The following is a 56,115-nucleotide window of genomic DNA, read 5'->3' as shown; positions in this document are numbered from 1 at the left end:
AGATCTCGGATCTCGGGACCTTTTAACTGACATGTTGTGTTCCACTCTCTAAGTAAGTGCGGGTTTCAGGGATCGGCGCTAACCTGTCAAAGATACTTCCAAGAATAACAGATTAAGTAAGAGGTGGAAGGGACTTTGGGGCCATCTCAGTGCAATCCTTTGTTTGTTTTGCTTTGGTTTGGTTTGATTTTTTGCCAGGCAGTGGGGTTCAGTGACTTGCCCAAGGCCGCACAGCTAGGTCATTAGGAAGTGTCTGAGGCCGGATTTGAACTCAGGTCCTCCTGACTCCAGGGCCCGTGCTCTATCCACTGCGCACCTGGCCGCCCCAAGTGCAACCCTTCCTTAACATACTTGCCCAGAGGTGGTCCAGCCTCTGTCTAGAGACCTCCAAGGGAGACCCACCCCCTCCGACTTTAGTGTGGCTCATGGTTTTTCTACATTGAGTCCTTTGCCGTCCTCTCCCCATCCCCATCGCCTCTACTCTGGGGGCCAACAGAACCGATCCAATGTCCTCCCCAGGGCTCCGCAGCTCAGCCAGCACGCCCTCCCCTCCCTCCCGCAGGCCACACAGGCCCAGGACGCCCTTCCCTCCTCCGGGCACACTCCAGCGACCCGGGCTCGAGGCCGAGGAAGTGCCAAGAGCCCCGGGCCCTGGCATCTCTCCGACAGGAGCCCGCTTACAGAAGACCCCGGCGGGACCCCGGCTCTGGGCGCTGTCCGAGGTACCGGGCTGCCCACAAGAGGCTTCCCTGATGCTCCAGCAGTACCGGCTGTCCCTGCCGCCCTCGGGGGCCGGGGACCCCCAAGCCGCTGGAGCTGAGGTGCCGGGGCTGGTCCCGACGTGCGGCTGGGGGTCACCCAGGCCCCCCGGCTTGCCTGTGGGCTTCCGCCCTCGGCCCTTTAAGAGGAGCTGAGCTGTGCCAGGGCGGAGGAGGGGGCAGCCGGCCCCGGGGAGGAGCCCGGCACGGACTCCACCCCAAGAGAAGGAAAAGGCAGCTTCCGAGCCCGACAAGGGAGAGCGGACCTCGGCGGGCACCAGGCGGGCACACCATGGCGCTCGCGGCCCACCTGCTGTGCGGGGACAACCTGGCCGTCCTGGGCCTGGCCCTGGCTGTCTTCGTGCTCCTTCTGGGGCTCTCCAAGCGGCGGCAGAGGCCCCCCCGCTACCCTCCGGGCCCCGTCCCGATCCCGCTGCTGGGAAACTTGTTACAAATGGATTTTCAGAATCCCCAGGACTCCTTCCGAAAGGTAAGGGCCGGGGGGCTGGGGCAGGGGTGTCGGCTGGACCCGAGGGGCTGGCGGGGGGCCCCAACCGCCCCGGGGGCCTGCGGAGATGGGCAGAGACTGGCCCGCGGGCGCCCGGCGCCCGACGGGTACTTGTAGAGAAGCCAAACCACTTGCAACACATCTTTCCAAAGTTGGGTCCGGGCCGAGGCGCAGCCCTGCCCTCTCCGCAGTCACCGTTCAAGGCTCCCCCCCCCCTTAGTGCCAGCCCTCCCCCTGGCCCCTAGCTACCCCCCAAGTATGCCAAAGGGCACCCTGCCCTTCCTGGGCTCTGGGATTGGGCCCTCCGCCTCCCCGCCCCACCCTCTTTTCCTCTCCACTCCCAGGCCCAGGTCCTCCTGACTCGCTGCCAGCCGGCCTGCTGTCCCTCCTCTAACACTAACATAACACCCAGAACCACCTCCCCAACGTGCCCCCCACACTGGAAGCTGAGCCCCCACCCCGCCCGCTGCTCCAGTCACACCGCATGATGGCACCGTTCCTCGAGGGGGTCTGGGGCCCAGCATCCATAGTAACGACATTGCCTGGGACTGTTTTGCCTCCCCTGCGCCAGCTGCGCTGTCTGGGTGTGAAACCAGAGAGCCTGGGCCCCGTCTCAGGCCCGCCATGTCTAGCTGTGTGACCTGGGCAGGTCACAACTCCTGCCTGCCTTAGTTTCCTCTTCTGTAAAATGAGAAGCTTGGGCTCCAAACCTCTGAACCTGTGAGTGACTCAGCTTGCCTATTCTGCACATAGGACACCGCAGGCATGTTCCCGGGCCTAGTGGCTGTGTGCCTGTCGGTCCCCTCTTCTAATCCACATGGACACAGTGGCCAGCTCCTGCTCCCTTCTCCTTCCTGGAGTGCCCCGGGGCAGGATTTAGAACCTGGAGAATATACCCCCAGGCCCTGCCACCTCGCCATGCCCACGCCCAACCTTGTCTCCACAGTTCCGGGAGAAGTTTGGGAACGTCTTTAGCCTGCAGATGATCAGGACCCCCATCGTGGTGCTGAATGGGCCGGATGCCATCCGGGAGGCCTTGGTCAAGAGATCTGAGGATACTTCGGACAGGCCGCCTTCACCCGTCTACAACCACCTGGGCTACGCGGCCAACGCTCAAGGCAAGTGCTCTTTGACTCCACGAGTGTCCCAGGGCAGACCTGGCGGAACAGCCTCAGTCACTGCAAGAAGTCACTGAGGTCAGAGAAGGAAACTGAGGCCCAGAAAAGTTCATTCTCAGGGAGGTTGCACTTAGCCTCCATCCCGGAGTGGAGGTAGGAGGACAGAGCAGACTCAGCAGTGGACCCGAGTGAGCCCGGAGGGCTGCCTGGAGGAGGGATGGGCAGGCCTGGCAGTGAGCCATGAGCTTGCCTAGGAAGCCATCTGAGCCATGATAAAGTGGAAACTGGGTGGTAACGAGACCGGCCAGTCCTGAGAGAAGAGAGTCTGTTTGCTACCCGGGATTCGTCCATCCAGCTGTGGGCAGGAAGGCAAACAGACTACAACCAACTCCTGCTCAGGGCTGGTCTCCAAGGCCCTCTCCGGGCTCGATGGACCAGACCTGCCGGCCTCAGGATATGTCAGAGGTCTCGCTGCCTCAGACTGATTTGTTGGGAGCCCCTTGGGGTCTTGCCTGCCCCAGTGGGGCTGTGGCCTCTTTTCTGCGCCTCTCACAGCTGACTCCTTCCCTGCCACCTCCCATGTCTCCTCCCCATCCCTGAAAGACCTTCAGGTGATCCGGCCACGCCTGTGGTCACCCCATGTCCCTGCTTTCTGTCACAGCCTTCATACGTTCCCCTTTCCTTTTCTCTCACTCTCCAACCTTATCAAAATGACCCACGAGCTGGAGCAGCTAGGTAGCACAGTGGATAGAGCACCGGCCCTGGAGTCAGGAGGACCTGAGTTCAAATGTGACCTCAGACACTTAATGACCTAGCTGTGTGACCTTGGGCAAGCTACTTAACCCCATTGCCTTGCAAAAAAAAAAAATGACCCACGATCTCTTAATTGCCAAACCCAAACTCAGTCCTCACCCTCCTTGACCCCTGCAGCCTCTGGTAGTCAGTCACCCTCTTCCTCCATTCTCTCTCCCAGTTCTCTTCCTCCCTAGCAGCACCCACTAAATTTCAATGCCCTGTGGCAAAGCTCTGCTGACCTATCCTTGTTTTGTCTCCTGCTTCTCACAGTACTGAGGGGGCTGCCTAGACTGGGTGGGAAGGGGGCACCAGGGCTTTCCCTCCACTTTGCCTCTTCCCATAGGACATCTCGATCTCCTTTGCTGCATTATCTTCATCCAGAGCATGCCCTCTCACCCGGTGGGGCCTCCTCCTTCCTTTCACTCCCTCACTGGGGGATCCCATGGGATCCCATGGGTTCCATCATCTTCTCCGTTTCAGGTGACTCCCAGATGGATCTATCCATCCCTCATCTCTCTCCTGAGCCCTATATCCCCATCCCTATCCCTCACCAACTTGGATAACATTGTCCCATGACTCATTCTCCCTTCCCTCACCCTCCCCTCTTGAACTTCCCTAATGCTGTTGAGGGGATACTCCAAACAGGCTCCTATTGATCTCCCTGCCTCACCTACCTCCAGTGGTCCCCCCTCGCCTCTGGTATCACAGTCCTTCATGACGTGGGCCTCTCCCCACCTTTTTAGGCTTCACACATTTTCCTCCCCTTCCATAGAGGTCACTCTATGACCAGTGATGGCGGCTTGCTTGTGATTTCTCGTACATCATTGCCCAACTCTCAGCTTTGAAGGGGCTATTTTCCGTTTCTGGAAGGTTCTCCCTCCTCACCTCCACCTCACCTTCCCTGGCTTCAAATCCCACCTTTCCAGACCCTTCCAGACCCCTCAGCTGCTCGTTCCTCCCCCCTTGCATCCGTTTGGCAGGTGGCTCCTAGTCTGTATTTATTTGTATCTCATTTCCTCCTGTAGCATGTACGCTGTCTGGGGGCTGTCTCTCCAGTGCCTGGTACCGCCCTTACTGGCACAGTCTGTGGGGTTCATTGGAGTGATTCGGCTCTTTCTCCCCACCAGGTGTGGTATTAGCCAGGTATGGGGAAGCCTGGAAGGAGCAGAGAAGGTTCTCTTTGACCACCTTGAGGAACTATGGGCTGGGAAAGCAGACCCTGGAGCAGTGGGTGATCACTGAAGTAAACTTTCTCTGTTCTGCTTTTGCCTCCAAGGAAGGTGGGTCTGGGCCCGACGGAGGGGTCAGAATGAGCAACGTTTTCAGAGGGATGTGGGGACCCGGGCACAACTATGGAGGGGGGGGATACAGATCTTCAGGACTGGGATGGAAGTACCTTGGGCCTCACCTGGAGGGAGCCTCAGGGGGAAAAAAACGAGGGGCTTGGACACTTGGGATTGCTCTCTTGCTTCTAAAATGCTAAAGAACCAGTCCCTAGCAGCACCCACTAAATTTCAATACCCTGTGGCAAAGCTCTGCTGACCTATCCTTGTCTCCTGCATCTCACAGTACTGAGGGGCCTGCCTAGACTGGGTGGGAAGGGGGCATCAGAGCTTCCCCCTGGGGTGTCCACCTACCTTCTTACCTCTCCCTCCGCTTTGCCTCTCCCCATAGGACATCCCTTTGACCCCCACATTCTCCTGAGTTACTCCATCACCAATGTTATATCCTTTCTGACGTATGGGAGTCGATTCAGCTATGACGACCAGAAGTTGCTGAAGCTGCTGAAGCTTATTGAAGATAGCCTGAAGGAAGACTCTGGATTGATGCGGGAGGTACCTGAGCCATGTCCCCTCTCAGGTCCCAGGGATCTCAGCCAGCTGGTAGGGCTGGCTGTGACCCCAGGTCCCCATAATACAGGTGGTAAATGATCTGCCGGTGCTTCTCTCCATCCCGGGGCTGCCCCAGAAGTTCTTTGGAGCCCAGAAAGCCCTCATGGATGGCCTGGATGAATTCTTAGAAGAACACAGAAAGACCTTGGACCCAGCTCAACCCCGGGACCTGACGGACAGCTTCCTGATAGAGACAGAGAAGGTGAGGCCTGTTGCCCCCCAGGAGGGAAGGTCCCACGGCCTCTCAGAGGAGAGCTGGGGAGATGGTCCCAATTCCCCTCGTCCCCACTGCAGACTTCTCACTTCTCTCTTCCCTTCCAGGCTAAGGGCAACCCAGAGAGCAGTTTCAACCCTGCAAATCTCCGCCTGGTCATAGCAGACCTGTTCATCGCGGGCATGGCAACCACGGCAACCACCCTCCGGTGGGCACTACTGCACCTGCTCCGCCATCCCAACGTCCAGAGTGAGCTCCAGCCACCAGGCCAGGAAGGGAGGGAGCCCAAAGGGGAAGAGAAGAGTCTGCAACCTGAGCCAAGACAAATTCTAGTACCCAGCAGAGGGATCCCCCAGGGGACCAAGACTTGGGGATTCAGGGGAAGGGGCCTAGGGAGGAAACCAAAGAGATAGAATCCAAGAGGAGCCCCCGACCTTGGGGAACTCATACTGGATTCGGGAGAATGTTCAGAATGGCCGTGGGTGAGTCAGAGGCTATTGGATGGGAATAGCAAGAAACCTTGAGGTCAATGAGTCCAGTTCCCTCATTTTACAGGTGAAGAAACTGAGTCTCATAGAGGGAAAGGGAGTTAGCCAAGGTCACACTGCTAGTAAGTAGAAGATATTTTAATTTCAGTCATGGAGCAAACCCTGGGGAGACTTACCGTGAGCTCTTGAGAGGTTAAGTGCTAACTCCAGGCTCACACAGCCAGTGTGTGTCAGAGGCAATCCTGACTTTGAAGCCAACTGGATATGTGACCAAAAGCAACAATAATCATTGTAGCCCCCATCCCACTCCCACTCCCACAGATGAGATGGAGCCTGGAGGAGGGAGGCTCAAGGAGAGATTCTTCTCTAGTGCTGTCACCCCACTGGTGTGTGCCCTCTAACACACACACACACACACACACACACACACACACACACACCATGGTATGTCCAAGAGTCATCTCCATTGTTCTTACTGGTCCCACATGGCAGAACCTGGAACGATGGGGGAAGATGCAGAGAAGTCAATTGAGCCCTGACTTCAGGACAAGAGCTCCTCACGCGAGAAGGCTTCAAAGAGGGATGGGCTAGTAGTGGGGTGAAGGGAGCCCGTAGGAGAGATGTTGTGGATGTGAAACCCAGGACAAACCCCTCTCGGTTATGGGAAGTTCACCCCCTCTTCAGGAAGCCCCCTTTCTACTTTCCCAAGGACATCCAAGACAGAGAATATCCCTACCTCACCCTCTTGGCTGGCATTTGGACAGCACTTGGGGGTCTACCTGGGGCTTTTTGCCAGTTCTCTGAAATGATCCTGGTGCCCCCAAGACGTGTGACAATCACAGAGAGGAAGCATTTGACTTGATGGGAACAAACCCTTCCTAACTAGAGCTGTCCCAAATTAGCCTGGCTTGTCAGGAGAGGTAGTGAGTTCCCCGCCACTGGAGATCATTTTGTTTCGGAGGCAATGGAGTTAAGTGACTCACACGGGGTCACACAACTGGTATCAAGAGGCAGGATTTGAACTCTGGTCCTCCTGACTCTAGGACTGGAGTTCTCTCCACTGTTCCCCTAGCTGTCCCTCTGCTGGAGATCTCCAAACGGACATTAGAGTCACTGTGCCAAAAGAGTTCCAGTCTTGAAATCAGGAGGACCTGAGTTCAATTCCTGCCTCTTGATACTTATTAGCTGGATAACCTTGAGCAAGTCACTTAACTCCATTGTCCCACCAAAAAAGGAGAGAGAAAAGAAGAGTGTGCTAGCACAGCTCCGATGAGATGCCTCTTAGGTTTCTTGCCACCATCAACAACCAATCATTAAATGCTTACATTTCATCAGGACCTGGGTGGAGTGCAAGGGTTACCAATGATGCTTCCTTTCTAAGGGGGATGGGGCACAGTCCCAAGAAGGTTCATGCCCCACCTCCCTCAGATGACCAATTGTACAAGTTTGGAGACCCTGGAGCCCAGAGGTCCAGTTCCCTTGGCTCCTCAAGGCTGGACTCCTGAAGTGCCCACCGCCCTTGGGATGGACCCACACTCATTACCCTCTTGACCTCACCATCACTGCTCTCTCCAGGCAAGGTCCAGGAGGAAATAGACAGAGTGATTGGCCGGAATCGGAGGCCAACCTTGAAGGACCAGGCCCAGATGGCATTCACCAATGCCGTGATCCATGAAATCCAACGCTACTCTGATATCATTCCCCTGGGCGTTCCACACATGACCAGCCACGACACTGAGATCCAAGGCTTCTTCATCCCCAAGGTACCTGCCTACCCCCAGGCCTAGCCTCAAGGACAATGCAAACCCAGAAAAGGTAGACCCCCGCCTTTGCCCCTTGCTGCACCTGTGACGGAAGATGAGTCTCTTTCCCTATCTGGACCTCAATTTCTTTGTCTGAAAAATGAGGGGATGGGAGTAAATGACCTCTGAGCTCCTGCCTATCTATGACACATCCCTTGTTCTAAGATCCCTTCCAGATGACATCTGTTCTAAGCCCCCTCCCACCTCTGACATCCCCTGTTCTAAGGCTCCCCCCAGCTCTGACACCCTCTGTTCTAAGGCCAAGCTTTGACATTCCCTGGTCCAAGGATTCCCCCAGTTCTGACTTTCTAATTGGGTGAGCTTCACTGAGGTCAGAAAGACCTCCTCCCTGGGCTTGGTTGTGGCCCTGGGGAGAAGGGGAGAAATGCAGGACACCCAGACTGCAACCTCCTCACAGACTTTTCCTGGGGCTGCACTTTAGGGGACCACCCTGATCACCAACCTGAGCTCAGCGTTGAAGGACGAGTCCACCTGGGAGCATCCTTACCGTTTCTACCCTGAACACTTCCTGGATGCGGAAGGCCACTTTGTGAAGAAGGAAGCCTTCATCCCTTTCTCTACAGGTAGAAGCTGGGCAGGAGGTGGGGAGGGACCAGAGGCCCCAGGATGAGCTCCATGGCTCAGCATGGAGGGGCAGGAGATGGACGTTCAAACTCCAGTGCTTAACCCTTGCTGGCTGCCAGGTCCGAGATGAAGCTTCTTAGCATCTCTGAGCCCATTTTCTCAACTGGGCCTTGAAAAGGATCGAGCATGACTCTTCTGAGTTGGAGGTCCAACTGAGTGGCACATTGGGTAGAACACTGGCTCTGGAATCAGGAGGACCCAATCCAACCTGGCTTCAGACATTTGATACTTCCTAGCAGTGTGACCTTGGGCAAGTCACTTAATCCTGATTGCCTCACATCTGGGGCCATCTGCATTCTCCTGATTCCTATCTGGCCACTGGACCCAGATGGCTGTGCAGGAGAAAGTGAGGCTGGTGATTTAGCACAACCCCCCCCACCTCAAATCCGATTCACATGCTTGTCCATGGCATCACCTCCCTGACATCAGGGTCTTCTTCAAAGACCAAGGTCAAACATCATTCCTGTAGCAATAGGATTTAGGAGCTAACCCAGCAGAGGGAGCTCTACACCAGAAATTGGTACCCAGCTTTCCTCCTCAACTTTCCAATATGCAGTTCTGGCCATTAATTGGGGGAGACAGGACACCCAGAAGTGACAACAGAGCTGTCACTAAGCAGCCAGCACCCAGGACAGGTTCAACTGAGGGGGTCAAGGGTCAGTAAGCCCTGGGAAAAACAATCCAACTGGGAGTGACCAGAAATGGGGTGATCTGTCCCCTCTCTGCTCTTCCCAGGCCTCCTGAAATTCTCTTCCCTTGCCCTTTCCTATGACCCCCATTTTCCTCCACAATCCCTGTAGAAGGATGAATCAGAGGGGGACCACACAGAAGAGCCGTCTTCAGGGTCCTGGGAGGCTCTTGGTGCCTAAGCCTCGGCTGGCCCACACTAGTGAGGGCTCCAAAGGGACGCTGGGGGTTTCATGGTGGGGACCTCAGATGAAACAAGCATCTGAATGGATGGAGAGGAGCCTTGATCTTGAGCTGAGAACAACCTCAATCATTGGATTCCAAGCTCCTCATTTGACAGTTGAGGAAACAGGCACAGTGTGATCAAGTGACTTAAGCAGGGAAAGGAAGAAGCTGGATCTGAATCCAGGGTCTCCGACTCCAGTGCCAATATGCCTTCCTTAGTCCATATTCCCATGCATTTCTCAAAAAAAAAAGCTCCAAGCCCTAGGATAAAGAATCTAGGTTTTTCTAGTCTGAGTCTGGCTCCCAAGTCTCCAGTCTCAGTCTTTCCCAGTCCAGACTATGGTGGCTACATTCATCATCTATAGGGATGCCCTTGCCTCCACAGTTAGGGCAGGGAGGGAGCTGGGGGGAGGAGGATTCCAAGCATGTTGTCTCAGACATTCCTGAATAGGCATGATCCTGAATCAGGACTTCTCCCAACATACTAGACTTCAAATGGAGGGGGAAGTGGGAGGGGGAGGACGAGATTAGGGAGAATGTGTTCTTTAGGCTTATAAGATATAAAGAATAAGACCTTTGCTAGGAAGTTTCACGGACCATTTAAAGGCTGCTGGGAAACCCTGGCCTCCATAACCGCCTTCCTGACCTCTTCATCTATTATATTCCATCTATTTTAAATAGGGTTCAGTTAACAAAAACAATTTCTCAACAATGTTTTGGGTTTTCTTATATAAATTGAGGTCCCCTTGTAAGGTAAAGCAGGTGACCCTGGGACACGAGTGTAGGTTAACAGGTGTGATGAATTCAGCATCAGAGGGCCCTTGATCTGACATCTACTGTCTATGTGACTTGGGGCACCTCAATTGTGTTATAAAATAAGGGGATTAGAAGAGAAGGGCTGAGGTTCTCAGCCAGCTTATATGACTTGAAATCCTATTTCTTCCACTTAGGTCACCTCTGGGACCTTAGAAAAGTGCCTGTAGCTCAATTTTCTCCAGTTTCTTCACCTGTAAAATGAGGGAGGGTTGGAATTGATGGCTTCTAAAACCCTTATGGATCAAAATCTGGGTTCCCAGTGGATAAAGCACCGGCCCTGGAGTCAGGAGTACCTGGGTTCAAATCCGGTTTCAGACACTTAATAATGACCTAGCTGTGTGGCCTTGGGCAAGCCACTTAACCCCATTTGCCCTTGCAAAAAAACCTAAAAAAAAAATCTGCGTTCTATTGTGAGAGCCAAGTAAGGGGGAACCAGAGTGGCTGGGATAGCTTCATCCTCTTGGGAATGCATTCCCCGATCCTCAGGCCTGCCTCTCTCTCTTGTAGGTCGTCGAGTGTGCCTAGGGGAGCCACTGGCCAAGATAGAACTGTTCCTCTTTTTCACCTGCCTGCTACAGGACTTCAACTTTGTCCTGCCCCAAGGGCACTCCCTGCCCAGTGACAAGGCCAACTACTCATTTCTCTCGCTCCCGAAACCCTTCCAACTCTGTGCTGTACCCAGATAAGATAGGCGCCTGCCAAGAATCTTAACAAAACAACCTTATCTGTACCCTTTACCCTTTGACTAACCTGCCTCTTCTTCACCCACATACCCCCCCTCCCCTCTTGGGCAAAGGGATCACATTACTGACATCCCAGCTAATAAACCACCCTTTCTCAGCTCGCACCTCCTGCTTTGAATTTTGTGGGTCCGCAGGGAACACGGCCAGGTCACTGTTACAGGAGAGCGCATGAGATCGAAGCAGCCCTACGGGAGGATCGTTTAGTCACAACTCTATAGTCTAAAAAGTTAAGTGAGGCCGCAGTTAACAAATCGGTCTCCAAAGCCTATGCTCTACCTACCAAGCTAAGCTGTCTTCCCCTCTAGGCCTGTCTCCTTGGCGGAATAAGGGGCTTGGACTAAATGACCTCGTATGCCTCTTCTGAAGTGAGCAGACCTAAAGGCAGCAGGTGCTTCCCCACAGGACCACTACCCACCTGTGGGCCTGTAACAGTGGCCAGCATCAAGCCCGGAATAGTGACATCGTCAGGTCAGGTTCCGAGAGTGACAAATTTATTTGGGAAGGGGGGCTAACAATGGTCAGAGCCACGTCCCAGCAAGATCACTGGCATCTGAGTGAAGAATTGGAGTGGGGAGGGGCTTGTCGCAAGAAAACGAACCAAAAGCTTTTGCCATAGTCCAAGAGAGAGGAGTGATAAGGGCCTTCACCAGGCTGGTGGCCTTAGTATGGGTAGGGGACCCAAACAGAAGATGATGTAAAGGAGGACAGATTTGACAACAGGTTGGATATGTGGTATGAGTGCAACCGAGTCAAGGATGACCCTGAGATTAGGAACCTGGGGAACTGGCATCATGGAGGTATCTTTGTGATAATAATGGGGAAGTTAAAAGGAGGAGGTCTTTGGGGGAAAAAGGTAATGAGACCTGTTTTCACCATGTTGAATTTGAGATATCCAATTCCAGATGTCCAAGAGTCAGCTGGGTCTAATCCAATCCCCTCAATTTACATATGAGGAAACTGAGGTCAAGGATTTGCCCAAGGTCAATTAAGGAGTGACTATCAAAAACTGGGATTTGAAGCCCATGTCCTCTTTTTCCTTTTTTAAAAAAATTAAATGTTAGGAGTACCTGGGTTCAAATCCGGTCTCAGACACTTAATAATGACCTAGCTGTGTGGCCTTGGGCAAGCCACTTAACCCCATTTGCCTTGAAAAAAAAAATTAAATGTTTAAATGCATTAAATTGGCAAGAACATCAATAATTCTAAGTTCCAAGTTTCCAGACTTCTTCCTTCCCCAAGACAATGAATAACCTGGTATAGACGGCCATGCACAATCATATTAAACATATTTCCATATTAGTCATGCTGTGAAAGAATCAGAACAAAATGGGAAAAACCATGAGAAAGAAAAAACAAAAAATGACTTTTTAAAGTGAGAAAAATCTGTTTTGCTCCACACTCTAACTCCATAGTTCTTTCTCTGGCTGTGGAGGAGTGTTTCCTATCCTGAGTCTTTTGGGATCATCTGGGATCGCTGTATTGCTGAGAAGGGCTAAGCCTATCCTAGACCTCTAGGTGGCGCTACAGTCTGTCACAATGTCTGTACACCATCCTCCTGAACCTGTGTCTTCCGCCTGGGGCAGTAGCTAAGTGAAAGGCCTGAAGTATCTGGTCTTACTAACTTTACAGTGTGTGATCCTGGAGAAGTCATTTTACCCTGTTGGCCTCAGTTTCCTCATCTGTAGAATGAGCTGGAGGAGGAAATGGCAAACCCCTCCTATATCTTTGCCAAGAAAAGCCCAAATGGGGTCCTGAAGTTTCGCACACAACTGAACAAGTGATTACAGGGTCAGAATGCAAGGTCTAATCTAACTGAAATTCAAATCTATGTAATGAAAGTATTCTCACATTAAAAGTATCAAGTCCGGGCAGCTAGGTAGCACAGTGGGTAGAGCACCGGCCCTGGAGTCAGGAGGACCTGAGTACAAATCTGACCTCAGACACTTAATAATGACTCAGCTGTGTGGCCTTGGGCAAGCCACTTAACCCCACTTGCCTTGCAAAAACCTAAAACTAATAATTATAATAAAAATATCAAGTCCATGTGTGCAGCATAAGGGAGGGGCAAGCAGGGCATAGCTCCCCATGACAGACCTCAGAGCTGTAGGCCTGGGGGACCCCTTTCACCAAAGTGTAGCCCACAGAGGGAGGAAGAAAGGTCAGGAGATTCCTTTAGTCTAAATCTCATGGGTGATTTGGGCTACCCAGTCACAGAAGGGATGACACAAAGGCCAGAGGAGAATTACTCTGGCAAGAAGGCCCTAAAAACCTGCTACAGGACAAACTGGGGTGTTTGACCTGAAGGAAAAGGGGACCTGGAGGCTGGAACAGCACCTAGCTAAGAGAACACTGATGGTTTTAAGAGAGCTGTCTGGGGTCCTGGGGGTGGGTAGGGAGCGCCTGGCACAGGAAGGGTTCAAAGGCGAGACGACCCCAGCTTCCAGGGTGGTGTCCATCTAGGCCATCATAATGACCCCTCAAATCTAAAGGGACAAGTTGCTGCGACACTTGAGAAGAACGGGCTGCTCTTAAACTCTAAGGAGTTGAGAGCCAGCCAAGGCTTAACATTCCGGACTTGGTCAGAGCAGATGGGACCTGACCGCCCCTGTCGGCCTCGGCTGCTGCCCCTGCCCCAGCAAGCACCATTGGACCCTGACCCTAGAAGGCAGCTCTGCTCCTCTGCTGGCCTTCCGGCCGGTGCCTGAAATGGAGGGAGGCTGGGGGACACTGAGGCATCCTCAGGACTCTGGCCCGTGACTATCTGGTCGTTCCCAGGATCCCGCCCCTCACCACCCAGGCCCCACAGTCCATGACAGACAGTGCTCAGACAGGCATTTATGTGCACCCCAATGGTGGCTATTTCCATTCAGGATTTATTGGGACCTTCTTTCTTTAATGGTTCTGGGTCTTGGGGAGGTTAGGAGCTGAGAACCAGTCCACCCAGAGTCCTTGGAAGAGCCAAGTAACCCAGCTAGGCTTGCTGTCCATGGGGGGCTCTGAAATGGAGAAACAAATGGGGGGAGGGGGTTTGTCAGCGGGGAACCCTATCCTGGGTCCTGCCTTCTGATTTAAGGCACAGTGGAATCCCTCCCCTGGCCAGCTTCTGGGTGCTCCTTGGCAGCCAAGAGGAGAGGATCTCGGTACCTCTCCCCACCCCCACCCTCAGTGGATCCAGTGTCTCAGCTCACAGAAGCCCAGTTCTAGGGTCTACAGGCCTAGCTTTCCTCCCACCCACTCCATAGGGGCAGCTCCAGGGGAAGGCAAATGAGAGGGGAAGGGGCTCCTCCAAGGTGGGGGCAGCAATCACTGGCCTTACCCGCTCCATGGACCACGGCTGCCTTCTTCTCATGTTTATTTTTCTGTGGGGTAGAAAAAGGCAAAGCCTGGACCAGAGCACCAGCTCAGCCACAAGATCCCTGTGCCTCTGACCCTCAGTTTCCCCACATGTAAAACAAGGAAGCTAGACTTGATAAAATCTCAAAGGAATTGATTTCTATTTCTTAAAGGTATCAACACTTTCTTCATAATGCCTCAGGGATTGGAGGGAGTCATTTATGCCCATAATATTGTTCCCATTTTGTGTCAATACACACACACACACACACACTTCTTTCATCTATATTTCTGTTTGTTCTCCATATATGGGACCCCCCACCCACAGAATGTTAATATGACAGAAGACTGTTAACACCAGTCGGCCACTGGACTTCACATCCTCTTAATCATCTTTTCCCTGGGCTTTGGTGTCCTCCCCTAGCACAATTTGAGCTCACCAGTTGTGAGGAATACTTTGTTAGCCTTGTCAGTGAAGATATAGGGCTTCTTGGGCTCATTGGGAAGTCCAGGGACCTGGGCTCTGGGCAAGTAGGCTTCCTCATCAACTTCATTCATTCATTCATTTGCACCTGATGCCAATTTAGAAATGAAGTCTTAAAGTGTCATAGGAAGGTCCATGAATGCCCACAGTCCTGTGATCATTATGATCTGAGATGATTCCTGGGTCCCTCTGGTTCCCCAGTCTCTGGGCACCTTCCCTATTGCTCCTGGACCTGAATAGGGGTGTGGATGGGGGACAGAGGGGCAGGAAGGGTCCAGGTCCCCCCCCCCACCAGCAGAAGAAGTCCTGAGAAGCCCTGGGCCTTCCTAAGGAGAAGGTGAAGGCCTTCATGTTCTTCCATGACCCCAAACCATCAAGTAGTCCAACACCCTCATTCTACGGATGAGGGAAAGGCAGTGATAGGACAGCAGAGAAGGTTTAGGAGTTGTCTGGTGCTCCCCATCTTCTGGATGAGCAAACTAAGGCCCAGCAAGAGTGAGGGAGCTGCCAGGGGCACATGGGTAATAAAACAGCAAAGTGAGGATTTGAACTCAGGTCATCTTGCTGCAGAAGCTAGGAGCACAGGAAGGCCCGAGTTCAAATCCAGTCTGACACCTTGTTGTGTGACCCTGGGCAAGTCACATCTCCCTGTTGACCTCAATTTCCTCCTTTGAAAAAGGCCACCACTCTCCCAATATTTCTGCCAAGAAAATCCCAATTGGGGTCAGCACATTGATCCCTCAGCTAAGAGACCCTCCATAGTACTGAAATGACATTACAGCTTCTTCCTCCTAAACCTCAGCAGGTTGCTTCACTTAAGGACGCCTTCCATTGCTGTTAAGACCCAGGTGTTTGTTGAGTCTCCAAGCACAACCCAAGGGAGCCCTCCTCACCTTGGAGGCAGAACTTGGCTCCTCTTTGGCCATCAAGTCCACTGGGTCCTTAGGGTCCTCCAGAGCAGCAACCACTGGGCTTGTGACCTTGGAGGTCTTCAGAGAAGGCTTCTGGGTAGACAGAAGACTCTTGAGGACCAAGCCAGGGCCCAGAGGAAGAGGAGGGAGAAGGGGGAGGAGGAAGAGATGGAAAAGGCAGAGAAGGGAAAGGACGGGAAGGAGAGGAGGTGGTGGTGGAGGAGAAGAAAGAAGAAGGGGAGGAGGAGAGCGAGGAAGGGAAGGAGGGAAGGAGAAAAAGGAGGAGGACCAACCCTCTTGGATGTCTGAGGGAGACCTCTCTCCCTCCCAGCCCCCCCAAACTGCATCCCAAAGCTCAGGTCTGCCATTTACTAATGTATGTGAACTTGGGCCATCATTTATCTCCTCTCTGAGTGCCAGTTTGCCCATCTGTACAATGGGGAGGGTCTAACCAAACAGCCCCCCGCTCCTCCCCACAAAGGGCCCCCATGTTCAGCCTAACCAACTCACCATCCTTGTTTGCCATTTCCGGTTCTCGGTTCTACGATTCTGTGGAGAAAAGAGGAAGGTTCAGAGGAGGGGGCAGAAGTCCCCAGGGTCCAAGTCAGGTCACCTGGCTGCTCCCTGCACACCCCCTCTCTCCCACCCCTCACAATTAACGTCCTGATACCTGGGACTTAATAGAGTGACCTCACTGCTTGCTCACTAGGAAATATCCTGCCCAATCCCTTCATCCCTTGGCTCCCCTCTCCAAGATTCAGGTCAGGGAAGATGAAGCTCCCAGGGTCTTGAGAAGGCCTTGGGTGGGGGTGGGGGAGTACTATGGGTGGGGTCTCTTACCTGAGTCACTAGATAGCATTTATCTGCTGGCCCCCACACAGGCCTTAAGGTGTCCCCTATGCACTGGAGAGGAAGAGAAGAAAAGCTACAGGTAGATGTGATGGTGAGGGCCCCCACCCATCAGGAGGCCAAGTCCCCCAGCCCAGCTCCACCTCCTCCTCACTCGCCATGTCCCCCTGGAGGCCTCACTACCATTGCCTCTGTTTTCGCCTCTGTATAATGGGCAGCTGATAACTCAGGCAGACCTGGGTCTTTGGACAGAGGGCCAGGGAAGTGCATTATTACAGTAGTAACCCTGCAGTGAGACCCTCCCATCAGTCTGTTGCCAGCCTTGCCCAGCTGCCCAAGCAGAGTGATGCCCCTACCTTTGGGGCCTCCAGAGTCCCAAGGCCATCCTCAGAGGGGTTCTTGGGTCTTCCATGGAGGAAGTAATAGACCATGCCTAGGGCCAGAGCAGAGAAACAAGTCAATCCTTCTGCACCTGGAGGGATGATGCTGGACCCCCGCCCCTCCAAGAGGTCCCAAAGCCTCCCTAGGCTAAGAGCAGCCCAGAGAGCTGCTTCCCAAGGAAGGCCGAATTCTGAAAATTCATCCTATCATTTTTTCACGGAAGAAACTGAGGCTATGGTCCCGAGAAGGGGACCCCTTTCCTATTGCTGCTGAACCCAGAACTGTTAAAACTCCCCACAGGCTGCCCAGCCCCAACAGGGTCTAACCACCCCAATCAATCCCTACTATACCAGAGACACAAGGACAAAAGGAGGCATTCCTGCCTTCCAGAAGCTTCCATTTTAGGCAGCCATTTGCTAAAGAAACTGTGAAGGGCTGTCACCGGCTGTGTGAATGGCCGCTCCTATGGGAATTCACAAGGATAAAAGCGGTTCTTGGCCCCTTGACTACAATGGGAAGTCCTGAATCTGTTTCTTGCCCCTGACCCCAGCTCAAAGCCAAGGGCATTTTCAATGGACCCTTCCCTGATACAAAGCGCTCAGGCTGGGAATGCTGAGGAAGGGAAACAGTCCTGTGCCTGGACCCTCCCCACACTGTTCCTTCTAGCCCAGCTGAGGTCACAATGCCTGAGGAAAAATCTGCCCCCATGGGATGGTGGGTCATTCCCTCAAGTCCGAGTGGGAGGTGGTGGCTGGGCCCATTTTACCCAAATACTGGCACCCCTGGCCTGGATGACTCCAGAACATTTGGCCCCATTGATTAACTTGGTTCTGTCTCCAGGTAGTTTATCGTGGTGCTCCTGGAGCTCAAGGATCTTCTAGGGAGCCAGTTGTTAAATGTTCAGTGTTAACAGATCATTTCTAGAAACCAGGGCCCACTTTATTGTGTCGTTCACTTCTGGACTTAAAGTAATGGAGATAATCAGGTTTTTTGGAGGTTTGTTTGGTTTTTTTGAGAGCTGGTTGTTAAATCATTAACTAGTAGGCCCACTGTAACGGAATGCGCACTATTTGCAAGCAGATCACTTGCGGTCTGATGGGAAATTGTTAATGTCAGAAATCATTAATACCAAACGTGATGGGTCCAGCACTCCCTTAGCGGATCTCTAGGATGGCAGGATTTTAATCAGGTTCTCACCTTCCCACTCATAAGCTACTTTGGGGGGGGGGGGATTTTTTTTCCAAGGCAACAGGATTAAGTGACTTGCCCAAGGACACACAACTAGGTAAGTATTATGTGACTGAGACCAGATTTGAACTCAGGACCTCTGACTCCAGGGCTGGGGCTCTATTCACTGCTGCCCCAGTCACTTCCTCTTGATCAGGTTGAGGCGAACCACACGTCAGTCTCCCTCCCCCAAAAGGTCCAGCTCCACTGGATTGAGACCTTTGATACCCTTGGCCCCTCCCCTTGGGATACTTGGCAAGAATGACAAACAATGTGACTGGCGCTCCTTGCCAAGGGCTGCTGCTCATGGCCCGGCCTTGCTACCTCTCCTCCTGAAACCAGAAACACTTTTTCATGGGTCTCTTGCCCTGCCCTGGTATCTCATTCCTCCACTCCTTTGATTTACTTCAGGTTCTGACAGTTCGAACCCCGGCTCTACTTCAGTTTCCTCCCTGTGATGCCAGGCTCAACTGGGCTCTGTCCTATTTCTCAGGCCCTGATCTGAACGGGTCTGAGTTGGTTATGTTTGGGTTCCAGACCTTCAGACTTGCTCCTGGTGGCCCCCACCCACCTCCCGGGGGCTGTCGGAGCCATAGTGAGAGACCTTGGCCTAGGCACTGGTGGGAGGGGGCTGGGTGGCTTCCTCACCTGCCAGAATAAAAAGCTGCATCACATACAGAGACTTGGAAACTCTGGAATAAAGAAAAAAAAAAGTCAAGAAAAGCCAAGAGACTGAACCTCCCTCCCCTCCCAGCCTCCCCAGTAGAGAAGCTGAGGGTGAGACAAGCATCCCGTCTACCCGCCCATCAATCAGAATCAGCTCCCAACACCTGCCATGGAGAGGCAGCCTCCTCCTTCTCCCATGAGGAGTCACACAGAGGGTGACAAGGGTGGCATATGGCTGCCAGACCCCAGACCCCAAATGCCTTTCCACTCCAGACAGCTTCATTGCCCTGGGGGTGGGGAATGCCAGGTACTGGACTGGTAGAGGGGATGGGAGGAGAGGCCAAGCTTGAGTCTCCTTGAGGGTCACCTTCCCCCCCAGGAAAGTTCATGGAGGTCTATGCAGCTCTGCTCAGGGGCCTTGTGAGCCAGTTGGTCCACCTAGCCTGGCTGACCGGGCTCTTTAAGCAGAGTCAGCCTGGAGGGGCCCAAAGAAGTGAGAGGGCAGGAACTTCTGCCATCTTCCTCCTCATCCCAACTCAAGTTCCCCAAGGGCTTTAGGGTTCCCAAACTTCTGATGTCGGGTGTAAGCTCACTGGAGAGCCTCACAGCAATCAAGATAGACCCAGGCTGGTTAGACGACTTGCCCAGGGTCACACAACTAGTAAGTGTTTGAGGTAGAATTGAAACCCAAGACCCCAGGCCCCCAGGTCCACTTGTGCCCCACTGATTCATCTTCCATTAGGCAGCATACTCCCTGGGGAGAGGAGCCTGGCTCTACCAGATACTGTACCTTTCTCTTGAGCAATACAAAATCAGCACCATCTTCAGGCTGGAAAGGAAAGATGTTGTCAACCCCAGGGCCAGTGGAAGGCACAGGGTGGGGTTCTCGGAGGATCTGGGGTCTGGCCCCTTGAGGGCCTAGCCTAGTCCAAGGATTCTCAACCTTCTCAGTCTCAGGTTCCTCTAACAGATGAAACTATCAAGGACTTGGGTTAGAGCAATCAGCCCTGATGTCAGGAGCAGCCAAGTTCAAATCCAGACTCAGATACTCCTTACTAGCTGGGTGACTCTGGGGAAGTCACAAGCCCAAATGCCTTCCCCCCCCCCAAAATTGAGGACTGTCCCTCCCAAGAGCCTTTACTTAGGTAATATCTATTGATATTCACCATGCTAGAAAGTCTATCATTGAGAAAATAGTCTTGACCTCATGGACCTCCTGATATAGTCTCAGGAACCCCAAGGTCCCCAGACCACTCTGTGAATCTCTGCTCCCAGTCCCACCTACCCTTTGCTTTATAGAAGCATATAATAAATGATGCTGTTTCTATACAAAGCCGCTGTGAGCCCCCACAAAAACTTTGGGAAGTGGGAGCTATTGTTATCCCCATTTTGATAAGAGGTTGAGTTGGAATTTGAACCTAGGTCTTCCTGACCTCAGGCCCAGCAGCTGCCACGTATTATAGAAAAGGGGAGGGCAGCATGACAGAATCAGAAGGGGCTTCAAAAGCACCTAAGTCAATCCTTCAGCCTTCCACACAGGTGACTTGAAGGCAGCTCTCAAGCCTTTCTCTACACCCCCCCCCCAAAAATTCATAGGCAAGAAAGATGGTAAGTAGCAAAGATTTGAACCTAGGACTCTTCACTGTGAATGGCCACTGTGACTCTGGGTGATCATTGAAGAGGATTGGGTCAAGTTTCTGGTCAAGATTTGGATCACTGCTAGGTGGCACAGTGGATAAAGCCCCAGCCCTGGAGTCAGGAGGACCTGAGTTTAAATGCAGCCTCAGACACTTCATAATGACCTAGCTGTGCGGCCTTGGGCAAGTCACTTAACCCCATTACCTTAAATAAATAAAATTTAAAAAAAAGATTTGGATCATCATCAGAGAGCTGGCAAGAGGCTGGGTGAAAACAGAAAGAAGAGTCTGCTCTCAAATGGGAGATGGTACATGGAGGCTTCTGCTCTACTCAGATGGAGGGGTTGCCAGTGGCATTGGCTGGGGCCTGTGCCAGCTCTTGGTGGGGGGGAGACTCAGAAATAATAATCATCATCATCATCATCAAACACACATGTAACTCCATTTTCCAGATGAGCAAACTGAGGCTGGGGGAGGTGACTCCATCTGTGATCCCTCAGGGTCAACATCAGAACCTGGGACTCCCTGGACCTCCTAGCTCCAGGCCCAAAGGTCTCTTTCCTCTGTATCACTCAACAGCTGCTATAATATTTTGGATGGAAACTGCCATTTTGGAGGATAGAACGGGGTCACAGATTTAGAGCTCCCTTGTTCAAGCCCCGTCACTGCACAAATGAAGAAACTGAGGCCCAGGATGAAGAGTCCTTGTCCAGCTAGAGACCCAAAGCTGGAACTCCAGATACCACTGGCTACACTGACCCCATTTTCAAGCAAAGTTTTCCAGTCACTGTCCTCAAGGGTATCTGACTCCCTTTGAATTTCACCATTAGAGCTTCACTCCTTTAGCTAATGACCAAAGACTGGGTACCTTCAAACAGAAATCCTCCCTTTCCTCCTGGTCCCCAAGGGGCAAACACATTCTGGTCTATCACCCTAGAGGGTGACTGAGCTCACCACTCCCTGGAGAGCTGGTTAGGAGAGGGGGGAGGAGGGGGAACTGGCCCTGGCTGGCCTGGGGGGTTTCTGGGGCCTTCTTACCCTGAGCTGGGATCTCAGTGATCTCAGAGACTGAAGTCTATCCCTTCATCATGTCAGCTTCAGCAATGACTGGCCAGTCCCCTTGCCCTCGGGCCAACCTACCTGAATAGGGCAGGACCATAATCCAAACACAAGCTCCCCAGATGAGAGATCCTTGTGGCCAGCCTTCACCTGGCCCAGCCTTTGGAGTCTGTTGTCAGGAGGCTGCCTCTCCCAGAAGGGGACCTTGGGTCTGAGTGTGACATCACTTTGAGGGGGGCTTTGTGACAGATCTCATCATCACCAGCATCAGGCAAGGGAAGGGATCAGGATGCCAGGGCTCAGGTCAGGGAGGTCACCAACATTTCTGGACAGTCCTTTCATAGCCCAGGGAATCGACAAGTCTTTGTTCAATAAGAGCTTTCTATGTGCCAGCCCCTCAGGGAGCTGATAATCTAACAGGGAAATGACGCGTTCCCAACCATGTACAAACATGCCAATGACAGGACAAACTGGGGCTCAGAGGGGGAATGGGTTTTCATTTTTTGGATGAGAAAACTGATGTCCCAAAAATGAAGTCCAAGATCACACAGCTCCTGAGCCAGGCAGGTAGAAAAGGTAGGAATTGAAGCCAGGCCCTGAGGCTTCCGGTCCAGGTTCTCCAGGCGTCTCCAAGGGAGCACCGGCCAGCAGCCAAGACTCCAAGGGACTAAGACAGAGGGTGGAAAACCAGGGTTCTCAGATGGGATTACCAGGCCCAGCAGGACAGCTGGGGGAATCACCAGGGGAAGAGAGCACATTGACTTGAAAGGGGAAGCTGCCCACCCTCAGCAGCATTTTGGTTCATCCTTCCATTTAGAGAACCAATGACATCACGGACAGGTGCCTTGAGATGGATTGAAGTAAGGTAGAGCTACACAAAGTTCTCGCTCTGTCTCCCATCCAGGTCCAGGGGCAGGACAAGAATCGGGATGGCTAGCGATGGCCCAGGATGCAGTGGGTGACCTTGGTATCTTCAAGAGCGCTAAACAGCACCCGCTTCAGTCGCTATCCTAGCGTCAGCCCAAACTGTTCACATTCACCCATTCTGCCTCAAGAAGTCTTCATGTGCTTGGGGCAGAGGCCCCTCGGCTATCTTCAACCTGGACTAGCCGTCTTCCAAGACATTTTGACCAGGGAATGGCCACTGAGTGGCCAACAGCTTCTTGGAGCCATAAGTGAGAGTTGGGGGCCAGGCGGACACCCAAGGTAGATGAGCACCCCTGAGAAGAGCCCAGGAAACCCTTATATCAGGGGGGCTAGTGCTCTCTGAACACCCCAAAGTCTAAGTAGTTAAGTAAGAAGACAGCTAGGGAGATAGGTAAATATACAGTAAGATGGATGGAGGGAGGGAGGGAGGGATGGGTGGAGGGTGGATGGAGGGAGGGTGGGTGGCACCAGAGCCCTAGCAATACAAATAGGGGCAAACAGGAAGGTCCCTTATAGATGAAGATGAAACTCTGCGGGTTGTGGCCTCGGGGAGAGCCAGGGCCCACAGCTGAGTCCTCAGGCAGAGCCCCGGCGGGGGGCGGGGAGCCCCCGCTGAAGGTGGGGAGCCCCCGCTGAAGGCGGCTCTCCCCAAGTCGCCGGCTCCCCGCTGCCCGTGCTCGGGAAGGCACGCGGCGCCCATGAACCCGACGGAATGTCCCGGCCGGGGCGGCTCGGAAGGGGCTCAAATGCCAGGGAGCTCGGCCTTTTCCGGGAGAGCGCCGGGGAGCCCGGGGGTCTTCCCGTGGCGGGGAGGGGGCCCGGCTTCCTCCGGGGGGGGCGGAGGCCGGGGTCACGGGCAGGGGCAGAAGCCGCTTCCGGCACCACACCGGCCCGGGCCTCGGTTTCCCGCCCCTCAAAGGCCCAGCAGCCTCTGCGCTGCCCCTTGACCTCTGAACTGACCCCCGGCCTCCCGAGCAGCCGGAGCCCAGAGCCGCGACGCCCGCGGGCGTCTGTTTTATAGCGTGACGCGCGGCCGCGCGTGCGCACACGGCACCTGCCGCACGGAGTCCCTTAGCACCGCCCACCTCCGACATCAGCCAATCAGATTTCGGCTCTCCCGTCCCTTCTCCCGCCCTCGCGCCCGCGGCGGCCAATAGCCGAGCCCCCGCGAACCTTTCCCCGCCTTCGGGGGCGGGGCGGGAGGGCCGGCGGGGACTGCGCCAAGATGGCGGCGAGCGGCGTGGGCCGGGCGGCCTCCGTGGCTTCCGGGGTCGCGGGCGCCGCGGTGAAGCCCGTGTTCAGCCGGGACTTGCAGGAGGCCAAGCGGCGGGTGCGGGAGCTGTACCGGGCCTGGTACCGCGAGGTGCCCACCACGGGTGAGGGCCGGCGGGGCGCCCAAGGTCGTGACCCCGCCGCTCTTGGGGGGGCGGGCGGCGGCCGCGGGGTCCCGGCGGGAGGAGCCCCCTGACCGCCGCGGCCTCCCCTCCCCCAGTGCACCTCTTCCAGCTGGACATCTCGGTGAAGCAGGGCCGGGACAAGGTCCGGGAGATGTTCCTGAGGAACGCGCACGTCCGGGACCCGCGCGTGGTGGACCTGCTGGTCATCAAGGTGGCGTGGGCGCGGGGGCGGGGGCCCCGGGGGCGGGGGCAGACAGGCCCGCTTAGCCCCCCGTGTGGGGGTCTCAGGGCCTGATCCAGGGCAAGGGCGCCGCCAGGAAGGGGCTTCTCTGCCCACCCCGGTCACTGCGGCTGGCACCGGCGCCGGCCTGGCCCCGGGCGGGCTCAGGGGGGCGAGCTGGCGGAGGCTCCCCGGGACAGCTGGAGATGGTGGGGGGCAGCAGGGGGAGCCAGGAGAACCCTCCCCCCGGGGTCCTGGGGACGCGGTGACCCGACGCTTCTCCCGGTGCAGGGCAAGATGGAACTGGAGGAGACGATTAAAGTGTGGAAGCAGCGGACCCACGTCATGCGATTCTTCCATGAAACGGAAGCCCCCAGACCCAAGGATTTCCTCTCCAAGTTCTACGCCGGCCACGACCCGTGAGGTGACTCGGAAAGGGGCACCTCGATGTTCACTCTAATAGTGCAAATAAACTGTGATGGCAGCATTGTGTGATGGCATTCCCTCCCTGCATGGTGCGGCAAGGCGGCTGGGGGACCCAGGGGTCACTCTGGTCATTAGGGACCCTCACATCGGAGGCCCCGTTTGCCAGCATTCCCCCCGATAGAGGGCCTGCCTCTGCCCAAAGACCTGGGGCAGCCACTTTAGCCAAGGACCCTTTCCCTGCCAGGCCTCTGCCATGTCTCCCTGCTGCTCCTAAGGTTGACTACTGGCTTTAAACAGTTGAGGCCTCTTCCTCAAGGGGGTCAAGATCCTCCAGGCTTTTCTGCAGCCTGGACAGGCTGGCGAGGTCCCTCCTGTCTTCCCCGGTCATCATGGGTTTTAATCTTTCCTGGGAAACAACCCACTTCGGTGCAGGATTCACTGAGGCAGGGGCTCCCTCCCAACTTGGACAGTTTACCCAAGCGGCTGCAGCCGAAACATCCAGCCCCTGCTTGTTTAGCCACAGCTCCCCTGGGAGACCCATGAAACGTTTGGGCTTGAAATGTCCCCCAAGGGGTGGTTTTCCAATGTCCCTCAAATGAAAGAGGAGATGGGCAGGGGATGAAGTGGGAATAAAGGACATTGGCAGGAACTGGTTTGTCTGGTTTTGTGCCAACAGGCAATGGATGAGAAGGATGTTTAGAAAAATAAAAAACAGACAAAGAGCAAGAGATGGAGACTAAATAGCCTTGGGCAAGCAAAAAACAAAGGAGCCCCCAAAGGGGCCTGTAAGAAAGAAGCCCCGGGGCTAGGTCTGGGCAGATTTACAAGGGCAAGAGAGAAGAGGTGCCCCAACTCTCCTAGTCCTCTGACCCCCAAAAACAGCAGAGTAGAAAACATTCCTTATGGTGGGCCATGGTGGGGGTGGCTGCCTTCCTCCCTTACCCACCTCCACCCAGGATTCTGGCCTGGACCCAACAAAGGCCACCCACCTCCTGTGGATGAGGCCAGAGAAGGGAGTGGCAGTGCAGGACCGCCCTCTGCTTCCTTTCAGACAAGCCTCTCATCTCCAGGCCTGGTACCTCAGGATTCCAACCTGGGCCTGTCAGCTGGCGCTCCCACATATCACCCACGAGACCTCGTGCACAGACACACCTAGGTCGCAAAGTGCTCTTTATTCATAGTTCAAGTGCTCTGGGGCTGCAGCCTGGCCTTCACAGAGGGCAAGGGGGTGCAGGCTAACGAGGCTACGGACATACACCACACACCACTGGGCCATGCAGGGAATGCTGGTCACGGAGACAGAGGGCCGGGGCTGTGTCCTCTGCACCCCCGGCGGCACAGGATCACTACAGAGGCTTCAGTGTCAGGAAAGGCCGGCTGTCCCCTCTGGGTGGCCAGTGCACCCTGTGGTATAGAGCAGAGATGTGGTCAGGGGAGGGAGTCCAGGACAGTCCTTCCCCATCCAACCACCTGGTGGCCACGACCAAAATTCCCCTCCAACCAGGGCTCTGGGCCCCAAAGTGCAGTGGGCCCCCCTCCACATCCTTTGCCAACCTTCTCCCCCAAGCCCATCTGCTTCTTCTGGCTCCCCTCCCCAAGGTGCAGCCTGAGAGCCTCAGAGGGGTCCTGCTGGAATGACTTCAGCCTGTCTCCTTCTGGGGAAGGATTCCATTTATTTTCTTGAGGATAATTTAAAAACCATTAAACTGGGGAATGGTCAGGACTCCCATCCTGGCTCCCAATTATTAGTCACGTGACGGTGGGGAAGTGCCTTAATTTCTCTTGAGCCTTAGTTTACGCACCTATGAAATGGGACCAAGACCATATGCACTACAAACCTCCAAGGGCTGTGGTGAGGAAGGCTTTTGGCAACATATGACATACATCATCCCCTGCCCATCCCCTGGCCCGGCTGCCCGGGAGACAGTGGGGAAGACGCTTGGCTGTGGGGCCTTGGCATTCTGTCTGGCAGCTCGCACCTCCGTCTCCCCACATGTAAAATGCAGATGAGTGGCCCCGACCCCTCTACCTCACCTTCAGGCACTATAGAAATGGGTGGTGGGAATGGCCCCTCTAGCTAAGGTCGGCATGGCCTGCTTGGGTCGGGCTGGGACATCTGGGTCCCACTGAAAGCCACGGGTCAGTCTCCAGCTCATCTTTCTCCCCTTCATCCTGTCTGGGCTGGGAGTTAGGCCTCTGCCCCGTGGACATCAAGGTAAACAGAAAAGGTAGAATTCATGTGGCCTCACCAGCCACCAAGCCAACTGGGCCCTCAAAGGGGTCCCTTCTGCCTGCATCAGCCTCCACCTAGGACCCCCCCGGGGCCAGGGCCACCCTTGGAAGCCTCAGGCAGATGGGTGCTGAAATCCTCCTAACCTCCACGTTTTATCACTGGTTTAGCTTTGGGGGGGCGCCCCCGTGGGGAAGCCGTGCCAGGCCGACCCTGGCAGCTCGGTCCTCCGGCCCATCCCTTCCCAGAAGGGGCCCCGTGCCTGCGGGGGGCTTCCAGGAGCCCCGGGCGCAGCCGCCCCGTAGGACTCCGCAGACGCCTGCGCGGCCTCGGCAGCACGGGTCCCCCCGGCAGGGCCGGGCCTTCTCACCGCTAGTCGTCGTCGTCATCGTCCTCCGGCACGAAGATGTCGTGCTCCTCCAGCAGCGCCGCGAAGTTCTTGCTGATGAGGGTCCCCACGTACAGGAAGGGAATCACGATGGAGAAGACGCGCAGGAGGCCGAAGGACATCTGCGGGCGTCAGAGGCGGCGGCGTCGCGGGGCGCCCTGCGCCCGAAAAACGCCTCCTTCTTTCTTTAAATTGTGTTTATTTCGAACGTTACAGGCTTCCCCGCCCCCGGCCCCCGCCAGGCAGCGCCCCAGGCTCCAGGCTCCGGACAGCGGCGTCCGGAGGAGTCGGGGCCGGGGCGGCGGCCGCGGGGGGGCCCCCGGCGCACCCCCATCGATTCGGCCCCAGAGGCCGCCCCCATTGGCCCGTCCGCCCGCCCGTCAGCGCGGCCGGCCGCGAGGAGAGGCCCGCCCGCCCCGCCCCGCGCGCCGATTGGCCGCGACTCCGCCTCGCCCCGCCCTCCCGCTTACTTTGGCCGGCTTGGGCAAGATGGCTCCGCTGCGGGTGGCGATGAGCGAGCGCGAAGGGCCGGGGCCCCGGAGGCCGCTCCCGGCCTTCCGAGCGGCCGGCCCGGGCCCGAGCGCCCCGCTCCGCGCGGCCGACGCCGCCAGCAGCCAGCGAGCCGCTCCCGGCGACATCGTGTCCCTGAGCCGCGGGAAGCCGCCGCCCTAGGCTCTCGCGAGAGCGCGGAGCGAGACTCCCCGGGAGGGGCGGGCGGCGGCGGCGCGCCCTGCTGCGTGCTGACGTCACGGGCGCCGCGCCCCGCCCCCGGCGCCCGAGCCGAGGCTCCAGTTCCGAAGGCGGCCGCGCGGGGGCGCCTGGGCTGGGGCCGGGGAGCCCGGGGTGATGGGGGGCTCTGCCCCTCCCCCCCGCAGGGTGCTCGGCTCCGGCGCCCTGTGCCCCCGGGGGCGGGGCAGTTCCGTGGGGTTCACCCGGGGGGGCAGCCCCCCAGGCCCGGGACCCCACCGTATCCGCGGCCTCCGCCCCCCTGTCCCCAGGACAGGGCCGGAGTGCCGGGGGGCCACCGGCCACAGGCTTCTGGGAAGGGGCCGCTCTCTTCCCAAGGGAATGCCCCTCCTGGAACCCAGAGCCAGAACCCCCCCGCCCCCCAAATCATCCGGAGCACCGGGGCCCCGATCTCTGACTGGAGCCATGTGGTGGAAGACCAGAACAGGGAAAGGGCCTGGAAACCCCCTCCCTGGGCCTCAGTTTCCCCGGTGGTGGGACGGGGGTCACAGAGCCAGCCGGGCCAGCCCCCCATCTGCCCCTGTTCTTGCCATGTCATGTTCCAGGATCACAGGACTCAGCGTTGTGGGGGGCCCCCACTGGTGCAGGGGCCCCCTGCTTCCTGGCCTCCTTCTGAGCCCCGGTCCCGAGCTTCGCTCCATCGGCAGTCAGGGAACGGGGAGCAGGGGTGTCGGGGTGTCACCCCTCGGTGGCCACTGCCACAGCCGGTGCCCCGGGCTGTGTGCACAGAGGGTGGTGTTTGTCCTTCCCGAACATCACGAGGCCGGGGAGGTGGCACCAGGACGAGCAGTGACTTGATCCGGGTGGGGGGGCTAGGCCAGGTCCCCACCATCTCCGGGGTCAGCGGGTCCAGGGGCCGGAGAGGAATCTGGAGGCCTGGGGACGGCTGGCAGGGTCAAGTGACCGCCGAGGTCACCCAGGTGTTCCACCCGCTAGGAAAGGACTGAGGAGAGTGGACAGGCCGCTTCCCCGGGCAGGGTGGAGGGTGACGAGCCGGGCTGCCCCCGGGGGTCAGGAGCCCCTTGGTGACCTGCCCTGCCCGTCACAGCCCGCCCCCCAGACCCCTGGCCCGCAGCCACTCCTTCCGGAGGTTGATGATCTCCTGGCCGTACCAGTCGTGCAGCTTGGGGAAGCAGGAGGTCTCCGGGGACACGGGGCTGTCCCCCCCATTCAGGAGCAGACAGCCGGGGCCCCAGGGACCGTTCTCCGCCGGCCGCCGGCGGCCCACGGGAACGGGTAGCTTTCTGGCCACCTCGTCCCTTTCTGCATCTGCCAAGGGGATGCCCTCCCTGGGGTGGGTATGATTGTCCTCCAGCTGGGGGGGTGGCCGATCCGGAGGCCCGTGGTGAGGGCCGGGGTGCCGGCAGGCCGGCCCCTGCCTCATCTCCCGGAGCTGGCCCTCCAGTTCCTGCACCAGCAGCCGCATGTAGCCGAAGCTGGCCCTGGAGAGCACCTTCACCCAGGCCTCCTGGGCCTCCTGCTCCTCAGCCGCCAGGATGTAGGGCCGCAGGCCGGGGGCATCGAAGCGGATGGCAAAAGCAAACTCCTGGGGGGCCTCGCACAGCTCCACGGTGCAGCCCTCCAGCACGATGAGGCCCAGGGGGGGCCGGCTCTCCTGCCCCTCGAAGTAGAAGAGCAGATTCCCCTTGAGGACGAACCAGCAGCGGGGGCAGGAGCCCCCAGCCCCCGCCGTAGACTGGCGGCCTCCCCGGCTGCTGCAGTGACGGAGGAATCCCTGGTGGTCGGTGGGAGAGCCACTGATGGCATAGTGGGCCACACTCTGCTCGTTCAGCTTCATGGCCCCAACCTCCAGGTCCCTGAGGAAGGAGGAGAAGCCAAGAGGCCTGAACAGAGGGGCCTGGGCTGCTGGGCCTGGCATCTGGTCATCCCCCTGCCAGTCGAGCAAAAAGCAGAAAAAAGGAGGGGAGCGGTACGGCCAGAGGAGGACCAGGGACCATCCCCTGACCTGCAGGACCCCTGTCAAGGACTGAAGCATTGGAAGGGGCACAGGCCTGGAAATCAGAGAACCCCATCCTGTCCCTGGGCCCTTACACAAGTCCCCGAGCCCCTCAATGTTCTGGAATCCCTACAATGAGGCAGTGGGTTGGAGCCCTCGCAGTTGGGATTCTGGGAATGCCACACTTTGGGGGACATCTTTGGGTCCTCAAGAGCCAAGAGCAATGAGGGGAGATCTCCATGTACTCCCCTACACCCCCACATAAATTCTCCTTGAATATTTGTATAAATTTCAGATATGCCCTCTCCCTTCTCCCCCCCATTTATCCATCGGACACAGTCAACACGACCATCTGAGCTTTAATTCAGCAAATAGCAGAGCTGGTGGTGACCCCAGACACTGATCTAAATGCTCTTTGTTATAAGGGGGAGCTCTTCTGGGGGGTCAGGGGAAGGGAGATGCGAGAAATTTGGGTGATGTATCAATAAAATCTTAACTTGAAAAAAACAAGGCCAAACCCCTCTTACAGGAGAAACAGACCCTGAGCTGGAAAATGAATCAGCACTAAAATCCCAAAGGGGAGGAGAGAAGGCTAGGGCCCTGAGGGCAGAGGGAGACAGGAAGGAGATAGGAATAGCACGGCATTCAGAGAATGCGGGGTATGAGGGCTCTTGGGGCTTACCAGGTTAGGTCAGGACCAGTTTGGTCTTGTGGCCCCTGGGGGCTCCCCTGGCTCTCAGGTCCACTCCTGGTCTGCTCTGGCACTGCTGGGGCCTCTTCCACTTCTATCAAATGAGGAGACACCTCAGCCCAGGGGTCCCTCCTGGGCATCCCCCATTCTTTCATCTTTGGGTGCCCCCCAAAACCCCTCTCTCTCAGGTCCAAGGGTCACGGTGCCCTTGGATGTGCTCGGCACACGAGCTTCATTTGAACCAAATCCAAAACTCCAGACCCTAAGGAGACAGTGTCTGATCATGGAAAGACCCTGAATGTGGGGTTAGGTGCCCTTGGTTCAAATCCCTGCTCTGCTAATTACTCTCTGTGCTGCCTTAGACCCAATTTCTCTGGGACTCGGTTGAACCGGCTGCCTTCCTTGGTCCCCCCGGGAATCTATGATCTTTGGCTCTCCCTTCCCCTCACAACAAATGCTAGTGATCCTACTTCTGCCAGCACGGGGGCCAGAGAACCAAGTTCAAATGTAGGCTTTCCTTCATAAATAAGGGGAGTGGATGCAATGCCCCCCAGTCCCTCAGAGCTCCCAGTCTTGGAACCTAAGGCCTCACCTCCGGGGTCTTCCTCCACTCTGCAGGGAGCAGGAGGCCCAGCAGCCTCCATTTCCCCCAATGTAAAAGGGGGTCCCTCCAGCTCTGACAGCCTGGACTCCCTCCTTCTCTACCCTTCAGGGATCAGGAGGGTTGAGACTGTGAGCAGTCTGGCTCAGAGGAGATAAAAGCTAAATTGGTTAGGTGGGGGGCTGAAGATGAACAAGGCAAGGCCTCTGTCCTTGAGAGAAGAACACGGCAATCCCTCCTTAGTACAGACATTCCGGTGAAGACAGTCTTATCAGCTGGCCGGGCCAGGAGTCTGGGGGATGGGGAACATTCCTTATCTCTGCAGCCTCTGGGATCCTCCTGGCTGGCCTAGACAGAGGCTGGCACCATCTGCCAAGGTGTGGAAGATGCTCCGGTCTAATGGGGGAGGGAGCATGGAGGGGGACCTGGCAGGACCACTCACATTGTAGGTCTCTTTCCCTAGAATGTTCCATGAGTTGGAGTGGAGATTCTGATTCAGGGCTCCTCTTTCCTTTTCCTCAGCCGGTGGTCTGAGCTGCCTCTCTGTTCTTGGGGGAGGGGGCAAGGGAGGAACAGACGGACCTCCTCAATAGGGGGCAACCTGAGAAGGGGCAAGGCCCAGATTATCCAAACGCCAAACCTGCTGTCCATGGGCTGGCACCTACCCATTTCTTACTTGATGCTTTCATTTTTTTAAGAGTTTTTTTTTTTTTTTTGCCAGGCAGTGGGGTTCAGCAGCTTGCCCAAGGCCCCACAGCTAGGGCATTATGAAGTATCTGAGGTCAGATTTGAACTTGGGTCCTCCTGACTCCGGGGCCAGTGCTCTAGCCACTGTGCCACCTCCCAAGCATTCACGTTTACAAAAGACAAGGTCACACAGCCATTAAATGTCTCAGGGAAGGGGGGTTTGAATTCAGTTCTTCTAGCCTTGCTCCACCACACCAACGTTCCTCATGCTCAAACCACTAAGCCTGGACTAAGTTCTAAACTTGACCCATTAGAACTTGAGGGAACTCTAGAGACCACCTAACCCAGCCTCCTTCCTTTTACGGGGAGGGAACAGAGGCACAGAAAGGGGAAACATAAGTAGCAGAACCCAGAGAGGCCCCCAGGACTTTGTCCCCATTCCCTGGCCAAGGTCCCTCCTAACTAGAAAAAGGGGCTAGGCTGGATTCCAAGAGAGTGAACCTACAAGTGCCCATTACCTCATGCCCTGGCATCCTCAAGGCAGAAGCCCATCTTCCCTGCCCCTCCTTCCCTCTCTTCCCCCCCACCCCCATCCTCACCCCAGGGACCTGGGACTGCCTCAGGGAGAATGGGGCCGGATCTGGAGTCTCCAAGCTCCTGGTCCCCATGTAGCCCCAGGAGCAAACTGGCAGAACTAGAAAGGGGGGGGTGGCAAGCTAGGCTCTGGATCTTCCTGAGAGCCACGTGGCAGAGCCCCTCCACCCCAAAGACAGGCTCCGGACGATCCAGGGCTTGGCCACCCCAGGACCGCTCAGGGACTGAACAGCCCCTTTCTGCGGTCCCCCGACTTGAACTTGTAGCTGCCAAAGTGGGGACCCGGCGTTACCTTGACTTTGGCCCTTAGATCTCCCCCATCCCCAGGCGGTAGAGGAGCAGCCAGGAAGGAGGGCGGGAAAGAGGCAGCTGCGGAAGGGAAGGGAAGGGAAGGGCTAAGGCTGCCCTGCCGGATTTGGGCAGAACCAAAGCACCGGGGGTTTGTTCTGCAACTGGATAGAGGGAGGGAGGGAGGCAAGCAGAGCCCAAAGGAGGGACCTCCCTCCCAGATGTGGAGAGGCCCCAAAAGGGGAGTCAGGGATGCGGAGAACCTTAAAAGGTAGAATGGAGAGAATGGCAGGCCTGGGAAAGAACCTAGAACAGGGGATGTCAGGGCTGGGAGGGGACTTGGAACAGGGAACCAAGAAAACAGGTAGAACTGGGAGCTCTGACCATGGTACTGCCCCACTTCCTTCAACACCCTCCTCAGCATTCTGCATTGCTTCCTATTACAAAAAATCCTCTGTTGGGAAAAATCTTTCCAGTTTTCTTCCTGAAACCCCTCCCCTCATCTATAAGCTGCCTCCCCACCCTCCACCTCAGCCTTCTTGGGGTTCCAAACATAAAGAACAAAAGTAGAGTTTACCTCCATAAAGATACAGGCTAGAACAGGGTTTCTCTTGTCCTTGGGCACTTGGGCCTTCTGGCAAAAAAGCCCCTCCACCCCTTCCCAAAATGTTATCAAATGTATAAAACCAAATACTTAGGATTACAAAGGAAGCCAACTCTATTGTTCAGCAGTAGTAAATAACTTCAGTAATCTATACGGTTTGATAAACTCCAAGACTGCAGCATCTGGGAGAACTCATTGTTTGACACAAGCTACTGGGAAAACCAGAAAATAGCGACAGAAACTAGACAGAGACTAACTTCTCACATCTTATCCCAAGATAAGATTGAACTGAGAACACCATAAAAGGGGTTATCATAAGCCAATTAGAAGAGCAAGGAATCCTTTACCCTACAGATCTATAGAGAGGAAAAGAATTTATAACCCTTTTATGAAGTGCAAAATCAATCATTTTAATGACATTAAATTAAAAAGGTTTTGCACAAGCAAAACCAATGCAACCAAGATTAGAAAGCTGGGAAACAGTTTTTACAGTCAATGTTTCTGATAAAGATCTCATTCCTAAACTATATAGAGAACTGAGTCAGAGCTTTAAGAAGACAAGTCATTCCTCAATTGATAAATGGTCAAAGGATAGGAGCAGGTAGTGTTCAGATGAAGAAATTAAAGTGATCTATAACCCTATGAAAAAATTCTCTAAATCACCATTAATTAGAGAAATGCACGTCACACCTATCAGAGTGGTTAATAACATGTTGCAGGGGCATATGGGAAAACTGGTACAATAATAAATTGTTGGTGAAGTTGAGAACCATTCTGCAGAACTATGCGGAATGCTGCTCAAAGGGCACACGCTTTGACCCAGCGATTCCACTATTAAGTCTGTATCCTAAAGAGCTAATGAAAAAGGGGGAAAGAGCCACAAGAATATTCAGAGCAGCTCTTTTTTTGTGGTGGTAAAAAAATCGGAAATTACGGGGTTGCGCGACAACTGGGGAATGGCTGAACCTGTTGTGGGATATGAATGTAATGGAATACTATTGTTGTATAAGATTTCAGAAAAACCTGGAAAGACTCACATGCACTGAACAGAACCAGGAGGACGTTATACGACTGAGAGCAACTTTGTGTGATGATCATCTATGACAGACTTCCCTCTTCTCAGCAAGACAGGGATCAAAGGTAATTCTGAAGGACTTGTGATGGAAACTGCCATCCACAGGCAGAGAAAGAACAACAGCATCGGGATGCGGACCAGTGTTTATTATTTTCACCTTTTTAAAATTTGCTTTTTTGCTTCTCATGACTTTTCCCTCGTGTTCTATTCTTTTAAAGCATGAGTAATATGGAAATTATATATATATACATATATAGATATAAAACCTATTATCGTAGCATGGGAGAAGAGAAGGGCAGGAGGGAGAAAATTGTATAAAAATGACTTGAAAGCTATCTTTTAGAACATTATTGTTCTCAGTGTAAACACTGACAGACTGGCCTTCTGGGGAGGGGTGAGGGGAGGGAAGCTAGAATGGGGGAAAAATTGTAAAACTCAAAATAAATAAAATCTTTCTTTTAAAAAAAGAACATTATTGTTCTATTAGAAATCAGGAGGGGGGGCAACTAGGTGGTGCAGTGGTCCTGGAGTCAGGAGGATCTGAGTTCAAATGCAGACTCAGACACTTCATAATTGCCTAGCTGTGTGGCCTTGGGCAAGTCACCTGATTCCATTGCTTTAAATTACTAAAATAAAATAAAAAAAGAAATCAGGAAGGATGCGATTGCATGACCTGATGCTGAGCGAGATGAGCAGAACCGGAAGAACACTGTCCACCCTAACAGCAACCTGGGGGCCATGATCAGCCCTGACGGACTGGCTCATTCCATCAGGCAACAATCAGCGACAATTTGGGGCTGTCTGCGATGGAGAATGCCATCTGTATCCGGAGAAAGAGCTGGGGAGTTGGAACAAAGACCTTTAATTAAAAAAGAAGGGGTGTTCTTAGGGCATCCTGCTCTCTCTTCTGCTTTATTGCTTCCCTAGGGACCTGACTTCTCTCCCAGCACGCTCCCTCGGCTCCAGGCACAGCACAGCCTGGGGCCAATGGAGAGAAGTCTCCTTCGGGTGGGGGCAGGGGCAGCGTCAGATTCCGAATCTTACAAAACCCTTGGTAGAAACTTCTGTATAGAACTGGAAAGCAAGCAATAATCAGAAAATATATAATTAGAAGAAAGTGCTCTAGACAGGAAATCACCAAAGCGAAAGAACAAATGGAAGAACAGACCCCTCACGTTCACAGCAGCCAGGAGCGGGCTGGAGGCGCCCTGGCCCGATGGGGGCGGCGGGGTGGCAGGCTGTCTGGTGGGCAGAGCGGGCCCCGCCCCTGCCCCCACCCCGGAGTCCGGCCCCCCATCTGCTAGCCCGGGGGTGCTCGGGCGCGGGCGGGGCCGGGGGCGGCTCTCCCCACGATGACGACACGCCGCCCCGCCCCGACTCGGGCTCCCGTGATTGGTGGGTGGTGACAGCGGGTCACGGGAGTCTGGGGCAAATACCTGGAGCTTCCCGGCCTCCGACCCGGGAGTTGCGGGTCCAGGCAGCCTTGGCCTCACCTGTTCAGGTAAGAGGAGCCCCCCGGACGGGGGGGGGGCGGCGGACTCCGGGTACCCGGGGCCCCGGCTCCGCCCCGATCGCATTAGCTGATGCACCCTGGGCTCAGTTTCCCTGGCAGGAAAGGCGGGCGCTGGACTGCGTGGACCCCCCGCCCCATCCCCGCTTTGGCCCCGAGTTCCAGTTGCGCGGACAGCGCGCTCATCCTTTCTTTTCCCCGTGCCTCAGTTTCCCCGTGTGCAGAAGGAGAGGGTGGGCTCACTGAAGCTCCCTTAGGGGGCCCTAAGCCTTGGATCCCCCAGGGGGTTTATTTTTATTTTTTTTAAGTTTTTGCGGGGCAAACAGGGTTAAGTGACTTGCCCAAGGCCACACAGCTGGGTCATTATGAAGTGTCTGAGGCCGGATTTGAACCCAGGTCCTCCTGACTCCAAGGCCGGTGCTCTATCCACTGTGCCACCTAGCCGCCCCTCCCAGGGGATTTAAAAGAAGTGCTAGCCTGGTCTGAGTCGGAGCCCCCCAGTGACAGGGGCAGGGGGCTGCGGATTCCCGCTGCCGGGAGGATGCCCACTCCCGGGGTCCCAGTTTCCTCCCCCTGTGAAACGAGGGGGGGGCGAGACCACCCCCAGGCTCCCTTTCCTGTGTCCTGGGGAGAAGCCCCGGGACAGTCCTCCTCTCCTTCCTGGCTGGGTGAGGGTGCAGCCTCAGTGCTCTCCTCTATCAAATGGGTACATGACCCAGCTCCCGGATTGTTGGGAGAAAAATCCTGAGGAGCATTGGACCTTTCCTGGAGGGTTGTGGAGGGGGAGGGGAGGTGTCTGCAGAGCTCTTCCCCATACTACTGTTAGTTTAATGTTGGCCCCTGGGCCCATCCCCTTGGGACCGGGGGTCCTGCAGGTGGGGGCAGGGTTGGTGGGGTGACCGAAAAGACTTCTCGCTGGACGAGATCTCCACTCCTAAGGGCCATGCTTTCTCCTTCAGAGGAAGGGAGTTGGTTTTTGTTCAAAAAGTGGGAAAGCGAGGCCCAGGTAGGGGATCATGGGATATGGGGAAGTGACACAAAGCCAGGTTAGGCACCACAGAGAAGGAACTGATTCTGAGTGATCTTCCCAAGAAGCTGGCATTGCCCTTCCTGCCAACCTCTCCCCAAGAACCCTGCCTAAGGGAGGGGCATGTTCTGGGCTGATTTTGCCTCTGGGATTTCCTCTAAATGTCCATCCCTTATGCGGTTTGTGGCCATTGAATTCTCTCCTGTGGACAGCAATCACCTGATCTACAGTCAGGCGGACTGGGCGGGCCTGGGACCCTGGGGCCCTGGGGCTCTTGCGAGTCCCAGGTCCTTAGAGCATTTCCAAATGGAGACCAGATCACAGAGCCCCTCCTTCCTTCCCTCCACCCTTGCCCTTTGGAGGGTGGGAGGCAGGGAGATGCTGCCAGCCCCAGGGGCTCCTTCTCCAGCTCCAGCTCTTCCTCTCCTCTCCCTCCAGCTCTCAGTATGAAGCTGACGGTGGTCTTGCTGGCCCTGGTGGCCCAGGTGTTCTCTCTGGAAAATGGGCTGATGCGGACGCCCCCCATGGGCTGGCTGGCCTGGGAACGCTACCGCTGTAACATCAACTGTAAGGAGGACCCTTACAACTGTATCAGGTGGGTGCCGCCAGGGTCTGGGGCCGAGTGGAGACTTTGACCAGTCAATAAATGAACTGAAAGCTTGGGATGTGGCACTGGCTCAAAGGCCTTGTTCTTGTCTTTTCAGCTTGGGGAGCTGAGAAGGGGACTGGCAAGACCAGCTCGGACGCACGGGCAGGGGTGCGATTGGGTGGGGGAAGGATACCCAGCCCATCTGGGCCGGGGCAAGGCTTGGACTCCAGGGAGTGGAGGGAGAGGCTCCACCCCTAGCAGAAGGTCTGAGTGTGGGGTCCCTTCTCCCCATCCTCTGTGGCAGCGAGCAGCTGTTCATGGACATGGCTGACTGGCTGGTGGAGGACGGCTGGAGGGACCTGGGCTATGACTACGTCAACATCGATGACTGTTGGATGACTGAGCGAGACAAGAACGGCGTCCTGGTGGCCGATCCCGAGAGGTTCCCTCATGGAATCAAGTACCTGGCAGACTATGTGAGCTCTGGGGCAGGGCCTCCCTGGGACCCAGGATGGGAAGCAAGCCCCCACCCCACACCCCCACCCAACCCTCACTCCCTCCCTGCCAGGTTCATGCCCGGAGCCTGAAGCTGGGTATCTATGCAGACATGGGCAAGAAGACCTGCATGGGCTACCCGGGCACCACCCTGGACAAGGTGGAACTGGACGCTGAGACTTTTGCCAACTGGACAGTGGACATGCTGAAACTGGATGGGTGCTACTCATTTGCCAAGGACCGAGCTAAGGGTCCGTGGGTGTCCATCATCACTGCCATAGGCACAGGGCCCATGAGAAAGCTTCTGGGAGGGAATCCCAGCCTGGCTGCCCTGGGTCACTGGGAGGGGGAGGTCTGAGGAGGGAACCAGAGAGGGTTTCCCTCCCTTTGGGAATCAGCTAAGAAGGTCCCACACTGTGGGGGGGGGGCATCACTGAGCACATTGGATTTTCCCTGTCCCCATTCTCGGACCTTGCTTGACGGGTGGATGTTTGTCCCTGTTTAGGCTACCCTGCTATGTCAGCAGCCCTGAATGCCACGGGCCGCCCCATCGCCTACTCCTGCAGCTGGCCAGCCTACGACGGGGGTCTCCCTCCTGAGGTGAGCCCACCTTCCACCTACCTGAGACCGTAGGACAGAGGCAGGCCCTTGGAACCTGGGGAGGGCATGGGGGGGGGGTGGGAAGAGTGGTAGAGATCTAATCCGTTCTACAGATGAGGATCGAGGTCATAGCCCCAGAGGTCTAATGAGGCCCTCTGGGGTGGAGGGTCTAGCGGGTCCGTTCCTGGGGGCCGAGAGAGCTGACCCAGCCCGCTCAGCTATTCCTTTCCAGGTGAACTACACCCTCCTGATGAACATCTGCAACCTCTGGAGGAACTATGATGACATCCAGGACTCGTGGCAGAGCGTCCTCAGCATCGTGGACTGGTACACAAAGAACCAGGATTTGCTGCAGTCTGTGGCTGGCCCGGGCCACTGGAATGACCCAGACATGGTAGGGGGAGAGGCCGCCTGGACGTGGTACAGGGGAGGGGCTGGCAGGCTGCGTGGACATCCCCCTCCGACTCAGTGGTCCAGTCCGTCCTCTCTCCTTCCCTCCAGTTGCTCATAGGAAACTACGGTCTGAGCTTTGAGCAGGCCAAGGCGCAGATGGCCCTCTGGACCATCTTTGCAGCCCCTCTCTTCATGTCCACGGACCTCCGCGTCATGACGCCCCAGAACAAGGACATTCTTCAGAACAAACTCATGATTAAGATTAACCAGGATCCCTTGGGAATCCAGGGACGCAGAGTCGTCACGGTAGGAGCCAGTGGGAGGCGAGCGTGGGTCTCTCTCATTGGGTATAGTCACAGAGGGCAGGGCAGGGCAGGGTGTGTGGCCCCTTGGGCCCCCACACAAAGGGAGGGGTCTTAGCTTTGTTCAGCTTGACCCTCGAGAGCAAAACAAGAACCGAAGGGTGATTTCAACTCAGTCAAAAAAAGATACATGTCCTCAGTGGCTCTCTGAGCTCCCCCCTGGCCCCGGGACAGAGGCAGGCCCCGGGCAGGCCAGGCGGCAGAAGGGGTGGACTGAGCTGCTTCTGACTTCTCTGCCTCAGACCGAAGACGACATTGAGGTGTTTATCCGCCCGCTGTCCAAGGAGGCCCGCGCCATTGTCTTCTTCAGTCGCAGGACCGACATGCCCTACCGCTATACGACCTCGTTCAGCGCTCTCAACTTCACGGACACCATGGTGTATGAGGTGAGTCAAGGCCGGACTCTGCCCAGGAGCTGAGAGCAGCCCAGGGGACCACCTGGAGGGTGGGGGTGGGGGTGGGGGCTCCATTTCTTTTTTAGGAAGAGGAGGAGGGTTGGAGTTGACCCCCCAGTACCCCTGGGGTAGGTCCCACCAACCCTTCAGTGGGTCCTGACCCCACCTCCCTCTAGGCTGAGGACGTCTACACAGAAAACATCATCAGCGGTCTGAAGGCGGACACCCAGTTCACCGTGGTCATCAATCCGTCCGGGGTCGTCATGTGGTATGTGTACCCCATCGTGAACCTGCAGGTCCCCCAGGCCAAAAAGAAGTTCTCCTGGTCGTGAGACCATCGGATTCCAACTTTCAGCCTCAACTATCAGGACTCAGGAGAGGGCCAAGGGGAGGGTGACCCGGCCCAGCTGGAGCCGCAGAGCCTGACACTCTTGGTGTGTCCCAGGAGTGCCCACACTGGGCCCCCTGCCTCCACTCCCCGGACTTGGGGCCCGGCCCTAGGCCTGGTTCTCATAAGCAACTCTGCTGATTATGAAGATTGATGGACGTCACGGGTGTCTGCCTCCCTTCTGGGTGGAGGGGAGCAAGGGAGACAATCAGAAAGCCCTTCCAGCTCTGCCCTGGCCCTCTCTGATCTGCCCCCAGACCCTAATAAAGTTATCCTGACCCAGGATTCCTGCTGGGTGTTGATTTGGAGCAGAGGTCACCCCTGGGTGAAGTGGGCAGGTGGCATGGCTGGCACTGGAGCTTACCCCCTGGAAAGGTCTGCCCATCCTGTGCCCACAGACCCCACAGCCTGAGCTTGAGGAGCCGAAGGGGTGGGGCAGGGCATCTAGCGGCTGGCACAGCCGCCCTTCTGCTCCAGATCTGGTGCTCCTCCAGCCCAGGGCAATCCCAGCCAAGAACAATAGTCTGCTGACAACCATGACAGCCGTAGGCTTGTAGGCTTGTAGGCAGAGCCCACTTCACAGAGCTCTCTAAGGGCAGAGATAGGAGAAGGATTTTTAATCCACATTTTGCAAATAAGGAAACAGGCCCAGAGAGTCATTGACTTGGCCAGGGTCACCCAGCCTGAGCTTCTAGCTGCCCTCACTCCCTTCTGGCTCACACCTAGTAAAGATTGCCCCAGATCCAACCCTGCCCACGGGACCAGCTTTGGGTGAGTCCTGGCTTAGGGAGGTGCATTCAGGGCTGGCAGGGCTCCGCATGGCCACGTTGGCACAGGGATATTCCCCCACCCACATGTCACTGAGCAAATGGGCCTTGGAAACCCAATCTGCTGCGGGTTCTAATGCAGCTCTTCCTGGAAACACCTGCTCCAGGGCCCCAGAAGTGGATCTTTCCATTTCCCCAATTTGGAAACAATGACGGAGACCAGGCTCTGGAAGTGGGTGGGGTGGTCAGCCCTGGTGCAAAGCGGGGTGGCTGCCTTCCTGGGCTGCTTAGGTAGGGCACTGCCCTCGGGTGTACTCACATATCCCCCGCAGGCCAGCTGGGGTGGGGAGCCGTTTCAGTTCTCCTTCGGGCTGGTTTGTCTATGGATTCCTCCATCCCTTGGATGGCCAGGCTACCCGAGACCCCTCTCCGGCCAGGGTACACCCTCGGCGGTAGGAGGAAGGCCTGGCCTAGAGATGGGCAGTGACCAACCCAAGGTCACTAAGGAGCCGTGGCTTTGGACCCAGGTCTCTGACCGTACAGCCAGGGGTCCTCCACGGGCCTTTGCTGTCGGATGAGGGTCCCTCAAAGCCAATAGTATGGAAGGTGTCCTTAGCCACTTGTGTGCTGACTTTGTGTGTGCTAAGCAGTCTCGAATTATTGTCTTATTTGATCTTCATACCAACTATGGCAGGGTTATTCTCATTTTACCAGTTAGGGAAATTAAGGCAAACAGGTTAAGTGACTTACCCAGCGTCACACAGATACTGTGAGACAGACTGAGGCTGGATTTGAACTCAGGTCTTCCTGACTTCAGGCCACAGCACTCTGTCCACTGCACCACTTAGTGTCCTCAAGGAGGTCCCATCTGTAAAACCCAGGTGAGGAAAGGGCAGGCCGGCCCTCTCACTTCACTTTTATTTAGGCCTACTGAGGGTCCAGGCCAATGCAGACCGCTGGGCCTCCTCTCCTCAAGTGTGATAGCCACACTTGGGCCTGGGGGCCCTCAGCTGACTTGCTCCATGTTCTCCTGGGAGGGCATCCCTGGGCACTCTCTGGGAAGGAGAGGACAGGAGGGTGGGCAGCCATCTCTGGGTCAAAATAGGAATTGTCTTGACTCCCCTTCTCCATCTCAGGAAGTGATGAGGAAGGTGGGCTTCCTTTTGAAGAGAACAGCAGTAAGTCCATGGCCAGGGTTGGTCCTGGCCTTGCCCAACTCTGGTCTAGGACCCCAAGTTTCCCCAGGATCAGGGATCCAGGATCTTGAGCCTTCTCATCATCTCCAGCCCCTCAGGTTCCCTTCCCCTTTGGCCACCACTGCAATTGGCCTACGCCTCCCTCCCGGGCAGATCGTAAGAAGGGAGCCCGAGGCCTCCAGTCTGGCTGGGCCCTTCATCCTGCCTGGCTTCAGGGAAGCTGACCCCTCCCTGCAGCTCCCAGATCTGGCTTTTTCTCCATGGGCCCTGTTGGTCTGAGCCCTATTTCCTTTACTGGGAAGGCAATCCTTTCCTCATTTCTGATCCAGTGAGGACCAACAGAGGAAGGTTGGTCTGGCTGGACCCAGAAAACCTGGCTAAGTCCCCAGTGACAAAAGAGGAAACAGTCAACTCCCAAAGGACCCCAATCCTTTTGTTGCCTATGGGATGGGTAGGAAGGGGACCCTTGGTCAGCAGTTTCTTCCCTTCCTTTTTTTTTTAAGGTTTTTTTGTAAGGCAAATGGGGTTAAGGGGCTTGCCCAAGGCCACACAGCTAGGTAATTATTAAGTGTCTGAGGCAGATTTGAACCCAGGGACTCCTGACTCCAAGGCCAGTGCTTTATCCACTACACCACCTAGCCACCCCTCCCTTCTTTCTTTCAAGCCTTTTCTCAGTCCCCTGTATTTTACCTAATATGCTGTGATGGTATACATCGACCCTGTGGGGAGTCAAGCCCACCCACTATTGGTCAATCATTCTGGAAGACACTTGGATCCAGGGACAGTCTGGCTCAGAGAAGCCATGTCTAGGTGTAGGCACCAAGGAGGGCAAAGAGGAGGAAGGGAAGGGCATCGTAAGGATGGCGGCCTAGAATTGGCTGAGGGCTGGCCAAGCAAATTGTGGTGGGTTTTTTTTTTTTAAAGAAATGGAATAGTATTGTACTCTAAGAAAATGGCATGAATAATTCAGCTATTGCCTTCCTGAGCCAGGGAGGCCTCTGGACAGGACAGAAGTCATCAGGGTGGCCTCCTCCAAGGACCGGGGGGCTGTGAAGACCCATCCCTTGTCCCAAAGCGCCTGTGATTTCTGTCCTACTCCAGAGGCACATCTCCCAGGCGGGCTAGGGCTCCCCGGGTCAGGGGCCCAGAAAGAAGACTCGTCTGGGGAAGATCTGTATGGACAGATGCAGAGAGAAGTGAGCAGAACCAAGAGAAGCATTGTATACAATGATTGGGATACTCTGCTTGGTGGCAATGACCGTGATCTCAGGAGGGTGGGGAAGTCCTGGAGCAGGTGTGGGATGTGGTCCCATGGCCAAATATAGCTTTATTTTAATTCACTTTGTTGGGCCAAAAGACTTTGGGAAGGGAGGGGGAGGGAGGAATTATTTGGAAGTGAGTTTTAATTTAAAAAGGAATCAATAAAAACAAAATTATTTTTTAAAACAATTTCTGCCAGAGCATCTCCAAGCATCTGCCATCACAACACAATTCTAGCCATGTTTTTAAAAGCCCATTTTATTTAACTACAAATACTTCAATGGGAAGTGGCTTGTTGGGTGAGTCTGAGACCCTGCCCTGGGGGTCTTCACCCTTTTAACTCCAGAACTGGGCCCACGGGGAGCCACTCAGCCGACCTACTTAAGGGAAGTCCCAGCCTTGCTTCTCTTCCCTTCCTCCTCCCTAGACACTTGTTCACCCCCCAGCCCACCCTCCACACTCCCCACTGATTCAGACTCCAGTGACATGGAGGTTGGGTATAGGAGCATCCGTGGCCAACAGAGACCCCCGGGCCACAACGGCGGCCCTTCCAAGTCCTTTCCATGGAGTTCTAAGAAAGTTCCATTCTTGACTGCCCCAGTGGGCTCTCCCTGGGGCTTTGCTGCCAGAGGTCTTGGAACTCTTGGAAGCTGCTCCCTCTCTTCCCATTCTGTGTCTGTCCACCTGGACCATGCTTCTCTCAGAACTGGGATCTCCTTCTGCTGATAGATGCAATGAGTGAGGTGGGGAGGAGGCTCAAATCTCCAAGACACAAAACTAGGTTGTTTTCCTTGATGGTAGGAATTCTTTCTGCCTCTGCCTCTACCCTGCCTGCCGCCTGGGGCTGGGCTTAGCCATTTAAATCCCCTAGGAAAAGGACCAATTTTCAGCTCAGCCTAATCAGTGAGAGAAAATAGTGCACTAGATAGGAATAGGCCCAGAATTAGGAGGATCTGAGTTCACATCCAGCCCCAAGATACTTATCCGCTGTGTGACCCTGGGCAAGTCATTTAACCACAGTTAATAATAGCACCTACCTTCCAGTGGATGTGATGGATTTGTGAAGCACTTAGCACAGAAGCTAGTTGCTATCATCACCATCATCACCACCACCACTATATTGTTACCACATCAATCTGACTTTATCTTGTGATGCCAACTGAGCTGTGTGTGTGTGTGTGTGTGTGTGTGTGTGTGTGTGTGTGTGTATGTGTGAGTGAACACTGGGCCTTCAAAAATCAGATCCTCTCTATGCGAACCTGTTTGTTCTTGTCATTTAGCATTTTAAAAGTACCAATTACATCGCAATTCTGGACGCTAGAAACATGTACCTCGGGCGAGCTGGGACTCAAGTCTGCTGATGCCCATCTTAGGCAGAACATCTTCCAGCCTCTCCCAGGAACCTTTAAGGCAAACGAAAGAAAGCATGTAGTGAAGCCTGTCCCCACCTGGGTCCTCTCCTGGGGACCGTCAGGAAGGACAGTGGCAACAATAATTAAGACAGGTTAGTTTTTTTAAAGAAAAATGTTATCTTTTATTTTTATATCACCTTCATTTCCAAATATATGTTTCCCCTTCCCCTGTCCAGAGAGCTATCTCTCTCTCTCTCTCTCTCTCTCTCTCTCTCTCTCTTAAGGTTTTTGCAAGATAGTGGGGCCCATGCATTGCTGGGAAAACTGGGCTTGTCCCCAAGGGACGGTCCATCTTCTGTTCAATAAGGGCAAGCCCCTCAATCCAGACCAAAAAGGTTTTTGGTGGCTTATGAACTGCTCACTACCGCCCCCCTCCAACACACCATAAGAGCCAATGAGGGGACTTGGGTTCAGACATTTTACAAGTGAGGGGCGCCAGCTGGCCACATGGGCCAGAGTCACCCTGCTTGGGAGGTAGGTAGGGTGGGCAGCCCGATGAGGAGACAAGACAGTTTCATGCCTGTTGCATTGGGGGGGCCGTCCCCTCACCCAAAGCGAAGCTCCTGCCTCCCAAACGAAGGACTGCTCGGGAAGTCTTCCAGCCAGCCCGAATGCTGTTATTTTTCTGTCAGGAAGGACAGTGGCAACAATAATTAAGACAGGTTAGTTTATTTTTTTAAGAAAAATTTTATCTTTTATTTTTGCAAGGCAAATGAGGTTGAGTGGCTTGCCCAAGGCCACACAGCTAGGTCATTATTAAGTGTCTGAGGCCAGATTCGAACTCGGGGACTCCTGACTCCAGGGCTGGTGCTCTATCCACTGCACTACCTAGCTGCCCTGAGAGATTTTTAATAATTAATGATAATAGCTAGGATTTTTTATAGTCGTTTAAGGTTTACAAGAAGACAGCTGCAGATAGTGATAGGCCTAGAGTCAGGCAGATCTGAGTTCAAGTCTGGCCTCAGACATTTATTAGCTGGGTGACCTTGGGTGAGTCATTTAACCTCTGGGAAAAAGCATGGGAAGAGGCTAAACTGTCCTTATGCTCCCAGATTCTGAGCCAACGACCCAAGGAGACTAAAGACAAACCAAAGCCTCCACAAACATCGAAGTATCCACAACAGCCTGGAGAAAGTCATCGCCCATTGATCAGGGACAAGTAAATGTGCTGCTATTGCTCTGTAAGAAAAGACTGGTCCTTGTGGGGAGACCCAGAGGAAGCAGGCAGCGCCAGGTCAACAAGACCCAGTCAACATCGATGGAAGAAGAGGAACCAATGGAAGAGAAACCGATCCTAATGCACCAGCACCGAGCTTGACCCAGGCTCCCTCCTCCTCACCTGGAGTCAGGGTGGGGGGTTATGGGTGTGAAATGTGGCATACACTACTTTTTGCTGTTTGCTGTTGGTTTGGTTTTAAAGATTATGCTCGATTTTCTTTTTTTTTAATTTTCTTTTTGCAAATTACAAGCAAAAGTAGTTTCCCACATTTCTCATGTTGCAAGCTCTCGAATCTGACATTTTTCCACCGGCCTCTCTTCCCGCCCCGTGGCAGGGAGCATGATCTTGGCTGTGCCCGCCCAGTGGCGCTTCACTCATATCCATACGAATCATGATGTGAAAGAGGAATCAGAACTGAGGGGGAGAATCATATTGCATACCTGAATTATTATTTTCTTTTTAAATATACTTTTAAAAAGCATTGGCTTCCTGGGGAGGAGCTGGGGGGGCAGTATATTCAGATGCAATGAAGAGAAGGAGAGAATAGATCTCTCCCTCGACTCAGATAGCCTGATGCTTGGGTCGGTGTTGCTGGGGTCCCCTCTCCTCAATCTAAAAATTCCCAGAATCCCTAGGGAAACAAGGAGCCAGACTGCCCTTTGGATCAAGCCCTCTACTCTGGGGTCCCAAAGACTCACATTGGGCCTCGGACTCCCGGAACCATGCCTGGTCTGGCATCAGAGAACAGAGAAGCAAAGGGAGGTTCAGAGAGCCTCTGGGAGACTGCCCAGGGTCCCCCAAAGCTGGTCGGGGGCAGGGCTGGAAGCCCAGGCTTTGCTTCCCAAAAAGGACTGCCACAGCCCCCCTGCCCTGGTCAAACCTGTTGCTGCTCCTACCCAACCCCAGCCACATGGGATTGAGAGGTGGCCTGGAACCAGGAGATGCGTGTCCAGCCTTTGATCCTCACGACCTGGGCAAGTCATTCACCCCTGAGTCTCAGGTTCCCCCTCTGAAAAATAAGGCAGGATCAGATGGCTCTTCATACACACACACACACACACACACACACACCCCTCCTACTGCCACGAGCACCTCCTGGTTGCCCTTCTCTGGATATTCTCTACCTTATCAATGGTCATCTTAAGCTTTGGAGCCCAGAACTGAGAATGACATTGCTTCAAAGGCAGAGGACGGCAGGGGGGAAGGCAACACTCCCCTCACTATGTCTGGAACCTGGATCCCAAAATCTCATTACCTTCTCCAGCTGCTGCATCTCAGCTGCTGACGTGCACTGAGCTTGTGGTCCACAAAGACCCCCACCCCCCACCCATGGGATCACAGAAGGTCGGCCTGGACGGGAGGCATTCTGCAGGATCCTCTCACAGTTCTGGGAGCAAGGAGTGGGATGAAACCCCGAAGGGCACACCCTCCTGGGCCACCCAGACATAGCCAAATCCCAGCACCGGGCTGGTCTTAGGTAATGTGCCCTTGGCTGCCTTACCTAGACGGTCAGAAGACTGGACCCAGAGCTTACAAGCTCCACCCCCCATCCCACAGACAAGCCACAGACAAGTAGAAAACCGTTTGGTCATGGTTTCTGAAACACCTTTCTCTTACCTTGGCTCTTGGGTTTGGATTGATCTGAAGGGGCCTGGGAGCTGGGAGGGTCAGTGTTTACGGGCTGGGCAGCAGGAGGCCCTGCATTGGGAAATGCAGGGGTTTCCGATGCAGGGAGAGGGATCGCAAATCCATGGGGAGGGGGCACAAATCCAGGCGGAGGGGGCACAAATCCAGGCGGAGGGGGCACAAATCCAGGCGGAGGGGGCACAAATCCAGGCGGAGGGGATTGGTTTCCAGGAGGAAGGGCCGGCAAGGTGGGCAGAGGGGGCTGGTATCCGGGGGGACGGGGTTCATATCCGGGAGGTGGGGGTCCATATCCAGGAGGCGGCAGTACACAGCCAGGGGCTGAAGACCTAGGCATCAGATACCCTAGACAACAAAGAGGAGAAACATCACATTGCATCTGCACCTCGCCCTGGCCTAGCTTGGGGGAGACCCTGGCTGTCATCCAAATCTCAATACTCCAGTACTGAGGGCAGGGGCAAGTTGCTGACTCTGAAGAACCCCAGAATCTGGGAGGAAGGGGCTCCAGAAGAGGCTAAAGGCTGGGGAGGCTAGCTGAGGCTAGACCCACAAGAGAGATGAGGAGGTGAGGAAACAGGCAGGGGACCAAGGGTCCAAAGCCAACAGCAGGGTCGAGCCTCCCTGGGACATATTTAGAAAAGGAACTAAGGGTCAGAGGAACTCTCCTCCAGGGGCAACAGGGTTCTACTTGGAGGCTCTGGAGGAAAGAAGGACTCCCAAGATGACCAGATCTAGGCAGAAGTGCAGAGTGGGGCTAGGCTGGGCGGGCAGGAGTGACATAGGGGGCAGAAACCCTCCCTTTAGAATCATCACTAGGGCGGGTGGTCAAGGGGCCGTGGGGTGGAGGTGCCAAGGGACGCGAGCATCCTGGGACAACATTCAAGGGACTGCCTCTGAGAGGACTCTCAGGGCCATCGTCCAGACTCCTGCTCCGGATGAGGAGATGGAGGCCCAGTGGGGTGGGAATAGGGTCCCTGCCATGGGACACACAGGTAGAAAGCAGTACCCCAATGCAGCCTTCCCATTTTTCCTTCCCACCCTCTCCTTCCTCCCCAGATGGCTTGGCCTGTACCCTGCCAGCTATGCTATTGTGATTGCAATGATTTGGGGAATGTCTGTGGAGACCACTGGCTTCCTGTCACAGGAAGGAGTTCAGTCTCTGCCAGGTGGCATCTGAGGTGCCAAAGGGCCAAGGAGTCCTCAGCTGGGGCCCAAAATGAACCTGTCCCAGCCAGGGGTCATCAGAAGCAAGTCTCTGTCTCCAAACCCCAGTCCCCTTCTGGGAGTGACTGATCCATACCGGCACAGGAACATTAACCACAGAGATAGGAATGACAGGAGAGACGTTGGTCTGGGGGTTCAGTGTAGTGCCCCACAGAGCTGAAATGGGGAAGGGGACCCCCTCACCTGATGCCTGGCGATGCCCAGAGAAGCCCTGGACCCAGCCAGGCAGCAGCTCACCTGAAGGGGATAGTGTATTGCTGGGCAACATATAGATGACCTGGGCTTGGCCAGTCGGGCTCTTGTGGTACCCCACAGCTGCGTAGAGACTGGTCTTTGGAGGGAGGTTGAATCTAACAACCATTGGAGGCGGGAGACCCTTAGCAGCTGAAAAGGAAGGGTGTCGAGGGCAGCTTACAGAGAGGCCCTGGCCCCCATGAACCCCCACTTTAATGGGTGCCTCCAGAGCTTCAGGCAGGGCCGCTCACCATTGGATGCGCACTGCATCATCAAGCGGCTAAACTCAATGGCGCCTCCATTCCGGAAGATCAGTTTGAAGTCGGCCTTTCCTTCCCAGCCCCCTGATGGGAAAAAGAGCCCCAAGCCGACGGGGCGGCAAGCTAGGCATACGGGGGAGCTATGATGGAAAGGGGAGGGGGAGGGAGCTTGGGTCCCAAGAGCACTACACACCATTCGATGCAGCGGAGATGGTCCCCTTCAAGAAGTTGGCGCCGAAGGTGGGCTGCTTCACCGAGTAATCCTTCATTAGATTGAATGGCATCATGAAGGACCTGAAGGAGTCCTTGGGGAGTTTTGAGACAATGAAGATCACCTGGCAGCGGGGGAGGGAAGACCAGGTAAGAAGCTGTGCCCAGGTTACTGAGGAGAAGAGCGCAGAGCTGGCTCTGCCAGCCAGAGGACTGGGCCACAGCCACTGCCCCCTTGGGTTTGGAGGCTAAAGGCACTCCCTGCTTCATGTGGACACAAAGGCCAGGCCTCACAAGACTACAATACCTCGCCAAGGGGCTGGGAGGGGTCAGAGCCAGACTTGAACCCAAGGCACCATCTAGAAAATGGGGACCCCAGTCCTTGAAGCGTCTGCCTTATGGGCTGTAGTTTTCCTGACAGAGGGACCCCAGGGACGGCCTTCCTACCCACTCTGTGTGGGGCTGCTCCCAGCCAAGGCCGCTGCTCTAGACCCAAGGGAGGCTTAGAGGAAAGGCCCCAGGCTGGGGATTCTGTTACCCGATGCTGGGTGAGATACACCTTTCCCTTCCTGGAGCCCTTGAAGAGGTTGGTTGTGTCCGACACATTGGAGAAGGTCAGATCCACATTTTCATAGTCTAGCAGAACACTGTAGGGAAAGAGGAGGAAGCAGGAGAGTGCAAGGTCACTTGGGCTAGCCAAGCATCGCCACCCTGCCCTCCCTTGACCTTGCTCACTGCCCTTTTCCTTGACCACTTTGGATATCCCAAACGTTTATTGACCCATGTATGTGAATGGTGCTCATTCCGGACTGAGAGTCCAGGAGCAGCTTGTGTCTCCTCCCGAGGAGGAGAGTGACCCAGTCTTGTCTGGGCTCACAGGACCCACAGGAGCCCACAGTCACTGGCTGCCACCCTGCCATTAGTGCCCATTCCTACCACATGTCCAATCTCATGCATCCTGAACATGACCTGAGACCACTTCATGAGACCTTTCATCAATAAAAAGATGTTCCAAATGGATGATCCAAAGGACACTTCAGGCCTTGTGTCTGCCTTTCTGAGAATGTCCTTGATGAAGACAGGAGAAGGACCCCACATGCGTCTGCAAAGTCCTCTACTACAGACCCCATCTCTGCAGGCACCAAAGGGGCAGAGAGATGCCAAGATGGCAAGATCAGTCAACAAGTGATCACCAAGAAATAAAGATGGGCAAAAGATCATCTCTGCCTGAGGCGGCTTTGGGTCTAATGGTTTAACTCACATCAAGGATCCCTCACTCCAAATTAAGGACCTTTCCCTCTGTCCTACACTGAAGCCCCCTTTAGTTGGAAGATGATGCCCCAGCTGAAGACATTCCACCTTAAAACATAACAGAAAGTCATGATTCCTCAAAACAGACTGGACCAACAATCCAAAACCAAATAAAAAAAAATGCCTGGTAGCCAGATTCTTCGATGGCCGGGCCATTCAATGAGTCGGGAGGACGTTGGGAGGACATCGGGAGGACAGTGAGATGGGCCCAGGATTAGAGAGGAAGAAGGAAGCAGAAGAGACTGCCTTAGGGAAATCTGCCATGCAGAAGATGCAGACACAAGTCAGGATACAGAAATGCCATTTCAGTGTTTCTTTTGTCATTTTCTAGCTGGGTGGTGTGGTGGATAGAGCACAGAATCCCTGGAGTCAGGAGGACCTGAGTTCAAATCCAGTCTCAGACACTAGCTGTGGGACCCTGGGCAAGTCACTTAGCCCTATTTGCTTCAGTCTGTTCATTTATAAAATGAGTTGAAGAACATGGCAAACCACTCCAGTTATCTGCCAAGAAAACCCCATATCGGGGCAAGAAGAGTTGGACACAACTGAAACAAATGAACTACAGAAGTAAGAGGTCTTCTCCGGTGGAAGCCAGGGAAGACTGCGGGCCATTGCCATGGGCTTGACAGTGGCCAAACAGATTGATTTTCCAGAAAGGGAAGAAGACGGTTGATTCTTGAGATTAGCACTTGTTGAGCTTAACTTGGGTTCCAGGCAGGATTCTAGATGTTGTGGTTAAAAAGAGAGTCTGGGGGTGGCTAGGTGGCGCAGTGGATGGAGCACAGGCTCTGGAGTCAGGAGTACCTGGGTTCAAATCTGACCTCAGACACTTAATAATGACCTAGCTGTGTGGCCTTGGGCAAGCCACTTAACCCCATTTGCCTTGCAAAAAAAACTAAAAAAAAAAAGTCTGTTAGTGTCATGCCACCTTGGGCTCAGGGGTAGTATGAAATAGTAGATTAAGAGCTAGCTGGCTTTGGATTCAGGAAGAGCAGGGTTCAGGTCTTGCCCTTGAGCCATGATGGCTATGTGACTCTGGGTAAGTCATGGTGCCTCTTCCTCAGGGGCCCAGGCACTGCTCTGGATACTGGGAGCCAGGAATGCACCCAACAGCTGCGGAAGCACCAGAGGAGAGGTAGGAAAAGACCTGAGATTCCTGTCACTCAATGACTGACCAGGGTGGAGGGGACAGCGTCACTGAGGGTCTGAGGGAGCCCGGTGGAGAAGAGGAGGGGCCCGGCCTGGGAGAGACAGGGAGGCTTGTTCCGATGTCTGGACAGCTCTGCGGATCAATCGATGAGTCCCAAACTGGCCTGCGGCTCCAAGCGGAGGTGCAACAACCAGTTGTCTGGTGCACCATGGTGCAGCGCAGGGGGTCAGGAATGGTGGTCTGGGTGATCGCCAAGGTCTCTCTCATTGACTGTGAAACGTGGCACTGGCTTAGGCCTGGAGGATCAGGGAGCCTTTGACTGGGCAGAGATGGAGGTGAGAAGGGGATTCAGAGCAAGAATGCAGGTGGGACATCAGAGGCAGGATCTGAACCCAGAACGAAGGACAGCCAGGAAGAGGGCAGTGCCCACTGGGTATCTGGACTGGGAGAGGGAGCTTGCTGTTGGGCGCCGGCTGGGAAATCTCCTCCCTGGTTCTCCACGGTCGCTCTGAGAGGATCATTTTCTCCATCTCCATCGTGTTCCTCCACACTTGTCTGCCCGCGGACTCTTCCACTGGGTAGTGTGAGCTTCTTGAGAGCAGGACTGTTTTGTGGCCTAGAATGCAGTAGTTTAGACCGTGCTTCTAGAAATCCTTCCTGACCAGCTCTGGGACATTCAGGCCATTGGCAAGGTGCGCCTGGAGCTAAGGAGGGACCAGGACTGAGTCACTGGTAAATATTAAGTCATGGAACTGAGGGAGGAGAAGATGTATAGAGAAAAGGAAAGGGAGACAGGACGATGGCCTGTGGAATACCCTGAGGGAGGGGGCCATGACATGGATGAGACTGGGAAGGAGCAGCCAGACAGATTCCGGGAGAGCCAGGAGAAAGGAGCATCATTGGAGAACAAGGAAGCAGAGAAGTTAAGAAGGCCAAGGCCCGAGAGGAGACTGTCTGAGGAGGTCCATCATGAATGAGGGAGAGGGAAGCTTCAGCTGAGTGATGAGGCTGGAAACCAAACTTTGGAAGGTTTGAACAAGATGGGGAGGAGGGGAAGTGCAGGCCCTCACTGTAGATGGCTTCTTTGAGGCATTTGCCTATGATGGGAAAGAGGACCTAGGAAGGTGAGGTCGGTGACCTGCCCAGACCAGTGAGTGTTGTGTCCCTCCCCACAGGGCCGGGATGATAACAGCCACCCTTTCATGGCTCCTTCTAGGTCAGGTTGGAGGGCACGCCATTACTCCCTAGGTATCATTCAGTACTAGCCAATGGTGCCAGAAGGTGCCTAGAACAGGGGTGTCCATCACAAGGGACTAATTCCCTCTCTGCCAAGTGCAGGAACATTCCACATGCAGTGGAAAGGACACTGGATTTGGGGAGCCTAGAGACCCAGGATTGTATCGCAGCCACCTTGTTCGCATTGCCACAAGACTGTGGGTAAGTCAGCGCCCTCACTGTGGGGCTCGCTCTGGAAGCCGATGTGTCTCCCACCCAAGGGGAGGGAATTCTCAAGGCTGGAGTCTGAGTGTACTTGTTAAGGTCTTGCTGCTGGCCTAGTCTCCCTTTTTAAGTCTGTCCAGTTCTTCTCCCTAAGCCCTGGCAGAGTAAGGCTAATCCCACTGCCATGGCAGGGCTTTGAATGAAAGCAAAACAGAAACCAGGCCAAGGATGCCCGCCCTGACGGGCACCGAGGCACCTTCTTGAAAAGAATTTCCCAGCAGGAGAGAGGGCTGCCCCCCGGGGGGGAACCAATGTGCAAATACTGTCCACGTAGACAAGTGAAAATGGTCCCACCGAGGCTGCCCCATCCTTCTGGGAAGTTCAAAATGACTCGGGCTGGCCATGGGGTGGCCAAAGGGCACACAGCCCTGGGACCCTGTGGCCTAGCGAGGCCACGAAGGAATGAAGGCCAAAGCATGAAGGAAGAGGAGCAGCTCCCCTGGGACAAGCAGTGCCCTGAGCTGGGAGCTGGGGATGTGAGGAGAGGTGGAGGCCGCCCCTCTGAGTGGGGGAGACCCAGCCTCGTCCGGGCTCTGGGGAGGCCAGAAAAGGGGGGGTCGGCCCCGCGGACAGCGCCTGCTGGGCCCAGCCCCCTCCCACCCCCCAGGGAAAGTCTCCGTTCTCCCTTGACCATGGCAAGGCCAACACGGCAACGCGGGCTGTGACGGACCCCGACGGCACGTCCGGGACCCAGGACAGCTCTGAGGGCCCTGTGGCCGGGCCGGGCCGGGGGCTGTGGAGGCCGCAGCCAGGGCAGCCTGGCCCCGCTTCGGGGCTTCTGTGCACGCGTCCCGGGGAGGGGGACAGTCTGGAGTCCAGAACCCCGCAAACACGAGGCTGGACACTGTGTCTGTGTCTCGGGGCGCGGGGAGGAAACGGGGGGCTGCGGCCCGCTGTGAGGCCGACACGGGGGGCACCGGAGGGGCTTTTTCAAGGCCAGGCTTGGGGGGTCGCAGACCTTTAGGAAGCCGAGGCTCATCTCGGGGGCCGCCGGCCTTGGCCTTCCGGGGGACCCGCGGGGCCGGGGGCTCCCCAAACACAGCCCCCCTGGGGCAGCCCCGGGTGGGGCGCGGGTCCGGAGGGCGGGGCTGCCGTCAGGGGAGGGGGCGCTCGGGCACAATGGGGGGCAACAAGGGGTGGGGGGCTCGCGGGGGACCCAGAGGCGGGGGGCGCAGTCCAGGCCCCCCGCGGCGCTGCCTCGGCCCCGGCTCCTGCCTCTCGGGGATCCCCTGCGCGGACAAAGGCGCCTCGCCGTCCCGGCCGGCGGGGGGCGCGCGCGAGCTCTCCCCAACGCGACCCTCCCCCTCCCGGCCGGCGGGGGGCCCGCGCTGCCCAGGCGCTCCGCGGGCGGAAGGGGCGTGGCCTGCCCGTGACGCGCCGGCGGGGCGGGCTCGGCGGCGGCTGCCCCGCACCTCTCGCCCGGCGGGACGATGACGCGCAGGTCCTCCGTGTGGCTCTGGTTCACCGCCATCTTCTCCTTCCGGGGCGGGGGGGGGGGGGCAGGGGCAGGGGGAGGGGGAGGGGGGAGGGGGAGGGGGAGGGGCGGCGCGAGCGGAGGGCGCGGAGATTATAGCGCAGGCGCGGGGGGGGAGAGCGAGGACGAGGGGGCGGGGCTCCGTCACGTGGGGAGGGCGGGCCGGTGACGTCAGAAGCCGGCCTCTCCCGGGCCCCGCCCCGGCTGCCCCGGCCCCGCCTCCACCCCCGGCCCGGCGCCTCTGAGGCGCGGGTTCGAATCCGGCCCGGAACCTCCGTGGGCCCCCCGCCGGGCCTCCCCCCCGGCATGACGCGGTTCACCCGGCCCCCCGGCCCCCCGACTCTGCGGGCCCCCCCAGCAGGCCCCGCCGGGCCGGGGCCGGGAGAAGAGGGGGCGGCGCCTCCTCCATCGTGGGGTCGCGGGCGGGCCCGGGGCAGAAGCCGCGCCACCGAGCGGGCCGGGCCCCTGGCACTGCCCGTCCTGGCCCCGGGGGCATCGGCGCCCTCCAGAACCTTTGGGCAGCGCTCCCCGCCTCCCCAGACTGGGGCGCCCCCCTGAGCAGGGGCCCCGCCCTCACCCCGGGGCCCCCACAGCCTGGCTCGGGGCCTGGGCCGCCTTCAGGACTGTGCCCGCGTCCCCCGTCACTGCTGCCCCGTAGGTTTGTGCGCCCCCTCTGCCCCCTCGCTGGGCCCAGACCCCGCCGGTGGCCGGGCCCAGGATGCCCGGACCCCTTCTCAGAGGATGCTGGAGAAGTGACCGTGCCAGGCCCGGGCGAGCCCTGAACTGGGGGGCGAGGAGGGCCAGGCCTCCCCACCCTCTGGGCTGCAAGTGGCTCCACCCGGACTGGATTTTAAGGGGATTTTCTTGGCCAAACCAAGGGCGGGTCCAAGGAGTCCTTGGAAAGGTGTGGCTGGGACCTCGGCCCGGGGAGCGGGGCTGTTGGGGTGGACGTAGAGCCACAGAGAAGGGGACTCGGTCAAACCTGATGCCAGTGCAGGCGGCTGTGGGAGGGGGCGGCAGCAGAGGGGCGGGCGGGGAGACACCACACAGACCAGGCCGCTCTTGTTCAAACAGCAAAGTCTTGTTGAATTAAACAATACATAGAAAGTTAAAGTCTCCAGCCGGTGTGTGTTCGGTGGCTGTCTTGGCGCAGGGCTGGCACCCGCCCATGGAGGGGGATTCCTCCTGCCCGTCACCGCCGGGTGGCCAGGACAGGGGAGAGCCGGGAGGGGCCTGGGCTCAGGCCTCTCTCTGGTGCCCAGGGCTCAGTGGTCACAGGCCCTGCCCAGCCGGAGCGAGGGTAAAATCTTTGCCAAAGACGGGACGGTGGGCAGTGTTGGCCAATCTTCACACACCATGCATGGGGCCCCTCCAGAACTCACATTAACGGGGGGCTCGGGGTGGGGCCAGAAGGGACGGCATCAT

General features: G+C 55.9%; 6 protein-coding genes across 12 annotated transcripts; 3 read left to right on the top strand and 3 right to left on the bottom strand.

Moving 5' to 3' along the window:
- Positions 1-1,035: 1,035 nt before the first annotated feature.
- On the top strand, positions 1,036-10,795 carry CYP2D6 (cytochrome P450 family 2 subfamily D member 6). The gene is made up of 9 exons (XM_074227064.1): positions 1,036-1,248; positions 2,213-2,384; positions 4,307-4,459; positions 4,854-5,014; positions 5,100-5,273; positions 5,393-5,534; positions 7,349-7,536; positions 8,018-8,159; positions 10,456-10,795. The coding sequence occupies exons 1-9, from the start codon at positions 1,051-1,053 to the stop codon at positions 10,632-10,634; spliced, it is 1,509 nt and encodes a 502-aa protein (XP_074083165.1). The 5' UTR covers positions 1,036-1,050; the 3' UTR covers positions 10,635-10,795.
- Positions 10,796-23,233: 12,438 nt separating this feature from the next.
- NDUFA6 (NADH:ubiquinone oxidoreductase subunit A6) lies at positions 23,234-24,266 on the top strand. The gene is made up of 3 exons (XM_074227070.1): positions 23,234-23,541; positions 23,658-23,773; positions 24,074-24,266. The coding sequence occupies exons 1-3, from the start codon at positions 23,391-23,393 to the stop codon at positions 24,203-24,205; spliced, it is 399 nt and encodes a 132-aa protein (XP_074083171.1). The 5' UTR covers positions 23,234-23,390; the 3' UTR covers positions 24,206-24,266.
- A 1,095-nt stretch (positions 24,267-25,361) lies between these two features.
- SMDT1 (single-pass membrane protein with aspartate rich tail 1) lies at positions 25,362-27,550 on the bottom strand. Of its 2 annotated transcripts, XR_012476336.1 has the most exons (4): positions 27,297-27,550; positions 26,809-26,948; positions 26,243-26,404; positions 25,362-25,612 (listed from the first exon to the last, which is right to left on the bottom strand). XR_012476336.1 is itself a non-coding variant. In XM_074227071.1 (3 exons), the coding sequence occupies exons 1-2, from the start codon at positions 27,462-27,464 to the stop codon at positions 26,811-26,813; spliced, it is 306 nt and encodes a 101-aa protein (XP_074083172.1). In that variant the 5' UTR covers positions 27,465-27,550; the 3' UTR covers positions 25,362-25,612; positions 26,809-26,810. The 2 variants fall into 2 exon arrangements, 1 of the variants encoding a protein (XP_074083172.1); XM_074227071.1 differs by lacking the exon at positions 26,243-26,404.
- A 923-nt stretch (positions 27,551-28,473) lies between these two features.
- On the bottom strand, positions 28,474-32,866 carry PHETA2 (PH domain containing endocytic trafficking adaptor 2). 5 transcript variants are annotated; one of them, XM_074227067.1, is made up of 4 exons: positions 32,396-32,866; positions 31,265-31,423; positions 30,213-30,315; positions 28,474-29,390 (listed from the first exon to the last, which is right to left on the bottom strand). In XM_074227067.1, the coding sequence occupies exon 4, from the start codon at positions 29,369-29,371 to the stop codon at positions 28,616-28,618; it is 756 nt and encodes a 251-aa protein (XP_074083168.1). In that variant the 5' UTR covers positions 29,372-29,390; positions 30,213-30,315; positions 31,265-31,423; positions 32,396-32,866; the 3' UTR covers positions 28,474-28,615. The 5 variants fall into 5 exon arrangements, with proteins under 5 accessions (XP_074083168.1, XP_074083169.1, XP_074083170.1 ...); XM_074227068.1 differs by having other exon boundaries at positions 31,265-31,370; XM_074227069.1 differs by lacking the exon at positions 31,265-31,423 and having other exon boundaries at positions 32,396-32,492.
- Positions 32,867-35,463: 2,597 nt separating this feature from the next.
- Positions 35,464-40,146, top strand: NAGA (alpha-N-acetylgalactosaminidase). Its single transcript, XM_074227063.1, has 9 exons — positions 35,464-35,571; positions 37,046-37,202; positions 37,501-37,672; positions 37,765-37,942; positions 38,197-38,291; positions 38,524-38,685; positions 38,793-38,990; positions 39,289-39,432; positions 39,618-40,146. The coding sequence occupies exons 2-9, from the start codon at positions 37,054-37,056 to the stop codon at positions 39,771-39,773; spliced, it is 1,254 nt and encodes a 417-aa protein (XP_074083164.1). The 5' UTR covers positions 35,464-35,571; positions 37,046-37,053; the 3' UTR covers positions 39,774-40,146.
- A 6,417-nt stretch (positions 40,147-46,563) lies between these two features.
- Positions 46,564-54,709, bottom strand: WBP2NL (WBP2 N-terminal like). Of its 2 annotated transcripts, none has more exons than XM_074227061.1 (7): positions 54,629-54,709; positions 49,794-49,902; positions 49,239-49,380; positions 49,037-49,129; positions 48,789-48,935; positions 47,301-47,672; positions 46,564-46,692 (listed from the first exon to the last, which is right to left on the bottom strand). In XM_074227061.1, exons 1-7 carry the CDS (start codon positions 54,685-54,687, stop codon positions 46,667-46,669), a joined length of 948 nt encoding a protein of 315 aa, XP_074083162.1. In that variant the 5' UTR covers positions 54,688-54,709; the 3' UTR covers positions 46,564-46,666. The 2 variants fall into 2 exon arrangements, with proteins under 2 accessions (XP_074083162.1, XP_074083163.1); XM_074227062.1 differs by lacking the exon at positions 54,629-54,709 and adding an exon at positions 50,192-53,801.
- Between the last annotated feature and the right edge of the window lie 1,406 nt (positions 54,710-56,115).

The sequence above is a fragment of the Macrotis lagotis genome, chromosome 2 (genome assembly GCF_037893015.1).
Source record: "Macrotis lagotis isolate mMagLag1 chromosome 2, bilby.v1.9.chrom.fasta, whole genome shotgun sequence".
Lineage (NCBI taxonomy): Eukaryota > Metazoa > Chordata > Mammalia > Peramelemorphia > Peramelidae > Macrotis > Macrotis lagotis.
Note: the sequence above shows the minus strand (reverse complement) of the source record. Positions and strands in the feature narration are given on the sequence as shown.

Bases quoted from the DNA above. Each gene is read 5' to 3' on its own strand.
- PHETA2 (XM_074227065.1), bottom strand. From the start codon at position 30,865: ATGGAGGCTGCTGGGCCTCCTGCTCCCTGCAGAGTGGAGGAAGACCCC. The intron at 30,316-30,813 runs GTGAGGCCTTAG...CTCATTTGATAG, and splicing joins AGTGGAGGAAGACCCCGGAG to AAGTGGAAGAGGCCCCAGCA. The intron at 29,391-30,212 runs GTAAGCCCCAAG...CTCCTTCCTCAG, and splicing joins ACTGGTCCTGACCTAACCTG to GGACCTGGAGGTTGGGGCCA.
- WBP2NL (XM_074227061.1), bottom strand. From the start codon at position 54,687: ATGGCGGTGAACCAGAGCCACACGGAGGACCTGCGCGTCATCGTCCCG. The intron at 49,381-49,793 runs GTAACAGAATCC...CCCCGCTGCCAG, and splicing joins TGTATCTCACCCAGCATCGG to GTGATCTTCATTGTCTCAAA. The intron at 49,130-49,238 runs GTGTGTAGTGCT...TTTTCCCATCAG, and splicing joins CATCTCCGCTGCATCGAATG to GGGGCTGGGAAGGAAAGGCC.
- CYP2D6 (XM_074227064.1), top strand. From the start codon at position 1,051: ATGGCGCTCGCGGCCCACCTGCTGTGCGGGGACAACCTGGCCGTCCTG. The intron at 1,249-2,212 runs GTAAGGGCCGGG...TTGTCTCCACAG, and splicing joins CCCAGGACTCCTTCCGAAAG to TTCCGGGAGAAGTTTGGGAA. The intron at 8,160-10,455 runs GTAGAAGCTGGG...TCTCTCTTGTAG, and splicing joins CTTCATCCCTTTCTCTACAG to GTCGTCGAGTGTGCCTAGGG.
- SMDT1 (XM_074227071.1), bottom strand. From the start codon at position 27,464: ATGTCGCCGGGAGCGGCTCGCTGGCTGCTGGCGGCGTCGGCCGCGCGG. The intron at 26,949-27,296 runs GTAAGCGGGAGG...TGACGCCCGCAG, and splicing joins TCTTGCCCAAGCCGGCCAAA to ATGTCCTTCGGCCTCCTGCG.
- NAGA (XM_074227063.1), top strand. From the start codon at position 37,054: ATGAAGCTGACGGTGGTCTTGCTGGCCCTGGTGGCCCAGGTGTTCTCT. The intron at 37,673-37,764 runs GTGAGCTCTGGG...CCTCCCTGCCAG, and splicing joins TCAAGTACCTGGCAGACTAT to GTTCATGCCCGGAGCCTGAA. The intron at 37,943-38,196 runs GTCCGTGGGTGT...GTCCCTGTTTAG, and splicing joins TGCCAAGGACCGAGCTAAGG to GCTACCCTGCTATGTCAGCA.
- NDUFA6 (XM_074227070.1), top strand. From the start codon at position 23,391: ATGGCGGCGAGCGGCGTGGGCCGGGCGGCCTCCGTGGCTTCCGGGGTC. The intron at 23,542-23,657 runs GTGAGGGCCGGC...CCCCTCCCCCAG, and splicing joins CCGCGAGGTGCCCACCACGG to TGCACCTCTTCCAGCTGGAC. The intron at 23,774-24,073 runs GTGGCGTGGGCG...CTCCCGGTGCAG, and splicing joins TGGACCTGCTGGTCATCAAG to GGCAAGATGGAACTGGAGGA.